The following is a 60681-nucleotide window of genomic DNA, read 5'->3' as shown; positions in this document are numbered from 1 at the left end:
CGCCAAGTTGCATGCCGATGCACATCATCCGCCAAGTTGCATGCCGATGCACATCATCCGCCAAGTCGCATGCCGATGCACATCATCCGCCGAGTCGCATGCCGATGCACATCATCCGCCAAGTCGCATGCCGATGCACATCATCCGCCGCATCGCATGTCGATGCACATCATCCGTCGCTACGCATGCCGATGCACGCATCATTGTCAGCGCCGATCTGGAGCGGCATATCGCAGTCAGCGCGCCCGTCTCGCTACTGCGCTGACTTATCAGCTCAGGCTTGTCACTCTGCGCCGCCGCTGCGATTGTTGCGCAAATGAGAAACCGAGGACGGAGGCAGGCGAGGGAAGGGTGGGGGGGAAGAGGGAGAGGGGTCTGGGTGGGTATGGAAGCATAAGGGGGTTGGGGTGCAATAGGTTGGAGTTAGGTTGGAGCTGAGGGATAGGTTGGAGCTGAGGGATAGGTTGGAGATGAGGGGATTGTGGAAAGTGAGTGAGGAGAAGTGGAAGGGAGGGAAAGGTGAGATTGAAGTTATTTTAGTGAAACGAGATGGTAAATGATCACTATGATTCCAATTTGGAGAATGCGATGTACAGCATGTTCCCTAGCTCAGTGCCCCTGCTCCCTCATTGTTTGCGTTTCCTCGATGCCCCTTTTCCCCAGTGCCCTTGTTTCCTCGATCAGTGCCCTTTTTCCCCCAGTGCCCTTATTCCCTTAGCCCCCCTATTCCCTCAGTGCCCCTGTTCCCTGAAGCCCCTGTTCCCCGGAGCCCCTGTTCCCTCAGTACCCCTGTTCCCCCGCGTCCTCTTCCCGCAGTTCCCTTGCGAGGGAAGGGCCTGCAACAGACCCTCCCAGTAGGAGTGTCTTGCCATCCATAGGGAAGAGTGGGTATCTTTTTCCCCTCGCATGAGGAGGGACCAGTCTGCCCCTCTCGCGTCCCACCCTCCCCTCACTCCCATGCTCCCCTCATCAATATTGCACACTGATAAGTGGGAGTTCGCTGCTCCCTAAATGATGCACAGCCCTGGGGACGCCGATGGTGTCGCCGCCATATTGCTCATCACTATTGCACTGCTTACCTAACTCCAAACTCGGCTAAAATATCTCTAGCTTCAATCACGAAAGATAATTATATATTCATGAGCCACTTCTTGGATAATTATCCTGATGATGAGTTCATATCTAGATACAAAAAAAATCTATATTTTTATTTGCATTATCTATAGAACTATTAGGGCTTTTCTGAAGCAATTCGACGCCACGTGTCAGTCATCACATTCTGCGAGGTTGATTCAAAACTGAGTTTGTCTACAGTGCAGTGATAAGTTCGGTTTTGCTTAAGATGAAATTTAATTCTCTAAAATTCCTCGATAAAACTCTCATACACTGAATCTGAAAGAAATCTAGTGGCGTGCTGGTGTTCAAAGGTAATGATTTTGAGCGCAAGCTTATCTGTAAATATATCCAGACAGTATTTGTCCATGGACAATTTTCGTGCCCATTCTGTTAGCAAGAGCTTAAGTTATTCCATGAAATGGTTTTCCGAGTTCAAACGCTGCTTGTCTCTCAAATAACTGTATAGGCAAAGTTTCTATACAGTGATTCATTTCTTGTAATTTACATTTGTGAAAATCGATTCGACGTGAATATTTCTACTTTGAAATTCACACCACGAATATTAATCATTCAACAAATGTATGCGGCACAACAACGTTTCACTAACGAACTGGATATTTCCCGACTCAGTAGATATGTCGAAAAAAAATGTCGAATTTTAAATTCTGCATAAACTGGCATTCGCTGATATCTTATATGGGAGGCTGCCGGAGTGCTCGTGCTGTCCGCATTCGAGCAAAATTCCTCCTCACGTCCTATCGGGACATTTTGCGTGGTATTTCCTCCGCGTGACATGTCAGGAAATTTTGCGCTGTATTCCTCCGCGCAACGTGTAGGGACATTTTGCGTGGTATTCTTCCGCGCTACCTGTCAGGACATTTTGCGTGGTATTCTTCCGCGAAATTTTCAGATCAATTTGCGTGGTATTCCTCCGCGCTACCTGTCATGACACTTCTCGTAGTATTCATCCGCGCTACCTGTCAGGACATTTTGCGTGGTATTCTTCCGCGAATTTTTCAGATCAATTTGCGTGGTATTCCTCCGCGCTACCTGTCATGACACTTCTCGTAGTATTCATCCGCGCTACCTGTCATGACATTTTGAGTGGTATTCCTCCGCACATAATGCCAGAATATTCTGCATGGTATTCCTTCGCGCAACGAAATTAGACAATTTGCGAAAACACCGTCGGTTTTCCTCGTAATCTGTTGGCATATTCGAGCGCATATCATTCGGATTTGCACTTGCTGGAAGCGGGGGAATCTACGGCGTTGGCGCTTCACAAGAAGCCATTAAATAATAGACTATCAACATCTATAAAATCGAATACCTTTTACGGCATTTGGGAAACTGAATAATTTAGTTATGAACGAACCATATATAGCTCCACAACCCAACTAAATATAAGTATAATTTAAAATAACCTAATTATATGAGCGAGCGAGCTCGTATTTTTCACCAAACTGTAGTGTAATAAATCTTTCCAGGCATTTGTGATTTTAACTCGTGAAATATTTCGTTATTTCGGAACTTGTGGCTGCAGTTAACCGTAGGATAGAAGTGGATAGGTTAATCGTAGGATATTTAATCGTAGGATAGAAGTAAACTCAACTATTTCGACCTTCATAATGCTTTAAAATTTAACTAATACTTAAAAGCATATACCGAGAAGCGCTAAGAGTTTTGTAAGGTTTTCAGTAAACTTGATGGCGCCAAAATTTGTGAATATTTAAAAATTAGCAAACGATTTTTCGGCTTCAGGCATATTGTTGCTAAACAGTCCGCGGTGCTTAATATATGGCGGGACATGAGATTTGAGACCGCGGAGCCATGGCGTTTATGGCGGACTTGAGGCCAGTAAAAAAGGCGCATATGGCAAGACTTGAGACCAAGGCGCGTATGGCAGGACTGGAGACCGAGACGGGAAATAAATTAAATTACTGCAAATTTCGTTACCGAAAAAATTGAAATTACGTAAACAGGCTCAATTTACATTTTACCCCACAGAATATATTTTAATTACTCTTACACGAAAATACATATGTACTTAAAAATACATATATGCAATAAGAACTCGGATGAAATACTTTCGGCCACTCGACCAAATTGAAAATGTTTAACTCCAATGAAACACCTGTCTGATCTTCGCCATATTGTGCGATTTACGACAATAAACGAATGCTTCTTACTCGACGAGTTCATACTCGAAGTTCATACTCAACGAGTTCATACTTGAATTTAATGTTTACTTTACCTAAAGATAAATCATCAAGTTGTTTTAGTTAAAATCTATTGTTGTTTTTTAATCGAGATTTGTAATGTAATATTTCGTGGTTTATATAATATGAGGTAGTAAACGTACTACTTGCGCAGTGAGAAACCAATATTCATTCGAGATTCGGCCGATCTCATATTTGCGCAGAAATCATGGTCGCACCATGCATGAGACACGGGTGGATTTTTGAAATTTATTAATAATAATACCCAAGCTCTGAAATAATTTCAGACTCCCCATTTTCTCTTGAAATTAATTTATTATACCACCATGATTACAGACATCCATTTTGCATTTCGACTTTTTTTGGTTCCATTCCAATCTTATCTCGAGACAAATGTTATTTACTTTAATAATTTAACAAGTTCATATATTTACAAAGAGATCGTATAGTTTTTACAATAATCGTAACATCTCCCTCAGTCTTAACATTGAATTAGCTAGTTTACTTTCCAATCTGTATGTTTTGTAGTCGGATTAACAGCACCACTATCAGTTATTAATCTTCGACTCTCGGGATTAGACCATGCAGTTGAATATTCAGTAAAAATAAATTTATGCCACACCATCCAATCGTTGACATCAATTTCAAATTCCCTCTCCTCATACTACATGAGATCGCTGAGAAAATTTCAAAAAGCTTCGGAAATTTATGAGGCTGAAAGTTTCCTTATTTTTGGATCATCGAAGGAAGGAAGACTCAGGAGAGGCCATAATTGATGCTACGCGAGGTCAGCGGGACTCCTATAACTGACATATCGCCAGGCAGGCGCTGTAGTATTAACGAGACCGCGTCTGTATTGACGCCGATGCCTGTCGGGCTTTCCTTTACGACGCTTATTGAGACTATAACGGTGCTTACAGCGAGACTCGGGACTGCGGCACTCATGGCAGGTCTTGAGTCCGTGGTGCTTATATAGCGGGACTTGAGACTGTGGTGCTTATGATAGGACTCAAAACCGCGGCGCATATGGCGAGACTTGAGACCGCGGTGCTTATGGCGAGACTTGAGACCAAGACGCTTATATCAGGACTTGAGACCGAGACGCTTATGGTTGGACTTGAGACCGAGGTGCTTATGTTGAGACTTGAGACCGAGACGCTTATGGTTAGACTTGAGACCGAGGCGCTTTTGTTGGGACTTGAGACCGAGACGCTTATGGTTAGACTTGAGACCGAGACGCTTATGGTTGGACTTGAGACCGAGGCGCTTATGTCGAGACTTGAGACCGAGACGCTTATGGTTAGGCTTGAGACCGAGGCGCTTTTGTTGGGACTTGAGACCGAGACGCTTATGGTTAGACTTGAGACCGAGACGCATATGGTTGGACTTGAGACCGAGGCGCTTATGTTGGGACTTGAGACCGAGACGCTTATGGTTACTTGAGGCCAAGGCGTTTATGGCGGGACTTGAGACCGAGTCGCTCATGACGGGACTTCAGGCCACGTAGGAGACTGATAGTTGGACTTGAGACGGAGGCGCTTATTTCGGGACTTGAGACCAAGGCGCTTATGTCGGGACTTGAGACCGAGGCGCTTATGGTGGGACTTGAGACCGAGGCGCTAATGGCGGGTCATTATGCAGGTTGGCTTATGTCGCGATATAATGTATATTTACCATGCATTTTGTACTGCCTCTATTTGATCTTTTTAATTTCGCTTGTTTCATTTTTTTTAGTTTTCCCCGAACAACTAATTCGTCTATATCCTCCATTTTTCTCATCTTTAGCACACTCCACACAACGCTGAATTTATTTTCCATCACACCGAAATTTGTCCTTGCAACTTTCCATCATTTTACACTTCATTGCTTTATATACATCTGTTTTTTTCAAATATTTATTTTGTAGAAAACGCCGGCACATTCAATAGTTTTTTTCCATCATGTATTCAGAACACCTTTTTTCCAATTTCCCTCCCGTAATCCGGCTAGGGTTGACGAGTCGCACGAAGAGTGTTACATGTGAAATGCTACACGGCGCAACACGGCCTCGTGTGTCACTCGCCGACACGTCCTAAAAAGAGCAACACGCGCAGCGTAACCCGACCCGGCGGGAGGAAGAACGGGCTGCGGGCCGGTGACTGCTGTGGAGATCTGCCAACAGATATCACGGCATCGTCGATCTATTCGCAAAGAAGAGTTTAATTAAAACGTTTCCCTCGTTTGAGGGCCGGCTTCGTCAGGATATAGGCCAATTCGTTTAAAAATTTTTTTAAATGTTTTTTCGTACTCCAGAATCATAACGACACAATCTCGATTTACCTTTCAATTGTATTTTTTAATGCATTTCAGTATTTTTCCCTGACAGCCTCATTTATTCTAGATATAATATTGGAATTTAATATGTGTATTTGCACCTAAGATATCCTATTGGTGTTACGGAAAATGTGTGGATGGACAAGAAATTAATGACAATTTTGCTGTACAATAGGAATAAACTTGAGCATTTCAAATATCCAATAAGTTTCGTGGAACAACCAAAAAGCTGATCTCGACATTATTTCAATCCCACCTCACTTGACGCCGTCAGGTGTACTCACTGCATGCCGTCCGTATCATGGCAATGTATTACACAAAATATCGACTATACTTTTTTGCTTTAAAAAGGCACTGGAGTATTTGGGGGATCCCTACTCGCAATGTAGGGAGACGCTGGAGAGTTGGCGGAGTTTGAGCTGCGTTCAGTAACGCCGACCTCAACATGCGAAGACTGCGATACATCAGACAATGCATATGACGGCGGTTCACGATATGAGGACGGTTCACGATAGGACGGCAGTTCACGATAAGATGGCGGTTCACGATAGGACGGCGGTTCACGATAAGAAGGCGGAACACGATAGGAACGCGGTTCACGATAAGACGACGGTTCACGATAAGATGGCGGTTCACGATAGAACGGCGGTTCACAATAGGACGGTGGTTCCCGATAGGAGGGCGGTTCACGATAAGACGGCAGTTCACGCTAAGACGGCGGTTCACGATATGAAGGCCGTTCACTATAGGACGGCGGTTCATGATAGGACGGCGGTTCACAATAGGACGGCGGTTCACGATATTAAGGCCGTTCACGATAGGACGGCGGTTCACAATATGATGGCGGTTCACGATATGAGGGCGGTTCACAATATGACGGCGGTTCACGATATGAGGGCGGTTCACGATATGAAGGCCGTTCACGATAGGACGGCGGTTCACGATACGACAGCGGTTCACAATATGACGGCGGCTCACGATAGAACGACGGCTAACAGGTGGCGACATTTGAGCGTCACCGGTTGTGGAAGGCTGCCGGACCCTCTCTGGTGGGAGCCAAAAATGCGAACTGAACAATGTTGCTGTCACCGGAACTGATATTGTGCTGATTATGAATGCAACGACGCTAGATATAGTTTAAATGTATAAACTCTGTATCACGATACTCGATCAAGGACATAGATACGGGATTGATCATGAAATAAAAATCTTTTTAATGAAACTAAATTATTGATCTTAATTTAATTCACCGTGGCCGAATGCACAACGAAATTTTTTCGAACCGTGAAGTTTGAGGATTTATGTTTGGAACATTTATGTCCACGCAGCTTTGTCCGTAAAAGGCTTACTAGATTAATCCTTGCAACGATTATACATAAGAAACACTTGAGTGGTGCATTACATCATACATAACAAGCGCACAGTCAATTGTCCATCCTCAGAAAGTCGTGGAAATTGAGGCAGAACTCAGCAATCGCGTGAAATGGGAAGAAAGCAGCGGGTGGGGACTGGGGAGGAGGAAGGAGAAGTATCAATTCAAGAGGAAGGTGGAAAAATGAAATAGGGGAGGAGGGAGGGAGGGAGAATGGATTGAAGGGAAGGAGGAGGGAGGCTGCATCAGGGCCTGATGATCTGAATGATTCAGGGACGCCGGAGAGGCGCTCACCTGCTGAATATTGTAAAGCTTATGTCAGCCAATAGCTGGGGAGCTGCTGGCAAGAGGGGAGTTTCGGAGGAAGGTGGTGCGGCGATGTAATGCTGGGGAGGAATGGTGAAGCTGAGGAGCAACGAGGGGCTTGGGGAAGAGTGGTGTCGTTGATTTGCTGCTGGGGAAGTCAAGCGACACAAATAACATGACAAAATAAATTTTTCGGACGTCAGCTCTAACTGATTCATGGCGAAGAGCTTATAAAATTCGAACAATCGCAAAAAGCTCACCTCCTAAAAAGCGCTGCGACAAAACTGCGCCGCACTTTGTGCTACTGAATTCCTGGCCGCGTCTCGAGGCCTACCAGCCGGCGGCAGACCGCGTTCGATCAGAGCATCCGAGGCGAGAGAAACTCGTAAGCCAATTAGGAACAGAAACCCTCTGGTAGATTTCCTCCGTGTAGATGATTGGGTTCAATATCAATATATCGGAATCGTTTTCATACTGAGATACACAGACATTTTTTTGATAAATAACCGAGATATTGAAAAGTATTTGACGGATAGTGTAGCATTAACTAGGTTCCTTGCGTTTAAAGAGGTTACAGCTAGATACTAATTTGGAGTAATTCGGCCCAATTTGAGGATCTTCAGCCTTTATAAAATATTTATAAGCCCCTACAAATTATTATACATTCATTTATTGCACTATTATTTCTAGGAAAAACGCCGTCAAACTCGATGAAATATGGCTTGAAAATTAATCTAAATTAATAACCACACCGCGGATAACTAAAATGTGATCATAGATGTGATCGAAGGCTTATCCAATCCCCCTCATGTATACATGAAACCTATAGTGACGCACCCTTTACTATATTAACATTTTATGCTTACTTCTATCATACTAAGCTTACTATTATCATATTATGCTTACTAATATATAGAATAAAATTAATCCCTAGAGAAAAAATTCTGTGTGACAAATCGCGTTGCAATGAATTAAAGCAATTGGCATGTAATAATTTGCGACAGCATGAACACGTAACTCAAATATGCACATTCTTATTTATTTGAAGAGAAAATGTTAGTCTAACGATGGTTTGAATGAAGTGGAGCCCAAGCTATTGAACTTGAAATTACTCTTCAAAGAAAGTAGTTGATTTATATATTCTAGACAATAACTCCAAGTTGTTTGAAGTTGCAGAACGTCAGTCGTTCAGAGTACCGAGACGAGACACAATGACGTGATTGAAATGGACACCAATGAGAGTTGGAGCGCAGGCTGGAAGCAGCAAATGACCGACACTTGCGGACAATAAAAGCATTCCTTAAACACGACCTTGGACCATGATGACTCAGCAGGTCCAGGCTGGGCCGGAGACCTGCCGAGGACCTGGAACAACCGTGTGTTGAAATGCGCAGTCTATGTTGAACTAATAGTGTCAACCAACAGGCGGAAATTGAGCATGTTTGATAACCCTATGCACTTGCAGCATTAAATTGTGTTTCCAAATAAAGAGTAGCATAGTTATATGTGAACTCATGTCTATATAGTATTTCTGTATATTTTGTCCAATTGGCTGGATTCATCGTTTTAAATCTTACTATCTAGTCACAGTTAATCGTCAATTTCGGTAATTGTAACGCCTGAAGACCAATAGAACTTCATTGATGAGGACATTATTCAGAAATTTTTAATAGTGCAAAATTTCTGAATAATGTCCTCATCAATGAAGTTCTATTGGTCTTCAGGCGTTACAATTACCGAAATTGCTCCGCCGTTTTTCTACTGGCAGGCAAACCGCAAATCATCTCTGCAAAGATCACTGCTTTCGAGCATGGGTTCATGCTTGAATCAAATGCTCGATAAAATAATAGTACCTAAAGAAGCTCTGAGGGCGATTAAGTGTTAGGTATGAGCACCAAAACACAGGTTTTATCGCCAATAAAATCGTGGAGAAGCGATTCCCCTAATGTGTGACGTCCGGAGTGCAGCCATCGTTTCCTCCGCCGCAAAAACTAGTTTGCGAGTCCGACTGTTCATGGAATCTGGACGAAGAAAAATAGAGGATTTTGCTTCAGATTCTGCTGCCGGACTCATTAAAATATCCAACGAGCACATGAATTTTCTTTGTCATGTTGAATCAAATATATATATGCAAGAATAATCACGGTGAGTATTTTGCGTGAAATTGACTATCGACCTTTAAATTGAGTGATTTCATACTCTACAGATATCACTAAAATTGATGGAGTCGCTCTGTCAATTATTGTCTATGTCAATCGATCCCCGTGACAAATGATGTAATCACGTGCGATTCTGGCGCCATATAGATGGTAGCACGGAGACAAATAGTGAAAATAAATATTTTACATAAATTGTATTGTGACAGGCATGGTTAAAGTTGTTAAAAACCATTTAAGCAATTTGTCTCTAAATTTGTTCGTTAGTAACATTATTTTTCATTCCAATCATCAATCTAATTGAATTGAATAGTTTTCCTCAAAAAAGCTACGGTATAAGTAAAATCATAAACAACCGCATGAGTGTGCCATCAGGCAACATATTAAAACAATTTAAATTGAACGTGTCTGTTTGATGGAAGACGACTGATACGTGAGTACAAAAGATGGCCATAAGTCGATCAGTGCGAAAAGATATATGGTAATCAATAAATTTGTTATACTAAAATCCATAAGAAGCTTGAATCGTTAAAACATACTTCGAGAATCGAGAATGAATGAAACATACGGCCACGAGGTGAATCCATGCGACGTCCTCGAATGTGTCCACGTCATATTCGAATCCATTATTGTTATAGATCAAAAATATATTAAACATGTTCATTTACATGCAACCAGGTCTTTGTATAGATTTTTAAACTTTACTTGTGTATCCTTTTTATTCTCACACACAACGCTTTCATCAACACAGCAGCTCAAGATTGTTTAAACATCAAAATTTTTGAGAAGTTCGAAACTTTCATAGATTCAGAGCAGCAGGTTGATTTTGTATTATGTGTAGAATTACGCGTCGCCTTCGCGGTAAATTCTGCATCTTGTAAATGACCCGTTGTTGCAGTCTAGGAATTATCGATTAATGCATCATTTGAAAACTATCACACGAATGAAGAAGACGGAAATTAATAGAGCCTCTGGAATTGGATAATAAACTATTGCATAACTGTCATATGATCGCCTTTAGTCACATAAATTAAAACTGTTCGAGTCAAACTGAATGGACTGCAGAATTTGATTCACTTCTCCCAATTGTCGTTAAAATGTATCATAAAATGTATCCTTACTTCTATGATTAACAGAACACTAATTGTCAAGAAAACATCATAGCAGCGTTAAGCAATCCACTACCAATGAATTGACAGTGTTACTAAATTTCATTTCTACGAATTAAATTTCGTCGTCACTGGACAAAATTTTGAATTCCGCCTCATGTTCAGAGCTATCAGCGCGGCCAAGAATTTAGAAGTCATTCATGTTTTTCTGCCTGAGCTAAAAATATGCCTGCAAGTTTTATGCTACCTGATTCGCCCCTGCACTCCTTCCCTAATTGAGAACCAGTCACCCCCAATTCTCCCCCTCCCCCGCCCCAACTGGCAAACAATAACTTGTGCTGAGTCATGCCGTCAACCTCTCCGCTCGAACTCGGCTAACGATCGCCCAGCCACACCGACTGACGGTTTATGGGGAAGCGAGGGTGAATTATCTACTGAAAATATTTCAAAATTACTGAATTAGTTCAGGATTTACGTAGAAATTCTTCACTTGGACATTACAATGAACAGCATTGCGCGTCACCACAGTAAACCTTACGGACCTCTGAAGAGATTGCAACGCGACAGGATGAAACTGAACAACTCGAGACTATTCTATTGGTGCAATAAAATACAGACCACATTAGTGAGAAAATGTATTAATGGGACAGGCATCTTGACAATCTAAGTCAAGATAAAGGAGATCAGTTACATATATGGAAAGGCCAAGCAACAGTTCCATAGAAATACTCAACAAGTTAGTGTGGTTATAAGTAAAAAAAAATTGAAAAGTTTAACGTTAATTCTTTCGAGAGCACTCGAGGCAGAGCGAATGTTTTATTCGGGTTAGTCTGCAAAGCAGAGACTAAAGTAATTTCGAGTTTTTTTTTTCTCGCTCAAAGAGCGTTGCGTCAGGTCATAACTCACGCAGAAAAAAAGACCTGTTCAATAACTGCAGCACTCCACTGAACTTAGAATAACGATGCAACAGTCAAGATCAGGACAAAAAGTGCCAAATTAAAGTAAATGCCTAACCGTTTTTAGTGAAGAATATAAAATGGACAACAAAATGTGATTCGCCTACTGTAACTAAAGCATTTACAACACTGTTTGCTTCGATAATTCTTGGATGAAATTTCAGCCATTTAGTACATTTTGAGGGAAACGCATAAGGAAAAGAGGAGTCAACTAAGATGGAATAAAGACGCCTGTGATTCGTTTTGTAATTAATCTATTCATCATCGGGATCTTGAGGGCCCGGGGCTCTTGCCTTGGGTCCTCCAGCCCTTTTGGCCATGATTATTTGATCCACTCTGAGAATCTGGCACGCAGCAGACGCCGCATACTTCAACGCCCAGTATTTGGTGCGCATCAAGTCAAAGACTTCTTTTTCATGAGCATCGAAGACGCTAGCTGATCCCGTGCTGCAGTCGAAACCATAATGATGTCCTCCTTCTTGGTGCTTCGCTAACAAATTAGCGACCGTTTCAGTACCAGGGGCGCCGCAATTCTCGGCGAGGATTTTGGGGAATTTTCTGAGTGCCTCAGCAAAAGCCTTGATGGCGTACTGTTCGAGTCCTGGGCACTGCCTGCCGTACTCCTCAATGCGGCGACTGAGTTCCATCTCACAGCTCCCTGCGCCCGCCACGAATCGACCGTCCTGCAACCAAGAGGACGTCATAATTCGTTCACCCAGAGCAATTCCGGCTTATTTGGTACACGTACAAGGGCTGAAGGAGAAAAAACTGAACGACCTGGATTGAGGTGATAATGATGAGAAGCTGTCATAGGATCTCGGAATTTTTCAATGAAAGTTATAAGTTAAAGAAACCCAATGTTAAATTGTTTCAGGCAAATAAAAGGAGAGATCAATCGCAACTCAATTTAATCATTGAACCTATTACTATTTTGAATATCAACCGATACAAACTTATTTGGAGAGACTAGGATTTCAATGATTTTACTGTCATTTGAGGCGCTCTAAAACGATAGTATGGGGAAAATACATGGGAAGGACATACCCTGCAGATCCCCTTGAAGGTGTTGACACCGTCGTCCACGGCGCGCTCGACGTCGTCCATGAGATTGTCTGTGGAGCCTCTGATGACGACGGTCACGATGCGTGACTCAGAGGCTTCTTGCCTGCAGGGATAAAAGTAATGTCAGGTGACGGCAAGCAATTACATGTTTGAACGTACCTATCTTACGCAAATACGAATCTAGAAACTTTAAAACTACAACAAAACTGATAAACTCCAGACTTATCTCATCAAGGAAAACGCGGTCGCAAAGACCAATCTCCTCAGGTGTAGGCATCGACATCTTAGGAAGAATAACGGCCCCAACGGTCTTACAGAGACGCCGCAAGTCCCATTTAGAGGTGATGCGCACAGCCATCATGTTGTACTTATTTAGGTAATGCAGGGCCATGTCACCGATCTTCCCTCCTGCCACCACCACAGTCACGCCAGCATCAGCCAACGCTTTTACCTGCAAATTTATACCATTATTTTGTGCCATTTTGACGTGGCAAACAAAATAGGTACTTGAAACTTACTTAAATTAGGGAAACAAAATTAGGTTTCAACGAATTCATTACCCAACGTCGTTCTTCTTATGCTTACCGCATAAAATGACAAAGTAAAACAAGGAAAGGTGATAATAAGAGGAGAGGCGTAATGGCACATAATTTCTAATCAGATTTGGTGCACAAGTTGCCACCTGCTTCTCCATGTTGACTTCCTCGCCGCGAGAGAAAGACTCGAGCTGCACGGCGGTGTTGATGAGCACAGTTCCTTTTGTCTCGGTCGTAGTGATGTCGAACGGGCAGGAATACACGGCAATCTTGGCCTTCTCCATCTCAGTCACGTTGCCTTCCACACCTCGCTTGAACACCATGCCCTAAAGCAAACAAAATTAAAATACAATTGGTTAGAAGAAAAAGTTGTACTGCTTTATAATTAAGTAAACAAAAGCCTTATATTGTACTTATTTATAACAATATGCTATGAAGGTGGCTACATTTTGGTAATATGCATTATAGAGACTAAGAAAAATTCATTGAAATTCCATGTACAAGTCGTCTCACTCCATATAAAATATTTAAGTGTTTATAAGCTAGGGATTATTAGACTGTAATTAACAAATATATATATATATATATATATTAATTCACTAGTTGATAAATACTTCCTCCTCTAACTCGTCAGTTAATTGGGAAGTGAACTGTGAACCGACTGTACTATTACTTTTATCGTACAAGTGCTGGAATAATTTCTCACCTGGACCACAGAAGACGATGTGATGCCACTGCCGCCAATTTTGCAGATCCTCACGTTGTCGACATTGAAGCTTGTCTGCTCAGGCATGATGGAGATGCAGGCACTGGCAATGAGCTCTGCTAGGAAGTCTTCGTAGCCATATTGTTTGCTCATCAGTGTGCCGCGGAGAGCTTTGCGCACCTGTGTCAACAAAGAGCAGTTAGAAACTTAAAATGAATGATTTTTTAAGCACATAAGCAATCTACAAATAACTGAAAAAGTTCACCATCAATAAAAAAGTAACAAATTTCTTGGAATGTAGGTAAAAAAAAGGTTTATTTAAAAACTGCAAGACGATTGATTAAACTGATAATAAAGGAACTTAGTCACACCATATTAAATAGAATTAAAGAAGAGATATGACACTGAATCATTGCAAAGCATTTCCATTTTGATAATAAGACCCATCACCTGGCTCAGGTCTCGATTGTCTGTGACCTTCCAGCACTCAAGCTCCTCGAGGATCTCGAGAGCCTTGTCCACTGCTAACTGATAGCCATCAGCAACATCTGCACATTAATTCAGGGTTAGAAGTTGATTTTCCACTCAAGTGCTGCATAATGGAAAAATTTATAAGTGTCAAAATGCCGCCTATGTCCACCACTTTGAAGAAAATTGCTATTGAGCAAAAATCCTTCTGAAGGAAGAATTTTATTCCTCACAATAATTTATGTAAGAAAGAACTCTGATTATAGAGCACAATTAGTGAGATTGTCATAGACAACTGCAATGTATGTAAGAATTATTAATCCTGGCCAACCTGTGGGTGTGAGGCCCATCTTGATGAGTTCTTCAGCCTTCTCCAACATGGCCGATCCCATGATGACCACCCAGTTGGTGCCATCGCCAGCCTCTTGCTCTTGCATCTCAGTTGCCAGGACCAGCAGTTTTGCAGCAGGGTGCTCTATCTATTCCCGCAAAAATAATGGATTAAAAAATGAGTAAAAGGCTGTGATTAATATTTTTAATATATATATGAATATGCCAGCAAATGAGAACAAGAATTATAATCAACAACAATTTAGTTTTACACATCAAATGTAAGCCACTTCAGACCAATCTGACAAAATAAAAGCAATAGCCAATATAATAATACCTAGTAAAATCTCAAATCTACTCAACTTAAAAAAAAAAACAAATTTCCTAATCAGGAAACCATTTTAATAGATTTGCTTCTCAGAAGAGTTCAGTGCAAAATCAAGAATTTAATTAACTGTCCCTTTAAAACTTAACCCAGCTGTTGTCTTAATTTTCAGCATATATATGCCCTATGTTCTCTGGGTATCTGGTTGGAGTGGTGGGTCATTTTGACCCTAAGACTGCAGGAGGGCTATAAAGGAATAACAACCATCAACTTAAAGGCGCATTGGTAATTATTTGGTGCTTTTGAAAAGAGACAGTGTAGGAAGCTAAAAGGAAAAACCACACAACGAGAAATTAAGAGAAAAATTAACAGTTCCACCAAGCTGATAAACATTTAAGTCTTTAGTTTTGACTCAAAATTGATTCTGACCTCAAGCTCTTTGATGATTGTGGCAGCATCATTAGTGACGAACAGCTTCTCAATGTGGTTGATGATCATCTTGTTGCGTCCCTGAGGTCCATAAGCTGTTTGAAGAGTTTGTCCAAATTCCTTGCATGCTCCAATGTTACGAAAAACAGCTTCTTCAAGTCCAGAATAGTGCTGAAACCAAATATAACGGTTAAGTACGCAAATTAATTGAAATTCTCAACTTTACCATCATGAAAATTTTTTATGCATGATACCTACTAGTAATTAGTAACAAATGTTTGATAATGAAAAAGAAATCATTATTGTAGAAGTAGAAGTTTGTTCAAATGTTTTCAAAGTTCAGTATTGAAGACAGGTTTAAAATTGAGTCGAATTGCTATAAAATAAACTGGAGCTTACAAGTAACAGGTCTATTGGTTTATAGTAAGATTTTCTACAATGCTCTGCTACCACAGAAATTATGGTAGATTGTCATTCAATATATTTTATCAGTCTCAAGCTCTCAACTGATGCTAGATGATTCAGAACCTAAAATCCAGAAATTCATTAGTCCCTGTGCATTATTGAAGAGACCTAAATTATCAGAATGCTGGCAAAAATATGTTTTTCTTTTTTATGAAAGAAGTTAGATGCAGGGTGGCCCAGTGGTTAAAGTTCCGAGTACCAAGATTGACGCACTAGAGAGGCACGGGTTCGATCCCAGCTCTGTGCGACAGAGCCGACAGTTTTTGGTCAGAATCAGTAAGGAGGCCAGGCGGTTAAGCACAGCAGAATTGTAGAAGTGCATTGCAAGTTTGAGACCTAAAAATGCTGTGAATGTTCTGCAATGTTAAGAATCGGCAACAGGCCTATGGCCTAATAAATGCTGAAACTGCTATTATTAAAAATGGCTGTAACTGAGCACAAGGTAACAACATGAGCATTTGGATTTCATTTACAGGTGGCTTTTGCCCAATTTTCTGCAGTGGTGATTACCAATCCATTCTCTAAAATTGGGCAAAAACTACCCATAAATGAAACAAAACTGCCCGTGCTTGCAGTCAGGCATGGGCCATGGATTGTGGAATGTAGATTGCTAGAGAATATCTTTATCTTTTCAACTGCAACTAGGCTACCAACTACCTAGAGCTTTCCTGCTATTTTTTGAGCTGCAAGATTTTCAATTCCAGTCCACTAAATGCAAATCAGGAAATAGGCTACTTCCTATCCTATGTAATGAAAAGGGGACAATTGAGCAGCAAGATTCAAAGTAGGTATATTGAAAGAAAATTCATTGACCTACTTTTTAGCCAAAAAGCAATAAGGAAAATTTTAGCAATAAGGGAAATTTTAGCAATAAGGAAAATTTCAATACTGCTTGCAGTACTACTAAATTTTACAATATCTATTAGTATTACCCTTGGCCCCTAGCAAAAACATGAACAAATCCTTCGCAAAATCCACGTGCTGGCTTAAAAAAATGAGAAAAGTAGCCAATTTTTGTCAGCAACTAAAAATTATTTTACATAAAAAGATTGCTTTAGCTACTACCTATTTGTCAGCAATCTTTAGAAAATTGTGCCATGAGTGAGATTATAGATTGTAACAATTCATATTTTATGCTGCTTTAGTACCTAGTAGGTAGGTACCTAAGAATTGAAATTTATAGTAGGTACCTACCACAAATTTAATTTGCACCATTTAACTTCAAAAGTTGTCCATCTTACCTAATTATCATGTAGGTAGCCTGGTAGGTACGTTAAAAGTGTCTAAGCAGTAAGCAGTTCATCTTCATACTGATTATGAACATACGGTCATGGATGGTGACAAATCAGTCCATGCTCGACTGAGGTTAATACTAAGTCACCGACAAGCGAAAATGTGAGTACTACCTAGCTACCAGGCTACCTACCTAGCTAGCTAGGTAGGTTCGTAGGTAGCTACCTAGCCTGCCGGCTGCCGTTATACTTAGTCAGTGCCGTATAGAAACACCTGTATAAATTTGAGAGATTCTAACCGTCGTAAAACCATTCAAAATAGAAAGAAAAAGACATTAGACCTCTTTCTTAAATAAACGAACCTTGGCACCATCTTTTAGCATCTGGGCAAAGCCCGGGGCTTTAGGAACGTGAAGAGCCATTCCTAGTAGTAGGTGACAAAAGAGTCTAGATTCTTCGACCTGAGTCAGTCACGCTGCGCTACCCTGACTTAGAAGCAAAAGTTACCGGTAAACGTCCCCAAGCAGTTGTTTCGGGTAAATTCATGTAATGTATGCAAGTAATAATTTGATAAACTTTCACACAGTTTTCCGCAAATTACAATGCAATTTATGAATAGAGTTTTTATTAAAATGCAAATATGGCCTCAATTGCTGGTACTATTTATTATCTCATATTAAGTCATGATCAGTAGAACATTTAACGATCATCACCCCTAAAAATGTAAAAATTTAACTTTAGTGATAACTTCAAACCACCTATGACAACTATAGATATGCATGGTCATAGAAGAAAAACAAAGTTAGTTTAAAGATAGACATGTTTAATTAAAGCCAAAAGATTGTAGACGATTTTTGATAGTCGCAATTTAACTTTTGAGTTATTGTAATTGGTAGGTTATTTAATTTCTCTCCTCAATAAGATTAACAGTGGCAATGATTTTCTGGAATTTGACAAATAAATTGACGATTGACTTTAGCCATACGCAGATGAACTCTTTCATGAATTGTAGGAAGTATGGTGGAATCACATGGTGATAAGTAAATAGTAATAATAGTGGTTTCAGCGCGCGTTAGGCCGTTATACCGGCCGATTGTTTATATCGCAGAACATTCTCAGCTTTTTCTGGGTCTTGAACACGCAACTCACTGCTCTATATTTGCTTTGTTTAACAGCCCGGCCTCTGCGCCTAATCTGACTAGCAGAACTGTCACAGGTAGCTGGGATCGAACCCACACCTCTCTGCTCCAATCCTGATACTCTGAACTGTAACTAAAGGGTTTCCCATGAACAAATAACTAAGCTTAACTACGGTAGAGTTCATAGTTCAATCATGGTAGAGTTCGTTCTCATCATTTGCAGTTATAAATAACCCCAATTGATTAAATTTTTTCCCAGAAACGGAAAGAGCTTGCGAATTGAACAATTGCCTCAGACCAGCGTATCGACTTTTTTACGATCCCGGTCGCCATAGTCCGGAACAAAAGATTTTTCATTTTCAAGTTATTCAAACATAACTGTGTCAATTTTTAACCTACTTTGTAATTATAAACTGCACACACTTATGTGCATCTGAGGTTGAGCCACGAGTCAACGAAATTTTTTCGTTATTTTCAGTTTTGATGCCTTCATTCCTTTTCATTCGCAGGGTGCCATTGTGTGTGGTGTCGCAATTTCTTCCGTTACATCCATTTGAATAAAGCGCGTGTCCTTGCGCCAAAAATTTACCATCTTTTTATAAAAATTAGCTGCATTATAGACGGGAAAATTGATTGGAAACACACTTCTAGGCGCCGTTTGCTTAGGAGCATTTCCAGTTTATACGGCTGCGGTCGATATTCAGATAGATATTCAGGAGTAAAATGTAAATTGTACAGTGTACATGCAGACGCAATTTCTTTCGGCCGGTGACGCGGTTGCAAACGCGTCGATTAGGCCGACACGAGTAAGAAGAGAGAAAATCGCCTTCTATTTATTATTTTAATTATTTGAATCGCCTTCGATTCAATAATATTCATTCTTTCCATCAATTCTCCATATCATTCGACCTGCAAATGTGCGAGTAAAATAAGTCAAATATGTGACCTGTAACTGCGTGACTCGAATGAGTCATATATGTGACCTGCAAATGCATGACATAAATGAGACATATGCGTGACCTGTCATGAGATCTGTCGCATGCGAGTTATATGCATGACCTTCCCCATGAGAGTTATAATGAGGCAGTAACTGACCGTCGCTCATTCACTATCAGATGTGAAGTTTTATCGTGACTATCAGTGGCAATGTAATTCATGTTTTGCTGTGTTCTTACCGGAAGTATTTGTGTGTCGAAAACGTGACGTGCAGCAGTCGGTATGCTACGAATACCTTCGCGGCTGTAGGGGTAATATAATAGACGAATAACAGAATATCTCAATCAATCGTCAGTTATGGAAAGATCGGGTTCCAAAGGCCGGATCCCTTGTGAATTAAGTCACGAAAAGTTCAAGAATCGGCAACAGGCCATGGGCCTATTTCTTCAGAGCCGACACTTCTATTATATTCTATTAATTTCAGGTGGTGTTTGTGCTGCTACAAGCCAATCCTATGGAAAAATTTCCAATTAGTGAAGCCACTCTTCAACATTCTACGAAAATGTTTCGATTCATGTAGCACTGATGAATGGTGATGCTATGCATCAGCTATTTGCGATGATGTTATTTACTTGCTTCAGCTGAGATGCTAACCACCATTCATATACGAGAATGCTTTATTTCGCAGAGCACTTACATTATTAAACATCATTCTGCCTATTAAGAAGTTCTATTATGAGGGGGCAATTACGATGCGCAACGACAACACCTTCTTTAGCGAAATTATTTAATGAGGCAAGTGCGACGCTAGTTCAAAACACCTTGTGTAACAAAATTACGTTTTTTCAAGAAGCAGCTTCGATATTACGACTCATTAACGGGTGTAGAATTTTTTTCTCTCAGATTATGTCAAGTGACTGATTCCACTTCATAAAAGTACGATAAAATTCATGTCTCCAGCAAAATGATCATGACTCATGTTAATAACAAAACGTTATGACATGATTCTTAAATGTATTTGAATGATTTTTAAATTAATCGGATTAATCGGAATTAAAGTAATTTTACAGCCAAGGTCACCACCATTTTACTTCAATAAATTTAATGTTATGCTATTCATAAGGGTAACATGGAGATATTAGGCTGCACGAGCATTCGAATTTTTTGTTAAAATTCTATGCCTCAAATTTTCAATCTAAGACCACGTTTCATAAGAGGCAAATACAAATCATTACTCACAAAAGTGTTGTAGGGAAAATCCACGTGCTGGCTTATCGTTTTATCTCTGAGTGCAGATGAGATGCTCGATCTGAGATTTTGGTGAGCATCATTCGATTGCCGCCTTGAGGCCTTCAGTCATTTTTGCATATCTGGTCCAAGGTGAAGGGCGCTGTTAGAAACTCACCGAGAGAGTAAAATGGTTGGACTCGAAGAGACAAGATGACCGTGCGCACATTGAGAAATAGTAGTTGCTGTGAAAACAGTGGAGAACAGCTATTCATTAATTATTTAATAATGTGAAATAGGTCTAAGATTTTTTCGAAGAACAATCTCTAGTTCACACGTCCGGGTTTCCGGACCTGACTGAGCTAGCTACTCGTAATGATGATATTGTTAGTGATAACCCACCTCATCACTGGGTGCTTGTTAACGTCGACTTCAACATCTGCTTCGGTGGTTCCAAACAACACTATTAAGGTCGCCGACAACGATCACCTTCAATATGCGAACACTGAAAACACATCGTCGAACAAGAACGTGACAGGGGATGAAAACTTGCACGAACTCAGTGAGATCTTTCTCCGAATACCTGCGACGAGTGTTAGACGAAACTCAACCTTTGACCCCACAGTGGACCTATTTATAGCCACTACAATAAATAGCATCAATAGCGATACGAGAACGACTGAACAAAATGTCGGCCAAATGACTTTACCTCCGAACGTAACGGGTCTTTGTCCGGAACCTGGGCCTGAAAATGGCCTCGACCCTTGCAAGGTGAGTTTCGATGGAATATTCGTTGTTATTTACAATGCTGTAACATTACTATTGAATTTCCCAACTAAGTCGTCCAATATTGCGTTATAATTATTATTGCCTAGGTTAATAAACAAATTTAATATAAATGTTAAATTCCTGGTCCTCAAATGTACTTTTCTTGTATATTTTGTTCGCCTGAAGCATGCGTGTCACCGACAATTTACTTTAGTTCAGTTTTATATGCATCTAGGGCTTCAGACTAAGCCTTCAGTTCCGGTAATGGCTCCAGACTAAAGTGAAGAGAGGGAAATGTTTGGAAACGCTTATATGAAGAAAACGGAACGAAAATCACGAATTCAGATCCTTCGCAAAACGACTATACGTAACAATAAATATATCGCTTTACTTCACTAATATCATTTGATTGTCTGTAATTTACTTGGGATGTATGCAAAATCATTGGAGAACGACGTATTGACCGTTAACTATGTGGAGTAGCAGTTTGTGAGCTGAAGCAGTGTTGTTTAAAGTTCGTGTGGTGAGATAGGTCAATTGACTACAGCTGCTTAGGTGCCAGGATGACAATATCTATAGCATTTAGATGGTTGATGTTGGCTCCAGGGTTGATTAGAGCGTTAATTTGCTGGTCTACGGCTGCGCACCCATTTACTTAAATTAGGTAGAGCCCGTGTAGCGGCTGAAGGCTCGTCGATTCAATCGATTTTTTCCCTTGGCATAGCTGCAGAGTGCATAACTTTCGTATTTCAGGATGATTACGTTATCCGCAACTTCTATGACCCGGCTAGAGTAGCTAATGTTGCACGAGTCGTAAGTGTTAAATGGATATGATTTTACCGCGGCTGCTACATCTCAATATCGCCGGCCAACGGCCATCGCCGTCTCAGACGTCTGCAGAGCTGCAGATCGTTTTATTGCTTGACGGGCTTAGTGCTTGTGCGACCTCTTAGTCAATATACATTGGTATATTGGTATATTCCATTGGTATGTTTGGAGGCAGGCAAAGGCGGCCTCATCCCTGGAAGGCCTCACGTCTCGGCAGTTGTGACAGAATGTCCCATACTTTGCCCTCACTCGTTCCTTGCCCGGTTTATTATACTCGATCGAAAGCTACTCGGTGTCCTTAAAATCTTGTAGTCTGTCATTCAATAGCTCAACTTCTGTTATTAACCTACGTTTTCTCAACCACTCTCAATTCTTGACCTCCCATAATGCAATGTTTAGTATAAAAGTCTTAAATAACGTAACCATTATCTACGGTTGCTTCCGACTAAACAAAACATTGAAGAAATATATTAATTGTTTGCCGAACAAATTTATAGCAAAGCCACTTTCTAATATTTTTTACGCGATTAAGGCTAAACGTAATATTTAAAACAAAATTAAGACCTAATTATCAATATTTGACTGGATCGGTGACAACGTAGGCATGCAAATGAATTGAAAGAACAAAGATGACCCAAATCACGACACGTTACGTAGCATGCCTTATGTTTGTCGTAAGAGACTGCGTGGCACGAGAACTCAAGAAGACACTTGAGTATCGTGGGAAAAGTTAATTAGAAAGTCAATATCGTGGGAATATTCAGCTGGTGCACGTGACATGTGTGTATTTTCTGACAAAATGCCACATGCGATGCCACTTGGGAACATGTAACTGCGTGCGTGTTGAGTAATATCTGCACCCACGCTCGCTTTGATAAACCTGTATCAGCCACTCACAAAAGTCATCCTAGAGCATGAAAATTATGCGCTTCTGCTAAAGATTAGTTGATTTCTTCTGCTAATCGACTTCCTGACAGTGCACCAACAACGGAGGCCCGCAGGGCGGTACCATCAACATAGACTGTCCTCCTGAGGTGTCATCACAAGCCATTCTCGAAGACATCATCCGACGCACGACTTTCTTCACCTTTGACGTATATAGGTAATATAATTAATGAATGAATGAGCCGCAATGGTAAATTTTTCCTGGCCCTATGTAAAGAATTAGAATTAGTCAGTATTTTTCGAAAATTTCTGACAGAAGATTTTGGTTCACAGGGGTAATGCATGCAGCTACAACTCGATTTCATAAAATTTTGACCGTGGCGCTGTATGACGCAGAGAATTCGAACATGGCTGAGTATAATGAATTATACGAAAATGTACTGCTTGTTGCTTTGACTAGCTGTAAACTAGCACCCCTAATTATTATTGCAATAGTAATTATTACTGCAATAGGAATAACAACAATGTAACGTGACTGTTCCGACTGATAACCCTGGCAATCGTCGCTGATGCAACTGCTTCTACTAGGCGAGTCTTTGTCATTGATCCTGATAAGCGATTCGAGAGCGTAATAAAAAACGGAAAAGTTGAAGTAATAGTTCTTGACCACGTACCATTCGGCCACCGGGATACAGAATACCTTACACGTTATTGAAGATGATACATTTCGAAACTCGAGGAAATTCCGAGGATTGTTTCTTGATCGATGTTCATGTTTAACTACTTATCCTCTCGATTCTCATGTTTCTTATTAATCAAACTGGGTAATTAACGTACAAAAATCGATCGATTATCGTTATTTCTTTCAGAGTTTGACACGAAATATACAACATAAATTTCAAGCAGATATTAACTCACTAGTTTTATATGCTTTATACGTTATACCATTCCTCAAATTCCATGTTAGAACTATCCATTCCATAAGCAGGGGATTTCTATATACAGAGGCTATTCTAAATATGGACACAATTTTGTAAATTCGTATTTATTCAAGTACAAATTCAAAATTAAAAATTTACTACATGTTGATGAATGTTGAATATGCCCCCCTTTGTGCTGCACGGCAAACATCTAAAAGGCAGCCAAACTCGTCCTACACACGAGAAAGCATATCTTCTGTTTCTGAGTGCACCGTAGCCGTGATACGGTTCTTCAGATCAACCAGAGTTGCTGGTAGAGGCGGGACGTAAACAGAAGTGCTGGTAGAGGCGGGACGTAAGCAGAGTTGCTGGTAGGGGCGAAACGTAAACAGAGTTGCTGGTAGAGGTGGGACGTAAACAGAGTTGCTGATAGAGGCAGGACGTAAACAGAGGTGTTGGTAGAGGCGGGACGTAAACAGAGTTGCTGGTAGAGGCGGGANTATTTGATGAACTCTGCTGTTGTGTTCAGTATGCTTGCTAGTTCCATGTGGTTCATATAGCTAAAAATTCAACTGGGTTGTAGTTATTTAGCCATAAATTCAACTAATAGTCTTCACTCAGCCTAAAATAAATTCACAAGACCACGATTATTTAGACCTTGCCCTTCAAATAGACTGAATCAGGTGATGGCATCGTTTTTGTTTTCAGATTCCGTCTTTCAGTCGGTTCTTTTTTTCGTATCATGACTAAAGAAATTGAAAGAAATTATTTTACTCCTTATCTCGTTTTGAGAATCTCGTGAAAATAGGATTTATAGTAATTAGACTGTTAGGGGTGCGACATAAGCTTAACTTAATTAAATTAATTAAAACTTAATTTCATGACCATAACGCTATCGAACACGCGACATAGACCAGTCTAGTTTGATACCTATTGTAAATGAGATTACTAGCTCGAAGTTTAATTAAAGAGGAGACGTACTGTTGTTCATGCTACTTCTCTAGTTTTACCGATAACACTCAATATATAACACAATTTACTCGGTCCCGGAAAGCTAACGAATATTTTCTGTCACTGCATAGCCGACAACGTCATCACTTACTTCCACTTCGACTCAGTTTCCTATGCGGAGGCTCCTTATCTGGAATTTTTGGATCTGAGCGGCAACGGTATTGAGTTTATACCTCAAGATGCCTTCACCAACCCTAGCCTCTTGACAGTTCACCTCGCTCGGAACATCATTTACACTCTCTCTCAAAATAGCTTTTCAGGTGAGCTCCAAACTTCTCATTGTTGACGTTATAACGTAGAAAACAATTGTATTTATTTTTAAGATCCGAACTAGATTCCTTCGGAGATTAAGTAGTATAGAAGTGAGCGCACCAGCACTGGTATGACAAACGGGTTGGTTTGGTTTGAATTTATAATAACAAATGCTACGATCAATGATTTTTATCCATTTGCTGCTAATTAAACGTGTTGCTGCAGTTGATTTAATATATTCAACCCTGTTCCATCCCGATTTACCTTATTAAGTTATTATTAGCCCATTTTACTCCAATTTAGACTCACCACTTTAATTGTTGCATAGTTCGAGCCTGATTTACCTGCACAAATGATCGAGGTACTTAATTATTATTTAACAATTTGAACTAAGATGACCAGATAAGTTAAAACGACGATACTTTTTAAAATATATAATGGACTTAGATTTTTCAAGTACTTTAACTGTAACACAATTTAGGAGGAAAATGAGTGGTCAACGAAATATGCACTTTTTATTAAGTGCGTGTATTTGTATAACTTATAAATAAATAATAATTTTTCCTTCTCAACCTTCTGGAACCAAGTCCCTCAAAACACTTAATAAAGATTTTAAATGTATTCCCTTTTCATTTTAATGTATTCCCTAAATAATTCAATATTTACTTTCGAAATTTGTTTAACATCCAAATTTTATTTTCAACCATTCCATCCTAACTGTGTTGGTGCGTTTACAGGCAGGTTTAACTTCATTTATACGAATCGTACATTTTAGGTATACTTTGTTATCATAATAGAGTTTTTTTAATGGTATTTAGGTTTTATAAATTTTCTTTATTGCGGGCAGGTTTGATCAACGCAAAGCTTATCGACGTCTCGAACAACAGGCTCTCCGACCTGCAGGGCAATGCATTCAACATCCCAAATCATCAAACAAGTTCGGTCCTGCAAATCAACTTGTTCAACAACAGCATCAGATATATACCGTAAAATTTTCAACGAATGTATTAATTTACTTCAAAGGTTATACATCCACTCTCTTCAAATTAAAGACCAGAAAAATCTCATTGTCAAGCCTTAATCTCTGATTGAAGTTTCACCATCATGCATGTGTTCTCAGGGTAAACAGTGACATTGATAATGTACATATTTTTAATTATGTAAGCTCGAGACATAATTTTAACGCGAAATATATCATCACTTTAAGACTATTGTAGGAAACTATGACTCGTCTATGAGTACAGGAAAGTAAAGCTTTTCGTCATGTTTTTAATCGATTACAATAGAATATTATAATCGACAATAAAATAAAATGTAGTTCTGGGTTTTACCCATTGCACTCAACATGAAAGACTTTACTAATATTTCTTCACTAACAGCGCCTGATGAAATGCAGATAACTTGCTATCATTAATAAATTTTTAATTGAATTCACGTTAAATTAAATCCCTATATATTTGTCGGAAACTCTCAACAATTGGCATAACAACTTGCGCTCCGCATTCATAAACGCAAATTTTCAGAACGAATGCTTTCGGTGAACTGATCGACGTGCATGTAAACTTGAGCTTCAATCAACTGATGATGCTTGATGTCAACGTCTTCCAGCCCATCATCGTCAACAGCAACTACTTCGCCTTCTTCCAGGCGGACGGTGGGTACATGCCTTGATGTGTTCATCATATATAAATATTTATAAATATATCTATGTAGCGGTTTCAGCGTTTAGTAGGCCGCAGGTCTGTCGCCGGTTCTTTACATCGCAGACCATTAATAGCTAGTTGCGGTCTCGAGCTCGCAACTCTCTACTTTTCTTGACCAATTTTTGGTTAAATTTCAATTTGCTTTGTTTAACCGCCCGGGCTCCTCGCCGATTCTGACCAGCAACTGGTGCACAGATCTGGGATCGAACCCGCGCCTCACTGATCCAATCATGGTACTCGGAACTATAACCACTAGGCCACCCTGCCCAATAACAACACTAGTATAATCCGAGAAATAAGTTTTTGATATTATCATATTTTAGTTGTAAAATTTTAAATTTAAATTTAATCTGATCACTTGACTCTGTGCAGGTAATCCTATTTTATGCGACTGTAACATATTCTGGATTGTAATCGACCCACGAATAATGGAATGCTTCGACAATTTTCACTGTGCAAACAGACCCGAAACTCTCTACCAGCTAATGCCAGAAGACCTGCCTGGATGCTCATAGTTACTTGGTCTCTGTGGTAGACTAGTATCTTTCACGCTTTTTTTAGATTTCTATTTATAAAGAATTTTTGCATCGTGTTTATTCTTGAGTATAAATAAATCTTTTGTTACGTTTTTAAATAATATTTTGCTCTATCATTGGCTAATTTGTGTCAAATTCAACTGCAATTTGAAGTCAAAAAGACTGGCTGAACAATCAATACGAGAAATATCTCAGGGCGCAACAAGCCAGGCGACTGGCTTCTTGTGCCCTGGCAAACAAATGTATAATGTTGTATATGCAAAATTTAGCAAACAGATGCATATACTACATTGACTAAAGCAAGGCTCAGGGACATCTGCAGCAAAATTTTGACCTGTACAACGGAAAATACTTCTTGGCTTCAAAGCCTGCTGAATTGTACCGTAGTTAGAGTAAATTTATGAGGTAATTCAGGTAGTTTTTAAATAATACCATTTATTTCTGCAAATCGCACGGTAATTCGCCCAACCTCGTTCATTTACAACGGAAAATATTTCATCACGCTCGCTAACGTGGAATTTGAATTTCTGTTGAGAAATTTGTGGCTGGTTTTACGCCTTCGTTCTCTCCTAACTAATAAAATATGTTCAGAAAATACCGATTGAAGTCCGAACTCAGCTAAAACGAATAAACAGTCAATTCAATCTATATTATTATATTCAACAATTTTGCTTGCTAACTGAACGATTATAAACTTTGCCGTATCTTGCAAGAGAAAATTGAGGTAATGAAGCTAGTGAAATCTTACATTCTCGTGATTATTTACATATCGTAAAATTATATTCATATGATATGATTCACTCATATGATTAAATTTTTAAACTTGCCAAATAGAGACGAGTTCATTACTTAAATAACTTGCAATAAAGTAATATTTGACATTTTTTATTTATTGGGATATGGTCAAAGAAAATTGGCCTGTGGAAATGTTGATACCTCTAAAAGAATTTAATCCACTGTTTGAATTAACTTGCTATCACAATTCAACTCTCGAAGCAAAGGCGGGGTAACTGACACAATGGATATGTCGGTAATATTGAACAGATTCTTAAGGCTATATTGTTGCTCGTGACGATATAATCAGGTGTTAATATCATTGGAACACGGATGTAAATGGTATCGGAATAATGAATGTATTTTTTGTCGTATTTAAGGTGGTTAATTCCTATGCCCATGTAATTCTAATGATCCTATATGAGAAATTGTCTTATATCGGATTTTCTCGATAACATGCTAATACGAAGGTAACTATGGAAACGTGTTGAAATTACTCGTACAAATTTTCAATACATATCTCCAAAAAATGACTTAACGTCTGAAGTACAACTTGAACTTGATGCGAGGCTATAGTCAATTACACACACAAACTCTCAAGTTATCATGAACTCTGAAATACAGCATTCATGTAAGCTCCAACGAGGTTAGGTTGAAAAATTCAAACTAGAGGTAAATTTTATTATTCGTTTATTATGAGCATAATCAGAGATGTTTCAGAGAAGTGACTCATTTAATTTTCAAAATACTGTACTCTAGAAATGCGTATTAATTTAAACTGCGCATTGGTTTGAAGAACAAGAAAATATGTTTTTTAAACATCCTGAATAGCTTTTAAATTGAAACTAAATTTGACAATGACAGAGGCTTTTTACAGAATTTTTTACAGAAATACTAAGTCTTATTGAGTTTATGATAATGAAATAGCAAAAATTACATAACTGAGGGCTTGTTAATTTCGAAAGGTTGACAATTTGTTGTGTTACAGAGAGCTTATAACAATGGAAAGGATTTATGCGTTGATCGCATTAAATTTGTATAAAAGTACATTGATAAATTCGCATCCATTCGAGTTTCTCCAGGAAACCAGCGGTTTTTAGTGAATATCAAGTATGTTAACGTCATGTGTTTCATATTCAATCAATATAATAGCCTTTATACACGTTAAAACAACTGAAAACTACTATAACTATATATCTATGATCTCGACCTTCTCCCACCGAAGCCTCTACCAGCCTGAGGAACAGGTTCTTCTTCCTCAAGCGCCACAGAGTCGTCCACGGGAGTGGAGGCTGCGTCGGCCTGAATTGTAGACGCGGGCGGCCCTCTGCGCGATAGTCCTAACCTCTGCCTGCGGTCTTGCAGACTTTCCTGAGCAGGTTCTTTAGGTTCAGTAACAATAGCTTCGTCGACAATAGTTTCGGCATTTGCACCTCCGTCAACGACCGCGAACCCTCTCGAGTTGACTGGCCGAGTTCGGATACGCTGGGCAGTGGGTTTGTTTTGACTCCTAATTTGTCCACTCGTAGTCGGTGTTTCCTCTAATGTTGCAGGTGATTCAGCCTCAGCGGGCTTAGGAGCAACAGGTGCTTCCTCTCTAGTGGTTTCCAGAGGATCTATTAGGGGAAGAGCCTCTGTGTTCTCAGGTTCTTCTCCTGGAATGTTTTGAGCTCTTTGAAAACTGGGTCGACGTCTTTGTCCGGGTTTGACCCGCGGCTCTGCAGTAGTCGTTGTAGTTGGTATTGCCGGTTCATTTTTAATTTTCTGACCTTGATCTGCCTCGTAGTCATCGTAGTAATAGTCGTCATAATAGTCATAGCTTACAGGTGCGGCAGTTGTGGTCGAGGTTCTTATTCTTCGTCGTCGACCACCTCCTCCATTGACTCCGTCTTGCCTCGGTCGCTGGCGTCTCCTTCCCCCTGTCCCTCCCCGTCTAGGTCCACTTCCAGGCCTATTCCTCCTCTTGAGGGGCCTCACTGTAGTGGTTGTAGATGTTGTTGTAGTCTGGGCTGCGTCATCGTAGTAGTAATCATCGTAGTTCTCGTCAGCATAGTAGTCTGCGGTATCATAGTAGTCGTTAGCCGTGTCGACGGTGTCAGCCGTCTCCACCGGCGCGGGGTCCTTGGCACCTGCGTTATTTTTTGGCCCCACTCTGATTTGTGGACGACGTCTCTTGGGAAGATTTGGTTGTCTGTTCAAGGGCCGCAGAGGCCGAGGGCGCGGGCGGTCCAAGTAAACGATTTTCGGTGCTTGTGTTGTCGTCGTGGTCGTCACGTAGAGTTCCTCATTCCTGTGTACAAAATTACATCAGCACTCTTAGGAAACGCTCAGAGCTATTTATTATTCGATGCAATAAGTGAAAGTTTTGCTCACAGCTCCAAAATACGGTAGAAACAAGAAAACCATATCATACATTCGGAACGTTTGGGTTAATTACTGAGTCATAATTAGTTCACGTTTAACTTTATTTTAATGTACAAATATTCTTTGAATTTTTATTGAAAGCGTCAACATAATGCTATGGACATTGAAAAAACTTCTCATTTATTCGCCATATTTTGGAACCTAGCTTTACAAGACATTTATTTTTCTCAAAGCATGAGTTCAGGGAGTCTGAAAACTTGTATGGTAAAGCTGTCGATGAATATTGACCTTTATATGAGTTTAGTTGCATTCAACGACTCATGAGGCCAGTCAAAATTGAAAGAATGGTTTTCCTCATGGTTTGTTCAGAAAAAATGATTGTGCACAGAGAAAATAACAAAATTTATAATGCAAGCGTTAAGCGAGAAAATATATTATTCCTAATAACTCTGAGTTTCTTATTCAACTTCCAAGCTTGCAAAAATTCAGCTCCAGTATCTCCTTTAAAATGAATGAAAAATTTCCAATGGTATTTCGACCTATAGACGGTTTTGCATGGAACGTAATTGTGTTCACGTTATGTACTAGGTTCCAAGCATGAGTGTTACCTGGCATAATATCGCTCTGAGTTGTTACAGTCCACTTCGCTCGCGTAGTGGCAGATGAAGTTGACTTGGTCGAAGACGGTGTAGTTGGGGCACAGAAAGTCGTACCGCTGACTGAACAGGCAGTTGTAGTACACCTGCACAAATATACCAGGTGCTACATTAATAATAATATATTTGAAGGTAATAATTTCAGTTTAATTAAACTGGTACTGAATATCATTTTTCGTGACCAGCTATCGCACAGAGTTGGAATCGAACCCTCAACCTCTCTCCCTGGGATCGAACACCCGCTACAATCCTGGTACTCTGAACTCTGGCCACTTCTTTAAAGCTTGACATATTTTAATGTATTATTACTTATTATTGCTGATAATTGATGTTTTATGCTTTTTACAGATATTTTAGATTTTATAGCCTATATTTTACTCTAAAACCTTATAAAATGACAAAACATTCAGACTTCAGACCGAATTGCTGGTGCTCGTACGGAAGATGCTGCAGGGTGTGTCAAAAACTTCCCGATTGTTTGAGTTTCAAGAGGTACTGCCTCACAAGTAATGATGTTTTTGAACGAGAATGAGAAAAATCTTCAGCAAAGGACAGGCCTAGCCGTAAGTAAGAGTTGTCTGAGAGAGACCATCGGTCTTGAAATCAAATTGTTCGGGAAGACCATCCCTCTTAATGTTACAGCAGACCTCAATGAACACCTACAGAACCCAGTTAAAAAAAACTGCTCGTCGGGAGCTGTACGAAACTTGATTATATGGAAGCGCTGCAATTCGAAAACCACTGGTCTCAAATGGGTCTATGTTTGGAAGCTTCTGTTTCTCATTCAGTTTACCTCAAATTTAGTTAAGTAAAACTTCTTGAAAAGCTTCCAGCAATTTACTATTAACCATCTTTTTAAATGGGCTAATAATTCGTTGCCCTTACTTAACCACGTTTTAAGTTATTGTCGGTGTCCAATCTTAGAATATAATTATAATATATTTATAATAGAATGAGACGCCAGATTGACACCGGACATTATTGCTTGTGAAGGTGAGACGAACTTGATGAAGAACAAGCTTCATTACTGCTATGCGTCGCGAAAGACTAGTACAGAGCTGACAAACGTAATTTTGTTGATCTAATAATTAAATTTCTAAAACGTTTTCGGCGAGACAGTTGTATATCATATTTAAATAAATTATTTATTTCAAATCACTGCTGGGAATAAACCGCTCAAGCTTGAAGGGATCGTCGGGAATCTTTCATCAAACAAATCTTCATTTAAATGTAAAGTTACAATGATAATATTTTGGTTCCCGTCTGACCAACATGATTAAAATGTAAATCTTTTCTTCGAATCAACCATAAATTAATTACAATAGAGTATTTGTGAATTCTTACTGTGACCGTAAAGAAAAATAATCACAGCTGCAAAATGTTTGCAAATTTTACGAAACACGTTCACAATAAATTTGATTGATAAAATTATGTGAATCAATTAGGACAAAACACGGAATTTTAATCAATTACTTTTCATTCAAGCAAAGAAATATAAGTCGAACGAGATCATCTAAGCGCTAATCGTCACGAGAAGTGAAGTTGTCACCCGACAGAACAACCTACAGCTCCTGCACTAACCTGGCACTTGTGCGGCACCGACGCATAGAAGCCGTCGTGCCTGTCGTCGCACGTGAAGTTGTGCCCCTCTTTGGGGACGCGCTTGTAGAAGGGGTAGTTCGAGAGGTCATAGCCGATAAGCTCATGAGGAAGGTTGGGGTCATAGATGTAGTCTTTCTGGGGGTCTCCGGTCAGCGGAGGACCAGTTGGTTTATCGTCTTCCAAAGTTTCCGTTATGTTGGCGGCTGGGGCATCTACTGCCTCGGCTTTGTTCTTGTTTTTCTTCTTCTGGGCTTCGGCAGGAGCAAGAATTGCGAGTATTAGCACAGCCAGGCACACTCCTGCAGAATATTACAAGAGAAAGAAAACAATTCTGTTATTAAATATGATGTGTTGGTGCGTAAATGGCAAGTAGAAATTATTAGGATTAAAATCAAAGAAAAAAATTTACCCTCCGAAGCGAACATTTATTCAACAAATAACACCTTCAAGAATAGAAAAACCGTCTCAGCTGCTCTGGGTTCCGAATTTAGGTAAGAAAATCTTTGAATGAGTTGCGAAGCTGAACAGAATAGCTGGAAACATTTTTACAATATAATAGCCTAAGTCAATCGTTAATGAAATTAGCCATCACTGTTGTACGATGAGGCCTAAAAACAGCAGACAAGCTAGACAATATAAGCAATGGGCGCACGTGACCTTTTGACATATCATTGAAGGCAGTTATTCTCAGCTGGGAGTGGCGAGTTGCGAACAGGTTTACCGACCATCGTGGCCGCACAGACAGCTTTGAACGGCACCCTAGTGTGAAAAGGCGAATGCATGTTTTTGCAAGTGCCCTATGCAGGCATTCAGACATGAATGGTTTCTCGCTTGCGAGGAATAGCCACCATGGTCATTGTAATCGAGATTAGGCCATGTACTGATCTCATTGATTCTCGGAAAACCTCTTCTGAGCTCTACGTGTAAAGTAGCAGCAGCACGATGACTTAAATTGCATCTAATTCCAAATCAAAAGATGCGTGATGAAGGAAAAGAATTGGGGAAAAAGATCCGCCAGTAAGTAATATTTAAATTTGCATTCACAGTGATTTTTATGAAGCGTACTTCTGTAGTCTGGCAAGTAGAAGTTTTTAGTCCATGTTTCTTATGAATTTAATTTACACAGATTCAGCGCTGCCTTTCATATCATTACCTAATACTTTGAATATGATCACGACTCAGGTCTGCAACTATACAGGTCCATTACTGCTCTGGCGGCCGTTGCCATTACTGCTCTGGCCGCCGTTGCCATTATTGCTCTGGCGGCCGTTGCCATTACTGCTCTGGCTGCCGTTGCCATTATTGCTCTGGCTGCCGTTGCCATTACTGCTCTGGCTGCCGTTGCCATTACTGCTCTGGCTGTGTTTTTCGTCAAACAGCCTTCGCTTTGGGAGTACTAGAGAGAAATGTGTTTAGCTAGATCCAGAAAAATATTTAATCGTTCGTTGAAAATGTAATCCGTGCACATGCGGAGTTGCATTGCACTTAAATTCGTGGCAAAATTTCAATTTTGTGGATACTTCGTGATTACTAAACGACATGCGTGTGATGAGATTGAGATTTGTTCAATATATACTCCACGAGCACCACTTATGACGTCACCAAACATGGGTCAGCTATTCAGTTTGGCATTTATTATTCTCGACGTGTTTCCCTTTCTTGCCTATCAAAATTCTTTGGCGGTTACTACAGATTCAAGATTAAAATGGAAGTGCACAAACATTACGCACATGTCCATGCCTCTCATAAGTTACACATGTTTAAATATTTCATGTTTTAGCCTCTAGAGTGACTAGACGAAGCTGCAGAAACACTCCCAGCAACACGAACTCCTCGGATGTTCACAGCGCTAGTCTCGCAGCAGACAAACACCGATCGTTTTAGGCGCGACTGAGCGAATGCTTTCACTGGTTCACAGCTTATAGGTGCTCCAGGGAGTAGCGACTTGTTCCAGCAGACACTACACTTGCCGTCTACCGTTGCTTGCTGATATCTGTACAGATATGTATGACTCGACTGAAACAACGTCGTGTGAGATTTCAATGGTTGTAAGCCGGTGTAAGATTCTTAATACACATACGCTATGTATTTTTAATTCTGATTTTATTATTTATAACACGCGAAATAACCAAACCCACATTATTTTAGCTCAAAATTTTAGAGAAAATAATGCCGTTTTAAGTAGATACGCTATGCATTTTTAATTTTCATTTTAATATTTCTAACACGGCAATTACAGCCGATCGGCTATTTTTTTTATCGGCTATTACAGCCGATTTCAGCAGCAATCCACTCAGACGTGTAGGCCTGTCTATCCTTTATATGCTGGTCTAGCATAGCAATCCAAAATGGTACAACAGCTCTAGGAACGAAATTCTTTACAACTTTGAATTTAGCGCCCAAGTGCTATTTCTATCTGCCCTAAATAAAGATGTCCCAAAACTATCCACTATCGACCTATCACTGGTATAGTTCATATTACTTTAGATTAAGCATCTACTGAGGTTTCTATTTAGAAAGTACGATTGAAAATGTCTCTGAATTGCTATCCACATGAAACAATTTTTCGAGCATTATGAATTCTCAATACAGACTGACATCCAGGAAGAATATTGGCTCAAGAGGAAGTGGGAACAATTCCAAAAAGTTTCTGTTGTTTGTTTCGCATGAGCTGAGTCGCTGTGAGAACTTTCTCTGTCTACCGCAGCGCACGACATAAGCTCTCTCCGCAGTCGTGACAGCTGCTCTTGTTCCCGTGAGCCAGGCTGGACAGCGAACTGAGAGTGGACTGATGATCCGTTATTATGTTTAAATACAGGCACATCTTGTTCAAATACTCTTAATACGCGCTTATACGCAACGCAAAATGCATTATTAGTGAGACACAGCTCCTACAATCTCTTATCTATATTTAGTTCAGTGTAATATTTGTTCACAACGTTGGTAAAACACATGATTAAGTGCATTGAGATTGTGTTGCTCCCTATAAATAGCCTGGATTAGAGTATTTGCAAGGCGGTTGAAATCAAACATGATCAGGGTTAGGAGACGGGTAGGAATAAAATATGTTGAATTTTCACTAGAGGTATAAGCCAAATTCAAAGTGGCTTAGAACTGGATGAAAATGATTGCCGAATGTAAACCGTGCTTTTGAATTTTAAGCCGAGCTTTTCAGAAGCGGTACTTTCAAATCTTCTGATATAATGCTATGGGAATATTTTGAACGAGTTCATTTCATAAGAAAAACGAAATCGAGCTATGGACGTTAATGAAAATTGAGGCACATGTCAGGCATTTCATGCTGTGTAAACTTGTTCGTCAATGCCTTAGCAGTACAAGTAAGAGAATGCAATGCGTGATTAATAAGCACGATATCTCCCTGCAGTTATGATCAAGCAAGAAAGAAAACCGTCTTAGGTTCTCTAGCTTTGAGAAGCAGAAAGGAAAGCAAGAAAGCAACAGTCAAGCAAAATCGCGTCACCTGCAGGATATAGAAACAACGACGCGCTGTTCAGGGTCGACGTACTTACGTGGTAAAAAGGAAAACGAATAAGCAATCTTGCATTTTAATTTTCTGAGGACTTTTCATGGTATCGAATTTTTTGTTAGCAAAAATCCTCTACCAACTCCGGCTTTCAACCACTGAGATCTCACACGACGTTGTTACTGCCGAGTCATTGCATGAGTTTACAGCCTCAGCCGGACCACATCTTCTAAAATAATCGTGATTTGCAAGACTATTTTCATTCAAATACGCGTTTTTACGTGAGATTCCTCATTTAAACTTTGATATTGAGAATAATTAACCTGAGTTAATCAAAATATGGAAAAAAATTCAAGGAAGTAAAAATAATTTTCATAGAAGCAATTTTAAAGAAGATAAATTACATCTATCAGATGTGCAGCATTGATTGAATTCGTTTTTGTAGATCAGATAAAAACTTGGAGGTGATCAAGGAAGCGCGGAGGCAGCGTTATGGCCTGCGGCCGCCTGCTGCTCAGCGACTAGCCTGCGGCAGCCACACTGCAGGGGCACTAGACCTGCACTGACTGCAGGGCACTAGACCTGCACTGACTGCAGGGCACTAGACCTGCACTGACTGCAGGGGCACTAGACCTGCACTGACTGCAGGGCACTAGACCTGCACTGACTGCAGGGCACTAGACCTGCACTGACTGCAGGGGCACTAGACCTGCACTGACTGCAGAGGCACTAGACCTGCACTGACTGCAGGACACTAGACCTGCACTGACTGCAGGGGCACTAGAGACTAGACCTGTCAGCTAATATATTGTCTAGTATGTAAGGAATGTTTTTAGAATAAAATATTTCGTAACGTATTTTTGTGTATTCAAGTTTAAGTTCGAAGGTGTGAATGTAATTCAGCTGGGAATTCTCTGGATTAACTATAAACAATATTTATAGCTTGGCTGGGGTAGCGGGGAGATGAGGACAGTTTTGTACAAATTGCCCAGCTTGATAACGCAGCATTTCGCGCACATAAAACTTGTTATCGTTTTTCGTTTACCAAATTCACCTAGTGTCGATACAGGAAGAAAATACGTTGATAACACAAGAAGATCGTAGTAATTGCAAATTAAAAATAGCATAAATAGTTTTATTCGAATATTGTGAAAAGCATGACAAATTGTATAAAATTCGAGTTTCCATTTTAATTTTCTATTATCTCGGCCCAGTTTGTTATTTCAGCTCGTGCGCTGGTGCATAGTTGTTTAAAAATAAATAAAAGGCTTGAACATACGAGAAAAGTTGCAATCCCACATACACTCCTCCTCCCCCCACGCACCTGTGGCGAAACGCCTGCCCAGGCGCGGGTAACCGCCGCTGCCGCTCATCGCTGCCCTCGGTGTCGTCCTGTAGGGTTACCAAGTGCGTCATTATGTTCAGAAATGTTATGGATAAATATAACAATATACAATTATGATCAGAACTATTCATGAAACATGGAAATACACGGATATGTTCATACATATTCATGAACAAACATAAGAATAATATGAGTTTAAAAATTTCCTTTTAAAGGCAACACTTCCAAAGAGGCCAGTGTCTCCGATATTACACATGTACATTAAATTGCTAATTTTATTTGTAAATATCGAAAAAAATTAATTTTTTATAAATTGATTTTTTTAATTTTTAATTTTATTTATTCTGTCATTTGATTCAAGCATTGTCTCCAACTTTACGTAAGTGTGCAAAATTTCAGATCGATTGGACAATTAGATGTGTGTTAAATATTGATTAGGAGATTTGTAGCAGACAAACTAACAAATAAGAATTGACGTTAAAGAGAAGTGTTGTAATATAGTACGACTATAATCATAAATATTTATGAACCAACTGAAAAGTATGCAATAACGATCAGAAATATCTATGAACCAACATTAGAATGTAAGAATATGTTCAGAAAAATTTATCAAGATTTTAATCGTTCTACTACGCTAAATTATTTACGATTATTTAATCAAGATTTTACTCGTTCTACAAGACTAAGTTATTTCCTGCTATATTATCAAGATTTTATCTTGACCCGGCAACGTATCATGTTACTCCCGCCATTTGACCTCTCATTGTGACCTCTGGCATGTTACTCCCGCTATTTGACCTCTCGTTGTAACCCCTGGCATATGATTTGCTTACTAGGTTACACTTGTTAAATGGCCTCTGTCATGCGATACCATCATGTTACTCCCATCATGTGACTTCGGCCATGTGAACCACGTCATGTGACAATCGATGTGCACCGTTCATTAATTTGTTACATTTAATCGATTGATTAATAAACAACCGTTTGGTTGTTTTCAGTCGATTATGCTTTTCTTTGGTCTCACTGAATTAAATTGTTGAGATAAAAATAGCTGGTACTATTTCAAAAGTGCACACCTTTCGATGGCTTATTCATACAAAAAGAAACGTCCACGTGTCGCAGGAATCAAAATTCACATTCATCGACCTCTCGCTAGTCGCATGCACATCTGACCCAAATGCGTCGGGGCTAAGTTTTTCTTGTCATACATGAGCTCTTGAAATCAAGGTCTACCATTATTTTTTGAGGGCTCCTAATGACGACGATGAACTTGACAAACAGTTATAACGACGCGCTGCTTTTTAGCTGAAGTAACTACCTCGGCATCGCGTCTCTACAACGTTCTTCGAGGACCAGTAATGACTGCACGCTAATTATTTTAACGGTGTCTTCTCTGAGCAAATGGCCGAGTACTACCCTATTTTTGATACTTCAAAAAATGCACTCTATCGATGGCAATCGGTAAAGAATAAAGTAATATTATATGTTAACAACTGCAACATTCAAACATTTCAAGAAATTTATTTTTCATGTTACCTAAAATTAAATATTTATGAACACCCGAAGAACGTACAATAAATAGGTTTCCGACCGAGTCACTCATAGAAACAGGTGTGAGAGCGAACCAATGAATGTAATTGAAGAGTCAATAAATAAAATAAATCATGACACCAAAGGCCATTGCCAAACCACGTATGATGGAACCAAGAACTCGAACAATTCGACGCCTATTTCTTCGCATCCGCGTTTATGGCTCGTCTCGAGCCCTGGCTGGTACGAGCAGTTCAACTACTAATATGCTGTGAAAAGAGTAAAAATTTAACCCTTCTTGTATGAGAGAATTAATGTACCTTTTTTGAGATCAGCGTCGAAAAAATAAAGTGGTTTACAATTAGGAGATCCCGCGCAACACTCGCGTTGTTTTTGTTAGAAGCGAAGTGCACTACCGCGTCAGGAAGCCAACGTCGCACCTGAAGGCTATACGTCAAACACAACTGCTGGACTTCAATCATGAAAGGTCATGATTGAAGCCATGATACTTACAGCCAATTTCAGCAGTGGCATGGCTTCAAGGGTGCAATAGTATACCATCAATTAAAAAAAGATAACTCAGTACTCACTGCAGTGAGTGACAGAGAGCGCATTTTCCCGTCGACGTAAGCTTGAAGTCAAGGACGAACAGACGGAGGGACGGACGGACGGACATGGCGAGCACAATAGTGCATTTTTTCCATAAATGAGAAAATGCGCTAATAATGTTGGTGCAATAACTTTTTATATAAATTCATATATAAAAAAGTAGAGCATCTTTCAATCCTTCAATCTAGCTCTAAAATTATTCCACTCTTCACTTTTTGACAAATGTAAAAATTACATCAATGCCTCCGTGAAGGGGAGCATACACATAAAATTATGAAAATAAAAGCGTCATCAAAAGCGAAGTGACTGTTAGCTTCTTGGCCCTAGCTCACGCTACGAAGTGAGTGTGAAGTGACGGAGGCTACAGAACACGTCAAGGCTGCTCGGGCGCTGCTACTTTCAACGCGTTACGTATGCAGGATACGCGGCGGCATGTGGCCACATTACTGACTGACCGCTGGGCGTGTCGGGACATGAACCTGCGTCGGGGATGTGGCAAATGTGTAGAAATGTGTGAAATGAGGCACGATTAGTGTAGCTAAACAATGTTATAGGAGAGGTTCGGGGTTGTATGTTAAAAAATGTAACTCAGTACTCACTGCAGTGAGTGACACAGAGCGCATTTTCTCATCGACGAAAACTTGATGTCGCGGACGGACGGACAGACAGACAGACGGACATGGCAAGCACAATAGTGCACTTTTTCCATAAATGAGAAAATGCGCTAAAAAGGCGCAATGAGGAGGCCAAAACCAAAATGAAAATTCAAGCAGCGATTTTCATCTCATTGCTTCAATTCTTTTCTCTCTTCCCTCACGCAAATATAAGTGAAATGTTTGAATGGATTCGAATCTTCCTATTTAAATGGACAATTGACATTAATTTTGACGTACGTTTTCGAACACAATATTTGAACACAACAAAATGCGTGCAAAATATTTTTAGGTAAATGTATTTACGTCAAGCTGAACGAAAATTTTTTAAATAAGACAATTCCCAGCGTAACGGCTGATGATAGTGGAATGATATTTAAAAGTACAAATGGAATAAAAATATTCTAGTCTATGTTCCAAGAATAAATAAACTCAGCGTAAACGATATCAAGTTATCTCGATTAATGTAACTCGGATAAAGTGCACTACTCTACTAAATAAAGAAGCAATTGTCGACTAATTAAAACGTCACATTTATTAACGCGTGTAAAACATTTTAAACCATAAATCCTCGTATAACTTTCGTACCTACAGATCGTGGCTACAATTACATGGATATGAACCAACACTTTCATATAATGCAGGTGTTACAGTGGTGCCCATACGCACGAACTTGTTCCATTCCGTGGTTAATTTCGGATACCAATCAGTGCATGTGTACCGACATGAAAACCAAAAACATCAACACAAAGCGCACAACCTTAATATGAAGCAAACTCTTTATGGTGCGAAAAGCGCTAGATGCTTTTACGGCGAGATGAACTGGCAAGATAGACCTGAGAGAGAGCCTGAAGCCGAAGCAGGAAACGGGTCACGAGAACCAGAGAAAAGGCATCGTCAAGTTCGTGCATATGGACGAGTTATTACCAAATTCACGATTCGTAACTCAAATAGTTTTTAAAATTCATTGGAATATATGAGCAGCGGTTTTAGTGTACCTAGGTTGGCTACATCATTTATAACAGAAGACCCAATTAAATGTCTAGGTCGTTTCTTCTAAGCTTTAGGCGCAGACGACTAATTGTAGGTCAAACTTTTATATCAAATTTATCGTGTGCTTGCCAATAGTTTCAAAAAAGATGAATTATGCTACTCATAATTACAATTAAAAAAGATAAATATTCACATTTCATGGTATAATGGCGTGGACAATCTAACAATTAGACTTACATGAATTACATCAATTTCAAATAATTGAAGACTGCATGCTAAGTATATATGAAACGATATCTTCATCGTGACTGAACTATTCGCACACATTTGACTGCATGTTTTATACATTTCGATCGCATTAATTTAATTTATTCGAATAAAGGGGAGCAGAGCAGTTGATTTTAACGGTAACTGTAAGGACTAGTTCTTGAAGAGCCTACAGACTGCTTGATGACTCACAAAAGTTGACTTATTTTTAAGTCTCTCGTGTGGCAATTTTTAAGAAGAGAAAAAAGTAAGAAGCTTTTTACGACTCGATCGTCTAGTCAAATAAGGAGACGTTTGGGCATCACAAAAAAACGTGCTTATCCACGTCCAAAATTGCGCAAGATAGCAGCGCGCCAGACAAACTGCCGCACAATTCAGCCAGTCAGCGTACTATACTATTGGAAATTAAAAGAGATGAATATCGGCGCAAGCTCGCACAATACCCTGCACCATATATACAATAGTGTCTGTAACATATGCTATGCAGAGCAAACACTCTGCACAAGCTTACACTATACCCTGCACCATATATAGTGTCTGTAACATGTGCAGAGCAAACACTCTGCACAACTTCACACAATACCCTGCACAATATTGTCGTTACCATAATTAGAGCAACATACAATAGGGCTCAAAGAGTTTCAAATAATTCATTGTATAATAAATGTTACCAATGAACTCAAATCCTACAGCTAGGCCCAGTAGTTGGGCTGAAACTCTCAGGATGACCTTTTATCGTCAGTTGGGCAAAATTTGCCCTCATTGACATATATATGATTTCATAGCTCGTAACGGCTCTAGTGCATATCAATGCACGATTTGCATTGCAAATCAATGCATGCATTTTTCTCAATCTATTAGACCTGAAATAAGTTACATTTAATCTGATCTGAATTCGAAATGTGAAACATTCATTGACAGAAGCAATTTATAAGACGGCGTTAATTCGAATGCCGAAATAATCATAGAACCACGAATTTTCTGCTTATTTTCTCAACCCCAACCGAATATGATTTTAACATCAGTCAGCTTCCCAGTTTGATTCTCTGAGTAGAGATGTTATCTTCCCTCTTTTTATCGCGCTAATGTAATACGTCTCAAGTACATAGCTTTAAATAGGTGGGATGATAATGATCAAGTCGTACCAATGGAATTGGAATACTTAAGTCTCATATATTTTAACAATATTTATGCGTAGAAAGGAGATTTTGTTCATACAATTTCATGTCCGGTATTTGGGGTTGAATTTTTAATTTCTTAGTTAGAGATATGCCCGTGATGAGAGGCCATGGGAATTAACGAGTTTGGTGCTCGATATAAGTAGTATTATTTTAATGAATACTCACTAGGGAACGATGATTAATAACAACGTGAAGGTTGCCTTTGACGCAGTCTTAGGCTTGAAAGAAATCGTCGAGAAACATAAAATCAATATACCACAGAGAGATTTGAAAATATTGATCATTGCAAAATAAATTAATACAAGTTTATTAAGTATTATTATATGCATAAAAAAATTATTTTTACTGATTTTGGGGGATTTGGCACTGAGTTTGAACAGAGGGTAGAGATCACCGAGTTTAGCGATTCAATAGTTGAACGATACTGTTTTACTTATAAATCAATTTTAATATCTACTCATAGTTCAATCTGAACAAATTCAGCATCGAATTAAATTCATAAATTTTTAATATAGCGAAAACTAGTTGCTGTAGAAGTCATGAATTTTGACATGACCCCACTCGACCCCACATGACCCCCAGTCCAATTTGGTCATTTCTGCACCTATACCCAGCCACAACCACCACTAGTCTACTTTAGGGGGCGACACATAAACGCTGTGAAAAGAACTATGTTCTCCAGTACATGTAAACATTTTCACCCATTAACCAGCATCGCCTTTTGTTGATAGATGAATTTAAAGTTGAAGAAAGTATGAAACATTAAAATTCTTAGTCATTTAAATATCACAGAAGACACAAAGGAATAGAAATATTTAAAACTGAATGTGTTTGGTTAGGTTTATTAATGCACAGCTTAAATGAACATCGACTGTCTGGCAGTTCAATCGTTGGTCACGTTTCCATCGGCTCGACTCTGTATTGTGGAGTAACAAATTTCCGTAAAGAGTGGCTTGTTGCATTCGTACTCGTGGTGGTGCTCGTGACAATTTACCTGTAAGACGTGATGTCTTGGAGTATATTGGAAAACACGGGCGACAGTGATGATAGCTTGGGAGTTCCTCAACGACGACGCACTGCAGCTTCTGCGTCTTTTGATGAAACGATAGAATGAAGCTCAGCAATGTACCTTATTCGATCATTTTAGCGAAAGTGATTTCCAACGTTTACTGCCAGGTCACCTAGAACTATTGCACATGTCTGGCACGATCAACTGCACGGCACTGGTAACGGCAATGGACTGGTTGGAGGCGCTGCTGGAAATCGCGGTGAAGGCAGCCACTGAACCTTGAAGCGCATAGGCAAGCGAGCAACTCGTGCAGCATCGTGCGTCTGGCAACTATTTGCTCTCTCGCGACCCTTTGATTGTTGTACATTAACCTTCAGTTTAGAGGCAACAGAACCATAATTGTTCATGAACTTTTCAACTTGAGTATTCTTCGATATTCTCTTTAACCCTTTCGTGACTGACGGGAACTACTAGATATAGCAGTTGCATTGACGACAGTAGATGTATCCCAGATGAAAGGATTAAAATCAGTGTCAATAACTCACACTATCATTCTAGGACTTCATTGAAAAACAATTTTATTTCATATTCAGTCGCAAGTTTAGGTACTATAGCTTTTACATCACTTGCTCGTTTTCCAGGTTAAGTAGCAAAATTCGTGAGATAGCTGCAGAGTTGAAGTAATTTCATAAAAATAAAATTAAAATACTCACACGCTTGGATTGGAGAAAATTTGCACAGCCTTTTGGCGTGAGACTCCTGGAGTTGGACAACCTGCGGGCACTGGGTTGCCTCCAGGTTCACAATGCAATTTTAAACGAGTAGGAGACAGAGGACGAGATTTAGATAGTAAGGTTAGTCACGCGGGCGGAGAATCTGGCAGCAGGAGATACGGAGTGCAGGGACTGGCTGCGTTGTGGGGTTGTTCACCTTGGCATGGCGTCCTGCATATGCATTCTCAAACATTCCTTGTATGAGTGAGCATCCAACGATGCTTGACAGAATACTTTGGATTTAATTGACAGGTAAGGATTAGTTGATGAGACATGCATTAATTCTATTTTGATGTACACTTTCATAGTTACACAGCTTACACTACTGGCTGGCTACGTTGCTCAGATGGTCAAGTAGCGCCATGCAAATTTTGGCCACTTTACTTCACTGGAGCAATCATCTTTAGGCTAGGTTAGGTTAGGTTAGGCAATTTTAGTTCTGGAATGTTCACGGTATTATCTGCTCTAACAGTTCCTCAAATTTCGGTTAATCGATCAATTAATCAATGCTTCTATTCTAAACTAAACTCGACACTGTAAATCAGACACTGAATTTACCACACATGTCAAACTTGAGCTCTACTTACCCATTTCCGATCTTTGGAAACATCAATTGGTATGCGCCTCCGCGGCCCTGGACTCCGCTAGTCCCTAACCTTCCTCATTCGAGGCACACCAGCGATTCTTCGTATCGTCACACCAGAAGTTTTGGTCTGCATTATAAATAATAAGGCGACATCTAACGCCTGCTCGCCCCTGCCACTATAATAGCTCGATCCACCTGAGGCAAAAAGCGACCGCCCTTTTGACGAATATTTTGAACGATTAGACTTGCAGTGCCGCCAACTTACGTCTAGTATCCCGTTGCAAGGACAAGAAGAAAAAATTAGCTATAAATATGATCACAATTATTGTTGCTGCTCGAATTTTGCAATCAAACGAAAACTGGATTTAATAGAACTAAAACTGCCAGTTCAACTGATAATAAGAGATAATTGTTTTTTTATTATTATATTTATTATAGAGGATGAGGACTGAGCTGGATGACGACTGAGCTGGATGAGGACTGAGCTGGATGAGGACTGAGCTGGATGAGGACAGAGCTGGATGAGGACTGAGCTGGATTAGAATAGAATAGAATAGAAGTGTCGGCGTTGAAGAAATAGGCCTACGGCCTGTTGCCGATTCTTGAACTTTTCGTGACTTGATTCACAAGGGATCAGGCCTTTGGAACCCGATCTTTCTAAAGCTGACGATTGATTGAGATAGCTGCTGGACTTATTGCCTGCTCCGTAATTTGCTAGGCATTTTAAGACTGAACATATGCTCCTGCATAGCTTCGTCTAGTCTGTTTTTGAAGATGTTCATACTCGGAGCTTCAACGATGNGCCCAACAATGTACCTTATTCGATCATTTTAGCGAAAGTGATTTCCAGCGTTTACTGCCAGGTCACCTAGAACTATTGCACATGTCTGGCACGATCAACTGCACGGCACTGGTAACGGCAATGGACTGGTTGGAGGCGCTGCTGGAAATCGCGGTGAAGGCAGCCACTGAACCTTGAAGCGCATAGCAAGCGAGCAACTCTTGCAGCATCGTGCGTCTGGCAACTATTTGCTCTCTCGCGACCCTTTGATTGTTGTACATTAACCTTCAGTTTAGAGGCAACAGAACCATAATTGTTCATGAACTTTTCAACTTGAATATTCTTCGATATTCACTTTAACCCTTTCGTGACTGACGGGAACCACTAGATACGAATAGCATTGACGACATTATATGTCTCCCAGAAGAAAAGATTAAAATAAATGTCAATAACTCACACTATCATTCTAGGACTTCATTGAAAAACAATTTTATTTCATATTCAGTCGCAAGTTTAGGTACTATAGCTTTTACATCACTTGCTCGTTTTCCAGGTTAAGTAGCAAAATTCGTGAGATAGCTGCAGAGTTGAAGTAATTTCATAAAAATAAAATTAAAATACTCACACGCTTGGATTGGAGAAAATTTGCACAGCCTTTAGGCGTGAGACTCCTGGAGTAGGACAACCTGCGGGCACTGGGCTTGCCTCCAGGTTCACAATGCAATTTTAAACGAGTAGGAGACAGAGGACGAGATTTAGATAGTAAGGTTAGTCACGCGGGCGGAGAATCTGGCAGCAGGAGATACGGAGTGCAGGGACTGGCTGCGTGGTGGGGTTGTTCACCTTGGCATGGCGTCCTGCATATGCATTCTCAAACATTCCTTGTATGAGTGAGCATCCAACGATGCTTGACAGAATACTTTGGATTTAATTGACAGGTAAGGATTAGTTGATGAGACATGCATTAATTCTATTTTGATGTACACTTTCATAGTTACACAGCTTACACTACTGGCTACGTTGCTCAGATGGTCAAGTAGCGCCATGCAAATTTTGGCCACTTTACTTCACTGGAGCAATCATCTTTAGGCTAGGTTAGGTTAGGTTAGGCAATTTTAGTTCTGGAATGTTCACGGTATTATCTGCTCTAACAGTTCCTCAAATTTCGGTTAATCGATCAGTTAATCAATGCTTCTATTCTAAACTAAACTCGACACTGTAAATCAGACACTGAATTTACCACTCATGTCAAACTTGGGCTCTACTTACCCATTTCCGATCATTGGAAACAACAATTGGTATGCGCCTCCGCGGCCCTGGACTCCGCTAGTCTCTAACCTTCCTCATTCGAGGAACACCAGCAATTCTTCGTATCGTCACACCAGAAGTTTTGGTCTGCATTATTAATAAGAAGGCGACATCTAACGCCTGCTCGCCCCTGCCACTATAATAGCTCGATCCACCTGAGGCAAAAAGCGACCGCCCTTTTGACGAATATTTTGAACGATTAGACTTGCAGTGCCGCCAACTTATGCCTAGTATCCAGTTGCAAGGACAAGAAGAAAAAAATTTAGCTATAAATATGATCTGATTGAGCTGGATGAGGATTGAGCTGGATGAGGATTGAGCTGGATGAGGACTGAGCTGGATGATGATTGAGCTGGATGAGGATTGAGCTGGATGATGACTGAGCTGGATGAGGACTGAGCTGGCTGAGGATTGAGCTGGATGAGGATTTAGCTGGATGAGGATTGAGCTGGATGAGGACTGAGCTGGATGAGGACTGAGCTGGATGAGGATTGAGCTGGATGAAGGCTGAGCTGGCTGAAGACTATGCTGGATGAGGACGCTGTCGTATGAGGACAGAGCTGGATGAAGTCTAACTTGGATGATCACTGAGCTGGATGAGAACGTGCTGGGACTAGGACGTGCAGGGTAATAACTACTATATATTGGTCTTTTATTTATTTATATTTATTTTTTTAACCTGGAATTAAAGTCTACCGACAAATAAGTCGGTAGACTTGGATGAGGACTCGCACATAAAACTCTACGGAAACTCGGACTGACAATCATAATATTTCAAAGTTTTTTGCCTTAAAAACCATCACCACTAAAACTCGTCACATATGAGCACAAGTAAGTTATCAGAGAAAATTTCGAATTCCTGAATTTGCCAGAGTTTGGAATCAATTTGAAATGTTTTTTAGATTAAATTTCTAAGCTGGTCTAATTTTAAAATGTACTCGAATCAGTAATCATCAAATAAATTTCAGACCTTGAGAACAATTTGGTTTCATTGAGCTTAAAATGATAGTTTTTGCTTAAATCCTACTCAGTATTAAAATAAATACTAAAAGTCATACGGTATGCATCGTCATACGCGGTGCTACGACGCTTCAAAACTGACGATAGCCTCGGCCCCTGCCATCAACGATGAGTCTCTGTCTCAACAATTAAATGTAAATATTAAGAAAAATTCCGTCAATTTTTATCCGGTTTCCCCGAACTTGCCCGCAAACTTTGGAATTCGTGCATCTTCATGCCGTGCGATGTTACATTTGATCTCCGTTTTACATAAAGGATAAACCGGACATTTTTAGCACGTTATCCACGCATACTTCAGTTCACTTACAATTGGTTCCTCTTTAATCAAGTAGCCAACTTCTAATCTACATTGCTACACGTATTGCATTGTCATATTTTTTATACTGGGCCTCTTAATCGTTGTAGTTGGGAAGAAGTTGACGGTGGAAAAGATGTGAAATGGACGAAAAAATGTGCAGTAGACATTAAAGATACCAACGGTCCTTTAGTCAGTCAAGCGTCACCAAAAAGATGTTAAATTATCCGCGTGAACCGATGCGATTTAACGAATTTTTACATACTAATCATTTGTCATGAACTGACTTCGAATTTTCGAATTTTATCCAAAGACAGAAGCACACTAATGTAGGAAGAAGTTAAACAAAGAACACTTTTATAAAATTTTTATTTAAATAACAAGTTTATATACAAAGACAATATATACAAAATACGTTCAGGATTAATTAAAGAATCGACGTACACTAATAACGCAAGTTTAATTATAATCACAGCCTTATATGCAAGTCCTAATGTCACTTAAGCAATAATCAAAAGCACCAAGTGTATTACTTGATCAGTTTAACTGACGCGAATTTGAAACCAGTTTTACTACCGTTTGATATGCAGTTACGCTACTGAGATCACTGCCTCCTAATCCAGATGTTCACTCCTTATCCTATTATCTATATTCTTACTAATAAATTTTGATCGTAAGTCATCTACAGAAGTAGGACCGGCTAATAAACATTATCCTGAGCAATTCTCGATCACGAGATAATCAATGGTCATTTTAAGATCAAAGTTATTCTTTAAATAAATTAAAAAGACTCATTTGAATACAACTCCTGGAAAATATTATACCCGGAATTAGACAGAGGTGTAATAGAGATTGTTTTGTTCTGCGAATGTAGAAATAAGGCAAAAATTAATACTGAGTATCTTAATACTTGTACTAATATAGTACAAGTATAGTACTATATTAGTAGTACTACTATATATAGTATATATAGCACTAATAGTAATATTTTTATACTAAGTACCTTGTGGATCCGAGATACCATGGCTGCGATCTACCGTGAGAGATGTGATGCCGGGATTACAGGTAGATTAATGATGAGAGGGTCGCAAGATTACAAGGACTAGAAGATTCTATAGCATGGCGACAAGAAAACAATTATATTCAATATAAAGAAAGCGTTTAAATACACTAATTTTTTTAAAAAGGCATTTTAATATAGTATAAGTTACGAAATGAGTAAAAGTAAATGATATTGAAACATGAAATTTAATTCAATGCCAGTAGATAATTAAATATAATTTAAATTTGATTGAACATTTTGATAATGCAATCAGAACATCGTTTTTAGTTTCGGAGCTCTTCTACTCGATGCCTGCTTTAATGACGATGAGGACGGTACCTCTGGGCCAGGTTATTGACAACAGCAGCAGCGGAACGAACTCCATTTCTGATGACGCCAGGAAGTCTTGGAACAACCTTCCTGGGTGCATGATGTCGAGAATTTGTAGTGATGGACCAAGCAGGTATACTTCCTTTGCTATTTTTGCCGAACCTTTGTCGCATTTTCTCAAAATTTGTCTTTGCTTTGGCGAGCTTTTCCTCCTTGAAGACGGCCCCAGCCTCAGCCCCTTGCTTGATGATGTTTTTCATTGTATGGATCAAGTTGTTCTTGTTTGCCTGACTTGCAGATCCATTTCCTGGAAATTGATCAACTAAATTTAATGCAATAAAAATGATAAAACAAAATTATTTTACCAAATGTGACTTGATGACCTGTAAAAAAAAAATCGTGAAAAAAGTAACTTGCCATCAAGAGAAAACAAGGTAAAGTTCTTTTAAGTTGGATCAAGTAAGATTCGAAGCGGAAAACGTATGATTAAATTTAACTGAAATTTAGGAACTGAAAGATGCTAAAGTTTAGTAAATAACATTGGAGAATAAGCAAGCAATTTCACTTCCAGAAGGAATCCAATAAAAAGAAATACTAACCGTAATTGAAGGGTTCACTCCTGGCAGCTGCCGGTTTTCTGACTTGAACATAGTATGGTGCGGGTGGTGCGTAAGTCATCTTGGATCTGCCGGTGGTCATTGGAGAAAACACAGGCTTTGTTTGATGATTAAATGGGGGATTGAAAGCGGGTGCTGGATTCTGGCTTGGAAATTTTGTTTCGGAAAGGCCTCGCAATTGTTCGGATTCGATCTGACCAGAGAATTGCTTCGTCGCAGCCGCATTCGTTTCGAAGGGAGGCTGAAGGAGCAAATTATTTCCGTGTGAAAGACGAACTCTCCTGGCAGTCGGAACTTCTTCATGATAGTGAGTTAGATAGGGAACCCTAAGTGTAGTTGTCATTGTACGCTGCCGAACGGGTGCAGGAGTAGACATTAGATGAATCAGGTTATCGGAACCTCGAACTTCTTCGGGTGGCTCCGTGGAATTGACGACATTTGCAGGTGGCAGCACAAGTTCGGTTATGGAAATCAACGGTAGAATGGTCGAACCGAACACAAGTTCGGTTATGGTAGAATGGTTGCGATGAACTATCCGTGAAGGTTCAGTGGTCATTGAAGAGGATAAAGTAAGATCCGTGGCTGCTTCCACATACGGCTTTTCTTCCTGTCTTTCAAACATAATTTCTTCAGCCTCCTTATCGCCGAGGGTTGCTGTTATGTTCGTTGGAAGTGGAATGGTAGTTCTTGGTTCCGAAGTCGCGTTCATGCCGGAAGATTCACCCAACTCGTTACTGAGAACCGAGACGTAATTTGTGAAATCAGATTCTCCAGGATGGGTGGAGGTTGGAATCACGGGAGCACCTACGAGAAGGATAGAATTAATCACGATTCGCAATTTGGCATCCAGGAGAAAATGCAGATTATACTTTTATATAAGCCTTATTTTTTCGCGGTTTACAGTCGACAAAATATTGTTTCATAAATGGAATTCGATTTAATCCCAAATGATGGACATTAATTCGGAGCTCAAGCAAAAAATATTTTGTCACTGGAATTTCACTTTCAACGAGATTTTTATTTTCGTTATGTTGCCTGCAAATACACATCAGGTTGCAGTGTGAAAAAATAACAGATAATATAACTTTGATTGTCGCTTACTCGTGACCAAATTCTCAATTTCACAAAATATAAACTGTTTATATGCAGAACAATACAAATTTTTAGTATACTTATTTGTTTTTGATTGGGTAGTGTAAAATTAATTTTTTTCGCAAAAATTTCATCAGATGAATGTATGAGCAAGCTGTCTGTCCCACCAACTTACCTGAGTGATTCTCAACGCTGTCGCTCGCAGGAGTGGTGACGATGAATTCACCAAGCGCTGAAGATGAGATTTGTCTTTTGGCGTTGCGGGCACTGCTCGATTCAGGCTCTTCGGCGATGCTGGTGCTTACGGAAGACGTCGAAATACCGTCATTGTGGGAGTCCAGAGGAAAAGGCGTGCTCACGAAACCTCCAGTCGATTGCTCGGACGGAGATGCAGTCGATGATTTCGGCTTGTACGATACCGAATTGGACTTTGTGGATAAAGTGGACGACGAAATAACTGGAATATTTTCTGTTGTCGAATAAATTGTTAAGTTCGGAGAATGGTTGAAGTTAGTTAAAGTAGCGTCACTTTTACGGCTCTCAGTTATTGCAGAAGCTGTGGAGGTACTCTGTATTTTCTTTCTGAAAAGAATGGCACCGTTTTCCAAGTAAGGAACAGATTTCATCCAGGATGGAAAGTGCCTGGAACGTCCCGAAATTTGAGTGTTGTTTGGTTGGGGAGCAACAGGACGCCTCGTGCGTCGCGGTAATGTATCAGCCTCATGAATATCTCCTTGCCGGGGAATTTTGGCACCGGTGGGGTTACTTTCATTTCCGACAAGATTCATCTTACTTGGAAGAGGGAGTTCAGTTTTGTTTTGATCTTCCTCCGTGATGCTTATCGCGGGCTTAGAATAATAGTTAAGAAAGTTTGTCGCTTCAAAGTCCATTTTCTTCGTTGTCTCACTGCGCATAACGTAATAGGGTGTCACGATGACAATCTTCGGAGTAGTGGTTTGCACAGGCGGTTTTGTCATCTTAGTGTGAGGCCAGACTTTGCCTTTTTTCCGGGGAATTTTGGTACTATTGCTACTTGGAATGTACTGCGTACTGGTGGTACTTTCATTGCCGACAGGATCCAAATTACTTAAAAGAGGGAGTACAGTTTTGTTGTGATTCACCTCGTTGACAGTCAGCACGGTCTTAGAATAATAGCTGAGAAAATTTGTCGCTTCAATATCCTCCGTTTTCTCACTGCGCATAACGTAATAGGGTGTCACGATGACAACCTTTGGAGTAGTGGTTTCAACGGGCTGTTTTGTCTGCCTTCGAGGAGGCCCAGCTTTCGAGTCGTGTAAGGAAGGAATCGGTTTCTCTAAAGTTTCGTGCAGATCACGCGTAAGATTGTGGTTCGCAGTTGCCAGCGTCTCGTTGTCTTGGCACAAATCAGTATCGCCAAGATGAAGCCGACACCGTACAGAAGCCTGGGACTTCGATGAAATTTCTGCACTGGCTCCAGCCGCGTAGCTCCTCTGGAGCTCTAGACGAGGCCTGGGAAGAGAAAGGAACGATTCGAATTTATGATAATTAAATTATATGTACGATCCGAAACAAATATGTCAATAACTATGTATTATCGGCTGCGAATGGAATGCAAAATGCAAATTATTTCATGTAAATCCCTCTCACAGATACAAACAATAAGTCCGAACCAATACAATGTCTGTCAAGTTAAGATTAGCAAACGGAATGAGCAAAGTTAAATGATATCTTTAAAGATTAGTTGATCAACAGAAGATGAAACAATCTTATATGTTTCACGTTATGAGGGACAAGCAATATGGGCTAACCGATTATAACATTATTTATGTTGTCTTAGATAAGTGTTGTTGTGAACTGCATTGGATTCGTTGAATGAAGATAGTTCTGCATACCCTATTGTGGGAGCCTAATACAATTTGTATGATGATACGAGTATATACCGTTCAGTTGATACAATATGGTAATATTACGGGTGGATAAAATATATAATACTTGATGCAACACGTGTAATGTAGCGAATGCATGATACATGGTACTACTCGTGTAATGTAGTGTAAACAACTGTAGCGACTCAATACAATTGTAGCGAGGGTATACTAGTATAGCGAAGGCATACAAGTGTAGCGAGGGTGTACAAGTGTAGCGAGGGTATACAAGTGTAGCAAGAGTATACATGTGTAGCGAGGGTATACATGTGTAGCGAGGGTATACATGCGAGGGTATACAAGTGTAGCGAGGGTATACAAGTGTAGCGAGGGTATACAAGCGTAGCGAGGGTATACAAGTGTAACGAGGGTATACAAGTGTAGCGAGGGTATACAAGTGTAGCGAGGGTATACAAGCGTAGCGAAGGTATACAAGTGTAGCGGGGGCATGCATGTGTAGCGAGGGTATACATTCACACATACCGTGTAGTGGGGGCAGCGACGAGTAAGGCGGGTGCCCACAGCGCCAGCAGGTACAGGCGCGACGCTCTCATGCTTAGCTCCTGCGCACGCAGTACAGCCTTTCAGTTACAAATTTATTACAAGTTTATTGGTAACAATTCATTAAATTTAAACTATTTTATTATGAATAATCTCATTCAGGTATGGAAGGTTTTTCTCATGTCTAATTCATTCATTTAAGAATTGTCCAAGATTTTATAAAAGAGCTGAAAAAGCTGCGAAAAACTATGCTTCGCTCTCATAAACGATTTTACATTAAAATAGAGACTAGTTAATAGAATCGTGATTTACTAAAAAAATCACGCAAAAATACTCTTAAAACTTAACGGCTGAAACTCAAACGAGTTTAAATTTTATCAAAATTGATCTGGATTAAATCTCATGTGAATATTTTGCATAACAATATTTCCCGCGTTTAACTCAAGATCTAGATACCAAATTGATCTTATAATAAATGAAACTTCAATTTTAAAAACCCTTACCGAATTTTCCAAAGATAAGAATAAATGAAAACAATACCTAAAATATGAATTAAATGCTCACTTTGGATAATTTTCCTGTCTCAGGAGTGGATCATAACTACTCGACGGTTGAGCTTGACTGATGACAGCATGTCAACTGCACCTCCTTATATACCCTCGACCCCGGCTACCCTGCCTCACGAAGTGCTGTGGTCGAACGACCGGTTAGGCCTACTCCTTATCAGTCACTGATCTCTGAAATTTCTTTGTTATCTATATTATTATTTTGCTTTATGGGCGATGCTCCAGAGCATACGAGATTAGGAGAAGACAGTTTAACCAAGAATTTGAAAGCCCCAAAAAAATCGTATATCACCAGACCTTCATTGAAAACGTTTAGGTATAATACCAGCTCCATCAGTTGAAAAAAGCCAGAAGTGATGTTCACTGAAGTGAATAAATTCATTTAGACGAAAAAATATAATTAAATTCGATGTTTCCACATTTAAATATAATATACATGTACATGTTTTACATCCTTTTAAATTCTTGCTTCTTGAAGTCATGTAAATTTTCTGATTATTTTTCTTTTAGAAATTTAATCCCTGAAAATATTTCACTTCCGATTTTTTTCCAGTAATCTGATATTAGTTATAGAAGCTCATTTCTCCTCGTAATCAATAGAAATAATCTCAACAGCTCGTGTTGAATTTAATCTCAACAGCTCGTGTTGAATTTAATCTCCACAGCTCGTGTTGAATTTGAGGAGCTCAGCGAATGATTGCTTGCTTTTACTTGCACCAGCCAGGACTGTGACAGAAAAAATATAAAAATTTGAAGAATACAAAATTAAATAAAAAAATAACTAGAAATCTGAATAATCCATGGGTATTGTAGGTTGTTTTATAATAAGATTTTTGTCTCTAAAACTGTCGCCATTTTGAATCTCAAGTGTGATAAAAGATGTAAAGAAATGGGTTTCAAAATTAGTTTTCTTCATGATTTGCACGTTGAAAATAATCCAGCATTTTATGACCAGCGTTGATCAAGAAAACAAAGTAAAGGAATTACTCCCCACACTAAATCAAGTTGAATGGCAAGAACTATCGCCTCATTACTCAGAGTGAAGTGAGTTGTTTGCGTGATCACTCTGTGCTTGCTGCGAGTTGGTGGAGAAACGAGCACTCTGTAAACGATGTAAAAGTATTATACCATGCATCAAGAGTGTAAATCCCACTGATCGTCTTAATAACTTAATCATGCAGCTTTTCCATCAAATTATTCAGCTAGAATTCATGAACTTTATATTAAACTAACATGTAATTTCTAAGTTTATTAATTGAAAAATTACTGCTGCATTATTTTTGTTTCCTAGCTAAACGAAGTTTAAGCACGCCTGTAAAACTATGTCTCTTACTTAAGGTGCCGAAATTACTTCTAAATATTCTCGTTTATGTTTCAAATATTGGCAAGTCCTTCTTTAACAGCAAATTTCTGAAGTCTTTAATGAATTTATAGAGTTAAGATATCACGTTCTCAATTTATATTCGCTGTGAACTCAACATTCTGTTCATTTACGTTCCAATTATCACTGGGTGATTTTTTTTGTATTTTCGGGCTTGGCATTTAGTTCTTTTCCATTTTAGTTTAGTTCCATTTCCTGTGAAAACAGAAACAAATATCACGCATTTACTGCGCTCATAAGAACACTTGATTAATAATAATACTCGTAAACACGAGAATAGCCAAGACACAGCTAAGTATATCTCGCAGGACCAAGTGACCACTAACTAAGAAGGCAAGTCCCCATACATTAAATTTACGACTTATTTCCGCCCTGAAGAAAAATATCCGACATAATGCTGGACTATTGAGAGATTAAGTATTTACTACCTGCTGTACGATGTGAATAATTGAAGAGAGCAAGTATTATCTCGTGCCCATATTGTGCGGTTGACCACACTGATATAGCAGCTTGTTTATACTTTCTGTGACACGCTTGCTTGAACAACAGATGAGTCGCCTCTCGCCTATAAATTAAAAGCTACATATTTTATATGAGAAGTTGATAACAAAACATTCCAATGATATCTAGAAATCTGGAAAATTAGGATAAGTTTTGCACAACCAAGTACGTTTCTGATTTTATTGTTTTATTGAGTACAGTGGCGACTTTAGTGTAAGTTTTGTATGATAGATAAACTGTGTCAAAATTTAGACAATTCATTTTAAAATAATTTGTAATTCGCCGAATATGCTATTTTATAATATCTTTAGTGGTTCATAATCATGAAAATTTTAGCATATTTTGAAAATATCGAATCAAAATGACATGGAATTCTCATATTTCTTGTACCACACATTATTCACAATTTGACCTGGCTCAGCTATATTAATTTGAAGATGCCTGTGGCGCATCGTTGCATGGAGGGCTTCCCAGCGTAACGTCCGTTTAAATGCATGACCTAGCGCATGTAGCCAATTTTCAAGCTATTAACAAATTTTGAATTAATCACGTCTATTTGTTCATATTCTTCTCAGGACTCATATCTAATCGCGTTTCTTTATAGCAATGAACAATTCATATTTTTCGGGCCTCTAGCATCCACCGCAACTGCAGCTACATAAGCGGTGGCTGACTCAACTCTCTACACTTTGAGCGATGGAAGAATAGTTCTTCGCATTCCAGGCCGTTTAGAATGATAAAGAAAATCTATCAATTACATTAGCGGTCTGTGATAAACGCGTGTTTACAATTGTGATAATGTCTCGAGTGATGTAGCAGTTCCCAATGTCTCGAGTGATGTAGCAGTTCCCAATGTCTCGAGTGATGTAGCAGTTCCTAATGTCTCGAGTGATGTAGCAGTTCTTAATTTCTCGAGTGGTGTAGCAGTTCTCCTAATGTCTCGAGTGGTGTAGCAGTTCCCAATGTCTCGAGTGGTGTAGCAGTTCCTAATGTCTCGAGTAGCAGTTCCCAATGTCTCGAGTGGTGCAGCAGTTCCCAATGTCTCAAGAGGTGTAGCAGTTCCAAATGTCTCGAGCGGTGTAGCAGTTCCAAATGTCTCAAGAGGTGTAGCAGTACTCAATGTCTCAAGAGGTGTAGCAGTACTCAATGTCTCGAGGGTGTAGCAGTACTCAATGTCTCGAGTGGTGTAGCAGTACTCAATATCTCGAGGGGTGTAGCAGTACTCAATGTATCGAGGGGTGTAGCAGTACTCAATGTCTCAAGAGGTGTAGCAGTACTCAATGTCTCGAGGGGTGTAGCAGTACTCAATGTCTCGAGTGGTTTAGCAGTACTCAATATCTCGAGGGGTGTGGCAGTACTCAATATCTCGAGTGGTGTAGCAGTACTCAGTGTCTCGAGTGGTGTAGCAGTANAATTTTATTTTCAAAAATAAAAAAAAATTATTTTTCAAAATTTTTTAAGATATCAAAATTGTGTACATTTTCAAAATTATTTATTTTGTCAATTGGTTCATGCATTGTCTCTGACTTTTTGCAGTTGTGCAAAATTTCAGATCAATTGGACAGGTCAAATTGTGTCATATATGGATAATAAGATTTGTAGCAGACGAAATTATTTTTTAATTTTATTTAATAATGAAAATTTTTGTTTTAATTTATAAAATTATTTTTTATGTCAATTGATTCATACATTGCCTCCAGCTTTACGCAAGTGTGGCAAATTTCAGATCGATTGAACAGGTAGAAGTGTGTTAAATATCGATTATAACATTTGTAGCAGACAGACAGACAGACAGACAAACAAACAAACAAGAAGTGAAGTTAAAGAGAAGTGTTGTAATAACGTGCTTTTATCAAACTTATTTTACATACTGTCAACAAATTGTGATTTTTCAGGAAATAAATCGTAATATTTAATCAGAATAAGTCGTAAGAAACAAATGCATAGGTGCATGTTGTATGTTAGTTTACACTGGCTCTTTATCTCGTTCTTCCATCGTTTTAACGGCAAAACGCATTAAAAATTCGTTCGCAGTTTTTGCCTCAATGGTTTAATAAAAATTCTATACGCACTGTAACATAATTGAGAACAAAGCAGCGTTTCATGCGAGAGAATTGTCAGATTTTGACCGAGACACGAGACTGTCTTCTTATTCATGAGTATAATTTAGAAGTAGGCTAATTAAAAAGCTTGATAACATGCCTTAGGTATACTTATTTGGCAGAGTATTATTATACTCTGACTATTATACAGTACTATAGTACCTGATTAATACACAGTACTTATCGACTGCTCGAGAAATGTTTAGCTTACTAAGAAATCTTTCCTCTTATAATATTTTATGAAATTGCAACAAGGTTGTCTATTACGCGGCCTTACCGCAAAGTTGCTTTTCTAAATAATACGGACTATATAGTGTTTGAATTTGTAACAAAATCCACTACAACGAAAAAACATGTCTTTCTTCCCATATCACATGCTTGATCAAGTGACAGGATTCCCCGTTGAAAACTTGTGTCTAATTTGGCATTGATGATTCCTGTTTATATGTACTAAAAACGCTTATATACCTACTTGTGCTGAATTAATAATTGCGGGAATATATATGTACTCGTGGGTTTTCAGTAATAGAAATAGTGGAGCCAGCTTTTAATTGGCCAAATTTGATTTGTCACCCAGTCCAGACTCTGACGAAGAATTGTTACAGCTTGCTTTGGTTTCGATCCCCCAACTGATTGCTTCAGCCATGCTGTTGCTGCCACCATGCTCATTTAACCAGAACTGTCACAGAAAACTGGGTTCGAATAAGCTTTTCACTGCTTCAAAATTAATAATTTGAACTGTAACACATTACTACTCTTTCAAAATTCAATAACGTCAGAGCTGTAACCAAACGAATTATTCAGATAGCAGCAGAAGGCTGTGTGCTTGTGAAACAGCTAGCTGTAAAAGTCAAGAATTAGCATCTGGTCGGACATGGTCACATGGCCTATTCTTAAGATCTGATAAAAACATTTCTTTTTTTCTTAGTGATAAAGTTACTCCCAGCCAGGCATGTGACAGGCCTTCAGTTATCTTTTTAAGCAGGCCGTGTGGGGAGTAGCGACAGTTACATTGGTCACAGGGTTCTACAGTGTGCTACTTCTACATCACTTTTAAACCGCCAACAACAACGAGGGTTCCACAGTCGGGTGCCGGAAAGAGAGAACTAGAGGCGTATTACTTCCGTTCTTGAGCGCACCCCATCAGCGGGTGAAGGAGGTCTCGGGCAAATTTACGGCCGGACCCGCGGCCGGTCTCGCGGCCGGAAGGTTTTCTTAGTGAGTTAGTGTTTTATGTTTTTTTTTTAGGTTTTTGTGTTTTTAATGGAACCTGTTCCTAACTGGACCTAACCTGCGAGGTTTTCGTTAATTGGCTAGGTTTTTTCTATGTTTGGAGTCCGGCGGCCGCGAGACTGGCCGCGGGTCCGGCCGTAAATTTGTCCGAGACGTGGGTGAAGGGGTTAGTGATAGTTCTAATACTAGAGTTGTCAGAAATGATGGAACCAATACATATTTTTCATATTGCGTAGGTTTCTTCATTATTTTTTTTTGTTGTGTGTGACGTTTATATTTTTTTCTAAAATGGGTCAGCGTTTTACCAATTTGTGTCGGGAGGTTTTACTGCTAATGAAGACGAAGCTTTAATTACCTATGTATTTTTCCCGGATCCTGCATAATGCTAAACATAAAACTTCAAAATCAATGGTTGGACCAGGTTAATGGATTCACATTTAACCAACGATACAACTGCCAAAATTCCGCGGTTGAGGAAGAAACGTGTAACCGGACATTTCAAACAGATGACAGAATTAAAAAGAGACCATAGAGTGTACATAGGCCTAAAATAAGGAATATTGTTGTACTACTGGTAGTGCCGTAGTGGTATGACTCAATCTATTCATAATTATCTCATTTTCTGGAAATACTATATTTATTCATGTCCGTGCGTTTTATGACATCATGACGACATCAGCCAGTACTGCATCATTTACCCCTACTTCTACTTGTCTTGAAACTCGCAATGAGCCAAAATCTGGATTTCAAACACTGAAAGAAGGCACCATTGTCGAATTTGATTTTGGCAGTTTTAAAGTAATCAGCCTTTTAGGTCAAGGAAGGTGAGTGGAATTTAATTTTGTCAAGTCATGTGATGCCACAAACACAAAGC

The 60681-nt window shown here is 39.5% G+C and overlaps 5 protein-coding genes across 6 annotated transcripts; 1 reads left to right on the top strand and 4 right to left on the bottom strand.

Moving 5' to 3' along the window:
- Positions 1-5991: 5991 nt before the first annotated feature.
- On the bottom strand, positions 5992-7503 carry LOC125177759 (adhesive plaque matrix protein-like). The gene is made up of 3 exons (XM_047880109.1): positions 7438-7503; positions 6465-6639; positions 5992-6227 (listed from the first exon to the last, which is right to left on the bottom strand). The coding sequence occupies exons 1-3, from the start codon at positions 7501-7503 to the stop codon at positions 5992-5994; spliced, it is 477 nt and encodes a 158-aa protein (XP_047736065.1).
- Positions 7504-11209: 3706 nt separating this feature from the next.
- On the bottom strand, positions 11210-17594 carry LOC108667501 (T-complex protein 1 subunit theta). The gene is made up of 9 exons (XM_047880105.1): positions 17463-17594; positions 15404-15574; positions 14651-14798; positions 14302-14399; positions 13852-14031; positions 13292-13471; positions 12798-13060; positions 12592-12712; positions 11210-12230 (listed from the first exon to the last, which is right to left on the bottom strand). Exons 1-9 carry the CDS (start codon positions 17520-17522, stop codon positions 11802-11804), a joined length of 1650 nt encoding a protein of 549 aa, XP_047736061.1. The 5' UTR covers positions 17523-17594; the 3' UTR covers positions 11210-11801.
- A 2964-nt stretch (positions 17595-20558) lies between these two features.
- Positions 20559-27571, top strand: LOC108667498. The gene is made up of 7 exons (XM_047880108.1): positions 20559-21173; positions 22976-23100; positions 24512-24516; positions 24886-25074; positions 25914-26052; positions 26590-26720; positions 27142-27571. The coding sequence occupies exons 1-7, from the start codon at positions 20778-20780 to the stop codon at positions 27282-27284; spliced, it is 1128 nt and encodes a 375-aa protein (XP_047736064.1). The 5' UTR covers positions 20559-20777; the 3' UTR covers positions 27285-27571.
- Positions 27572-28952: 1381 nt separating this feature from the next.
- Positions 28953-44016, bottom strand: LOC108667500. Of its 2 annotated transcripts, none has more exons than XM_018154532.2 (5): positions 43758-44016; positions 37510-37577; positions 32681-33000; positions 31052-31185; positions 28953-30369 (listed from the first exon to the last, which is right to left on the bottom strand). In XM_018154532.2, exons 2-5 carry the CDS (start codon positions 37556-37558, stop codon positions 29277-29279), a joined length of 1596 nt encoding a protein of 531 aa, XP_018010021.1. In that variant the 5' UTR covers positions 37559-37577; positions 43758-44016; the 3' UTR covers positions 28953-29276. The 2 variants fall into 2 exon arrangements, with proteins under 2 accessions (XP_018010021.1, XP_047736063.1); XM_047880107.1 differs by lacking the exon at positions 43758-44016 and adding an exon at positions 42929-42943.
- Positions 44017-49894: 5878 nt separating this feature from the next.
- Positions 49895-54077, bottom strand: LOC125177758 (mucin-5AC-like). The gene is made up of 4 exons (XM_047880104.1): positions 54007-54077; positions 51792-53107; positions 50507-51328; positions 49895-50214 (listed from the first exon to the last, which is right to left on the bottom strand). Exons 1-4 carry the CDS (start codon positions 54075-54077, stop codon positions 49895-49897), a joined length of 2529 nt encoding a protein of 842 aa, XP_047736060.1.
- Between the last annotated feature and the right edge of the window lie 6604 nt (positions 54078-60681).

Source organism: Hyalella azteca, unplaced genomic scaffold (genome assembly GCF_000764305.2).
Source record: "Hyalella azteca isolate HAZT.00-mixed unplaced genomic scaffold, Hazt_2.0.2 contig4657, whole genome shotgun sequence".
In the NCBI taxonomy this organism is placed as follows: domain Eukaryota; kingdom Metazoa; phylum Arthropoda; class Malacostraca; order Amphipoda; family Hyalellidae; genus Hyalella; species Hyalella azteca.
This window is presented reverse-complemented; position numbering and strand designations above follow the sequence as displayed.

Bases quoted from the DNA above. Each gene is read 5' to 3' on its own strand.
- LOC125177759 (XM_047880109.1), bottom strand. From the start codon at position 7,503: ATGTTATTTGTGTCGCTTGACTTCCCCAGCAGCAAATCAACGACACCA. The intron at 6,640-7,437 runs GTTGCTCCTCAG...GCCACCTGTTAG, and splicing joins CACTCTTCCCCAAGCCCCTC to CCGTCGTTCTATCGTGAGCC. The intron at 6,228-6,464 runs GTGAACGGCCTT...GTTCCTATCGTG, and splicing joins TTGTGAACCGCCGTCCTATC to TTCCGCCTTCTTATCGTGAA.
- LOC108667501 (XM_047880105.1), bottom strand. From the start codon at position 17,522: ATGGCTCTTCACGTTCCTAAAGCCCCGGGCTTTGCCCAGATGCTAAAA. The intron at 14,400-14,650 runs GTTGGCCAGGAT...ATTAATGTGCAG, and splicing joins GATGGGCCTCACACCCACAG to ATGTTGCTGATGGCTATCAG. The intron at 13,472-13,851 runs GTGAGAAATTAT...TGTTTGCTTTAG, and splicing joins CATCGTCTTCTGTGGTCCAG to GGCATGGTGTTCAAGCGAGG.
- LOC108667498 (XM_047880108.1), top strand. From the start codon at position 20,778: ATGATGATATTGTTAGTGATAACCCACCTCATCACTGGGTGCTTGTTA. The intron at 21,174-22,975 runs GTGAGTTTCGAT...ACTTCCTGACAG, and splicing joins ATGGCCTCGACCCTTGCAAG to TGCACCAACAACGGAGGCCC. The intron at 25,075-25,913 runs GTGAGCTCCAAA...TATTGCGGGCAG, and splicing joins CTCTCAAAATAGCTTTTCAG to GTTTGATCAACGCAAAGCTT.
- LOC108667500 (XM_018154532.2), bottom strand. From the start codon at position 37,558: ATGAGCGGCAGCGGCGGTTACCCGCGCCTGGGCAGGCGTTTCGCCACA. The intron at 31,186-32,680 runs GTTAGTGCAGGA...ATATTTGTGCAG, and splicing joins CGGTGCCGCACAAGTGCCAG to GTGTACTACAACTGCCTGTT. The intron at 30,370-31,051 runs GTAACACTCATG...TTTTGTACACAG, and splicing joins TCAGAGCGATATTATGCCAG to GAATGAGGAACTCTACGTGA.
- LOC125177758 (XM_047880104.1), bottom strand. From the start codon at position 54,077: ATGAGAGCGTCGCGCCTGTACCTGCTGGCGCTGTGGGCACCCGCCTTA. The intron at 53,108-54,006 runs GTATGTGTGAAT...TTCTCTTCCCAG, and splicing joins GTCGCTGCCCCCACTACACG to GCCTCGTCTAGAGCTCCAGA. The intron at 51,329-51,791 runs GTAAGTTGGTGG...TCCTTCTCGTAG, and splicing joins CAGCGTTGAGAATCACTCAG to GTGCTCCCGTGATTCCAACC.